The 72,089-nt window shown below is 36.7% G+C and overlaps 6 protein-coding genes across 6 annotated transcripts in view; 2 read left to right on the plus strand and 4 right to left on the minus strand.

The window, feature by feature from the left end:
- The window catches only part of LOC137834277 (uncharacterized), a 4,440-nt gene extending 1,834 nt beyond the window's left edge, over positions 1-2,606 (plus strand). The window contains exons 2-4 of the mRNA XM_068642339.1: positions 892-1,509; positions 1,735-1,926; positions 2,511-2,606. Of these exons, the coding sequence (XP_068498440.1) occupies positions 892-1,509; positions 1,735-1,926; positions 2,511-2,606 (906 nt within the window). The remainder of the gene's footprint in view (positions 1-891; positions 1,510-1,734; positions 1,927-2,510) is intronic.
- Positions 2,607-17,916: 15,310 nt separating this feature from the next.
- Positions 17,917-18,375, minus strand: LOC137834278 (filament-like plant protein 1). Its single transcript, XM_068642341.1, has one exon. The coding sequence runs from the start codon at positions 18,373-18,375 to the stop codon at positions 17,917-17,919; it is 459 nt and encodes a 152-aa protein (XP_068498442.1).
- Positions 18,376-23,255: 4,880 nt separating this feature from the next.
- Positions 23,256-23,666, plus strand: LOC137834279 (uncharacterized). Its single transcript, XM_068642342.1, has one exon. The coding sequence runs from the start codon at positions 23,256-23,258 to the stop codon at positions 23,664-23,666; it is 411 nt and encodes a 136-aa protein (XP_068498443.1).
- An 18,298-nt stretch (positions 23,667-41,964) lies between these two features.
- On the minus strand, positions 41,965-45,413 carry LOC137835399 (inactive TPR repeat-containing thioredoxin TTL3-like). The gene is made up of 7 exons (XM_068643883.1): positions 44,456-45,413; positions 44,168-44,363; positions 43,575-43,759; positions 43,161-43,494; positions 42,851-43,052; positions 42,666-42,772; positions 41,965-42,586 (listed from the first exon to the last, which is right to left on the minus strand). Exons 1-7 carry the CDS (start codon positions 45,052-45,054, stop codon positions 42,431-42,433), a joined length of 1,779 nt encoding a protein of 592 aa, XP_068499984.1. The 5' UTR covers positions 45,055-45,413; the 3' UTR covers positions 41,965-42,430.
- A 20,217-nt stretch (positions 45,414-65,630) lies between these two features.
- Positions 65,631-65,990, minus strand: LOC137834280 (uncharacterized mitochondrial protein AtMg00810-like). Its single transcript, XM_068642343.1, has one exon. The coding sequence runs from the start codon at positions 65,988-65,990 to the stop codon at positions 65,631-65,633; it is 360 nt and encodes a 119-aa protein (XP_068498444.1).
- A 5,073-nt stretch (positions 65,991-71,063) lies between these two features.
- LOC137835400 (ketol-acid reductoisomerase, chloroplastic) overlaps positions 71,064-72,089 on the minus strand; it is a 4,039-nt gene continuing 3,013 nt past the window's right edge. The window contains exons 8-10 of the mRNA XM_068643884.1: positions 72,070-72,089; positions 71,837-71,992; positions 71,064-71,643 (exon numbers count right to left, since the gene is read on the minus strand). The exon at positions 72,070-72,089 is cut by the window's right edge and continues 148 nt beyond it. Coding sequence (XP_068499985.1) covers positions 71,275-71,643; positions 71,837-71,992; positions 72,070-72,089 — 545 coding nt within the window. The 3' untranslated portion in view covers positions 71,064-71,274. The remainder of the gene's footprint in view (positions 71,644-71,836; positions 71,993-72,069) is intronic.

A 72,089-nucleotide genomic window follows, 5' to 3' on the forward strand; every position in this document is an offset into this window, starting at 1 on the left:
ACTCTCTTTAAACCATTCACCCCCCCTCTAGTAATATGTATGTCCATTGGTCTAGGTTTAAAGAAGGGACGAATATTGTGCAAGATTTATTTTGGACACACCCTGAGTTAGTGAAGCTATTGAATGCCTTTAACATTGTATTGATGATGGATAGTATGTAAAAAACTAATAGGTATAGGATGCCCTTGTTTGAAGTTGTTGGTGTTACCTCAATGTGATTGATCTTCAGTGTTGCATTTAAGTTTCTCGCATCAGAACGTCATCATAACTTTGTATGGGCTCTTGAGAAGCTGAAAGGATTGTTTTTTAGAGTTGATTCATACCCAAAGGTTGTGGTTAGTGGATAGAGATATTGCTCTAATGAATGCAATAAATGTTGTGTTTCCCGAAGCTGCTAATTTGTTATGTCGTTTTCACATTGATAAAAATGTTAAAGCAAAATGTAAAATGATTGTTCATCCAAAAGAGGCACGGGATCAAGTGAAGGAGTCTTGGGGAGCTATTGTTGATTGTGAAAATGTAGAGTCTTGTGAACATTGTGTAGAGGCATTTAATGTTGTTTGTTCACCATGGCCTATATTTACTGAATATGTGATTAGTACTTAGTTAACACATAAAGAAAAGTTTGTTAAGGCTTGGACGGATAAGGTCATGCACATAGGCAACACGACAAGTAACAGGGTTGAGACTGTACATTGGAGTTTAAAGAGGATCCTTGAGACATCTATGGGGGACTTATGCTTTTGTTGGAATTCCATGAATAAGATGATCATCTTGCAACATAATGCAATTAAATCTTCATTTGAAAAGAGTTTGCATGTGGTGAGTCATGTCTTTAATGTAACAAGATATAAGAAATTGGTTGGCTTTGTATCGAAATATATCTTGCAGTATATTGCAGAAGAGAGTGATCGAGTTGAATATGTTGGTTTAGATAAATCTCGTTGTTGGTGCACCATTAGATCTACTCATGGCCTTCCTTGTGCTTATGAATTGGCTTCCTTTGGTGTGGGTAGCATACCATTACAGTCAATGCATTTCATTTGGACACGATTAAGCTTTTTAGATATTTCAAGTGGTGATACTTCAGTAGAGTTGTCCATCAAACAAGAGTGGGTTGTCATCATGAATCGGTTCAATGAGGTTGACATGGCTGGTAAGATTAATATCAAAGCCAAACTGTGTGAGATTGCCTATCCAGATAAGACATATTTGTGTCCACCAAGGGAGAAAGTCAAAACAAAAGGTGCACAAAAAGGGTGTCAGAGTAAATTTGGTAGATCAACGAAGCGAACTCCTTCTTACTTTGAACATGTTGATGCCATTCTTTCACAACATGATAATTCATCTACTTTGAAATGTAGCAAGGGATTTATTTCGAAGACTCCTTTGACCAAATCAATACCAATGCTAGAACAATTTCCGGTGGGAATTCATCCTTACATTGTTGATATTGTTGATGTTAAGGCTGACAGTCATTGTGGCTATCGTGCGGTGGTGCATTATTGGGTATGGGAGAGGAGTCTTGGGCTATTGTACACATGAACTTGCATAAAGAACTTTGTCAATGGCGTCAAGAATATATTGATTTGTTTGGCAGGGATGAACAATATAAATATTTGAAAAATTCACTTCTAGTTGACCACATGGTAATTCTATTCATTCTTAATGATGTTACTAATTGTAAACTGGTGTATGAGTTGGATTAACTTGTTACATTTCTTCTATTTGAAGATAAGTACAGATAAGTGGATGACAATTCCAGATATGGGATACGTTATTGCGAATCGATATAATGTGATTGTTGTGTGTTTATCTCTTAAACAATCATTGACTATTTTCCCATTAAGATCTCAACCTCCAACAGATTTTAATCATCACCGCATCATCTGCATTGAACATGTTCATGGAAATCATTTTGTTCAGGTTTGTTGAACTTCATTCTTAATGAATTTTAGGAATCATTGAAAAACATAATTAATGACATTGCTTACAATTTTAAACAGGTTCAGTTGCAAGAAGGTTGTTTGATTCCACCAACAAATATTTTATGGTCTACTGATTGTTATCCAATTGCCAAAACTTGGTGTTCATATTATACTAGTCGAATGCAAATTTGTACACAAATTATGTCCATTATGTGACATTTATAGTTGTAATTTCATTCATAAATGAATATGTTAACATTATGACTATTATAAATGCGGAAGAAGAATTCTCTAATTTCATAACCAAAGTGTTCCTTCATCAAATTCAAAAAGTAATTGTAAACTAAGTGTTTCTTCATCAAATTCAAAAATAATTGTAAACTAAGTGTTTCTTCACAAAATCACAAAACATAGAAACAACTAAAATCATCATCATCATCGTCCGTATCATCGCCTGTGGACACACACAGACATGTCCTCGGTGGCTGATTGGGCTAGCATCAAGGTTGTTTATGTCCCTTCCCATGCAGGTGAATCCTCTATTAGATGACCATCATCTATAACCTTCACCTTCTACTTCAGGTTCGTCTTCATCCTCCACCTCCATTTGGGGTTCAGCTTCTTCAGGTTCAACATGTTCTGCATCTTCATGTTCAACATGTTCTTCATCTTCATTAACATGTCTTCTTCTTCTTCTAACAGAGGAAGTGGGACGTAGACAATCACCTTGTGAACCTCTTCCCCTAGTCTTCACCATTTTTGTTCAATTACACCATTCAAGTTAAACCAAATTACAAACTAATGAATGAGTGCATACTAACCTAACCCCACAACTCCTCTAATTTGACCCAATACAATTCTTGTTTAGTAATTTGAGCCAAAACAAACACGAAACAATAAATTATTGTTTCGTAACCACAAATCCATAACATTCTCGGAACCACAAATCCGGAACATTCCAGAAACCATAAATTCGGGATTTTTATGGAAACATAAATCTGGGATTTTTACGGATTTCATAAGCCAAAAATTATCTGTATTCTATAATTCGAAATTCTACCGAATTATACAATTTGGAATGTGAAAAACCATTTACGGAAACAAAAATCCATAGAAAAAAGGATGTACGGATTCAGAAAAAAAAATTACTTACCTTTGCCAAGAGCACTCTAAATCACAAGAGATGTGTGAGATTGAATTGAGAATGGACTTCTGCAGTTTGGAGATGTAACTGCTGCAAAACGAAGAAGATGAAGACCGGTTGTGCAAGAAGAACAACGTTGTCTAGGGTTTTATTAGGTTAGGGGTATTTTGGGAATTTTAAAAACTAATAAAGGTGATTTAATCTTTGCATAAGAGTGTGGGGGTTGCAGGAAGAAAAATGTGGAGGTGTAGGAAGAAACTGCCATTATATGAATATTAATTAAAACAATGGATTTATTTATTATTATAGTCCAATAATTTATGATTAAAGCTATTGTGAATAAATATATGCTCATCACACCCAACTAGATGCAACAAATAAGCGCAAGCTGCGAAATTACATTTGTTGTATACAATGCACTCTTCATACACCTTGCACAACCAACTTAGTCTGACTTGACTGCGTTAACTATATCGCCATGTCACCAAAATCCACCAAGGAGTTCAACCAACAATAATGATGATGATATTAAATCCAATATCACATACGAACAAAACTATCCCACAATGGGGAGATACAACAATGTGAACACATCATCGAGAGTGATGGTCATCTCACCCACAAGGAGGTGAAAATTGTAGGTGTCGCAGTGCCACCTCTCAACAAAAGCTAATAAAAGACCTTTATCAGCAATCTCATAACTAATATTGCATATGGCAACAATCCGATGTTAAGCATGGTGACCTCAATTTGGGGATGAGAAATCCCAAACTTACTTACTAGCATCCGTGGGAGATCAATTTCAGTTCCCCTCTATCCTCACCCTCCCACAATCTACAAGTCATGTGGCTATGGTAACTCTACAACAACAACAATGCATCAGTAGGTCTTCCATGAAATCCTACTCCAACTTCCTCATGCTTTCTTGTAGCAACTAGTAGCAACACATCACCATCAATGACAACAACTTGTTTCCTATCCCTTTTAAAGATTAATTTCATTGGTCTCTGTTTAGCATGTGCTTGCTTAATGATCCACATCTAGTACTGACCATATCTCTAGTAATAAAAATAACAAATAATCAATATTTTCTTAAACTAATATATACATTTTGGATTATGCAATTCATAATATTTTTTTGGATCCGAAAACCAAACTAAGCATAGAACCAACAAAAAGAAAACATCATAAATATTTACCTCTTTAACAGTGATGCAACAATATCGTGACCAATGTAGTTCCAACAATTTTTCCATTCATGAACGCATAAAGAAAAATTGAATGGAGTGTAGAGAGAAGAAATCAGAGAGTAGGCTAAATCTAAATATAAGAAATAAAAATTTGGTCTTTTCACAGACACTATTGGGATGCAATTGAAATTTATAGGCTCCAGAATAAACATGTTTTGCGTTGTCCCGAAAGGCCAAAAGTTGGTTTTGATATCAATGCAAATCAATTTAAGAAAATTTTTTCTTACACCATATCAAGTTGAACCTGCACCCAACAAATAAATTGATTTTACCAATTTTTTCTTAATGAAATTCAATTTAAAGTTTGCAGCTTTGACAACTTCTTTGGCAGTTTATGTGGCAGTTTAAGTGCGACGACAACAATAATGTGCAACGACAAGTTTAGACAATGACCAACGTTGGGTGAGTCTCGATGAATCATTTGACGTTTTGAGTGGTTGGTAGCATTTGTGTATGCTTCTAGAGTGTGGTATGGTGGTTTTGCGACAATTTAGAGTGCTTTTAAGTGGTGGTTCTTTGGAGACACACTCTTTGGAAGAGAAATGTGAGTTTGATGTTCCTTTGGTTAAAGATTTCTTATGGCGAAATAAGTACGAATATTCACTCATTCTAGATATTCATATCTGAAATAGTATATTAAAGGATACGGATACCAGAGTTATAGAAGGATCCTAATATTAATTGGGTGTCTTTTCTAATTATCAGTTGTTTCTCTTTATAGAGGAGAATAATTTGGTGTATTTTCTAATTATCAGTTGTTTTTCTTTATAGAGGTGAATAACCTTTATTTTGTCTTGTGTGTTATGATTCTAGTATTTAATTATTGATTATTTTCCTCTTTAGTTAAACCTAGAATGAGTGTACTACTTGTATATATTCAGACCATTTGTTTTGATTTGAATAACAAGAAAGAAGAGATATTCATTCTCATATCCTTTGTCTTCAGTTTACTCTTTTGTTCATCTCTGTTCTCTTTTGTTCATCTCTATTCTATTTTGTAATATGGTATCAGAGCCATTTCGAGTCTATCCTAACAAGTGTTTGTGTTGGGCCTATCGTGCCACCCGCTATCGGGCCGCTATCGGACCACCCATAATATATAGTCCCACGCACGAGTTGGTAGTCTCGACGTGAGGGGGGTGTGTTGGAGATCCCACATCGACTAGAGATTAGAGCCTTTCATTGTATATAAGTGGGTGCAAACCTCAACCTCATGAGCCGGTTTTATGAGTTTGAGTTAGGCTTAAAGTCCACTTCGTAACATGGTATCAGAGCTCTGATTAGAGCTCTGGTTGCTACATTTATCTATGGGTGAAATTGTTGATCCCTCACAAGATCTTTGTTCACCTTACCATGTTAGTTTATCAGATAATTCATCCTTGAATAGAGTTTACTCTCTCATTACACAACAAGAGAGGCAAGTTTTTGGTGATCAATCTAAGGCAATGATTGCTACTAGCAAAGGAGGTTATAATAACAATGCTATGATCTATGGCATGGGTGGTGGATATGGAAGAGGAAGTTATGGAAGAGGATATACTTCCAAAATTTGCAGTTATTGTGGAAAGACAGGGCATACCATTGATACATGCTATAAAAAGCGTGGTTTTCCACCTTATTTCAAATTTAAAAATCAGAACCATCATCAAAGTCATGCAGCCTTTCACAATACAAATTTTAACAATAATAAGCAGAATCATGAAGGTTCAAAGTCAGAAGTGGAGTCTCAACAAATTGGTTTTACTCCTGAGCAGTATCAAACATTGTTAGCTCTTTTACAACAGGTCAAATCCAGTGACAATGTTTCTAGTCAAGTCTTTGTTATTCCTTCCAACATGACAACACAAACTGGTAATAATTCTATTTCTTCTTCTAGTTCTTGGATTATTGATAGTGGTGCTACTGATCACATTTGTTCATCCTTAACTTACTTCACTTCGTATCATCAAATTGATCCTATTTATGTCAAATTACCAAATGGAAATCAAGTCATTGCCAATTATTCTGGAAGTGTTTTTCTCAATCAAAATCATGTCATAGACAATGTTTTGTATATTCCTTGCTTCACTTTTAATCTTCTTTTAGTAACAAAATTGGTTGATAGACTATCTTGTGTTCTTACATTTGATTCTAATGGTTGTCACATTCAAGACAAAAACTCCTTGAAAATAATTGGTTCTACTAAAATGCAAGATAGACTTTATATACTCAGGATCCCATATTACAAGAAATTTCAAATTAAACCCCTTGAATCTACACACATCATCAATACTGTTAATGTCAGTGCTAGTGATCTAGAAACCCTTTGGCATTTTCATTTAGGTCATATTTCAAATAAATGTATTGATGTTATCAAGAATAAATTTCCTTTTGTTAAATATGACAAATATTTTGTTTGTGATGTTTGTCATTTTGCAAAGCAAAGAAGACTTTCTTTTCTATTAGTACATCTAAATCGGAAAAATGTTTTGATTTGATTCATGTAGATATTTGGGGACCATACTCAATACCATCAATTCATGGTCATAAATATTTCTTGACCATAGTTGATGACTATTCGAGGTACACATGGATTTTTCTTTTGAAACAAAAATCTGAAGTTGTTAAGGTTTTGGAACATTTTGTTATTTTTGTTCAAACACAGTTTGAGACAACAATAAAAATAATAAGAAGTGATAATGGAACTGAGTTTGTCATGACTAATTTTTTTGTCAGTAAAGGAATAATACATCAAACATCATGTGTCAATACTCCACAACAAAATAGTATAGTTGAAAGGAAACATGGTCATTTATTAGATGTAGCAAGAGCTCTTATGATACAATCTCATTTACCCAAAATTTATTTGTCATATTCTGTGATACATGTTGCGCGTATTATAAACATGCTTCCCACACCTGTTTTAAACTATTCTTCCCCTCAATTAAATGCTTTTCAAAACTGATGCAGATTTTAATGGATTAAAGGTGTTTGGTTCTTTATGTTATGCTAGCACTTTGTCAACAAATAGAAGAAAATTTGATCCAAGAGCATCAAAATGTGTTTTTATTGGTTGTTCAAGGTAGACAAAAGGATATATTTTGTTGAATATTCAATCAAGAGAAATTTTTGTGTCTAGGGATGTTGTCTTTTATGAACATGTTTTTCCATACCAAAGGGTTCAAGATACTAGTAATGAAACTAACAGTCCTGATATTGATGATCAAATTTTGTTTGTTGAAGATCAATCTGTCTTAAGTCAGCCATCACAAGTCATTCTTGCACCTTGTGAAAATACACCTTGTGATAATGTTGAAAATTGCAGTGATAATAATTGTGAGCCACAAATTGAGGTTTCAGACGTAAATTGTTCCCATATAGACCAAAAACTCAATGAAAATCATGATATAGAACAAAGTTCTGAATCAGATCCATCTGTCCGAATGAGCACAAGAATAAAAAGATCACCCGAGTATTTAAAGGATTATCATTGTAATCTTAACGTTTCCAGTACATCTTCAAGAGTTAAATATCCTTTGAATTCGGTTTTGTCTTATAGCAATTTATCACCTTCTTACAAATCTTTTGTTATGTCTCTTTCTTCACATGTTGAGCCAAACACTTATTCTAAAGCTGTGAAACATGACTGTTGGAGAAAAGCTATACAATGTGAGATATTTGCTTTAGAGTCAAATCAAACTTGGGAGACTACTCTTCTGCCTAAGAACAAAGCTGCCATAGGTTGCAAATGGGTATTCAAAATAAAATATAAGGCTGATGGGACAATTGAAAGGTATAAAGCAAGGTTAGTGGCAAAGGGATATACACAAACAGAAGGCATTGACTACCTTGATACTTTCTCTCCAATAGCAAAGATGACCACCATAAGGTTGCTTCTTTCTTTAGCTTCTATTTATAATTGGGAATTGAAACAATTAGACATAAACAATGCCTTTTTACATGGAGATTTGAAAGAAGATGTATACATGGTTGTTCCTCCTGGATTGACTTCTATTCCACCAGGAAAAGTTTGTAAACTAAAAAAGGCTTTATATGGTCTTAAGCAAGCTAGCAGAGAATGGTTTGCCAAACTATCATCATTTTTGCTTTCTATGGGATATACTCAATCTATGAATGATCATTCCTTGTTCATTAATTCTTCTGAAGGATCTTTTACAACATTATTGGTATATGTGGATGATATAATATTGACAGGAAATGATAAAGAAGAGATTGCTCGAATCAAACAAGCCTTGAATCAGACATTCAAGATTAAAGATGTTGGGAATTTAAGATATTTTCTTGGTCTAGAAGTAGCAAGAAGTAAGACAGGAATAATGGTAAATCAAAGGAAATATGCATTGGAATTATTAACAGATGCAGGTCTTTAGGCCTGCAAACCTGCACTCACTCCTATTAATAATCATGAGAAATTCTCTTCTATTGGAAGTGTTCCTTTCACAGACATTCAAGCCTACAGAAGATTGATTGGAAGACTTATGTATCTCACTAATACCCGACCTGACATAACATTTTCTGTGCAACAACTTTCTCAATTTCTTGCTAAGCCTACAATTTCTCACAATAATGCAGCGATTAGAATTCTCAATTTCTCTTCCACTACCTCTGTTCTTCTGAAAGCCTTTTGTGATAGTGATTGGGGCACATGTAGTGATTCAAGACAATCAGTGACTAGTTTTAGTGTGTATCTTGGAAATCAAAGAAGCAAAAAGTTCTTGTGAAGCTTAATACAGGGCAATGGCCACTGTTACATGTGAAATTCAATGGCTAACTTATCTTCTTCAAGATTTCAAAGTTCCTTTTGAGCAACCGTCTCTTTTATACTGTGACAATGACTCAGCAAGATACATTGCAGCAAATCCAGTGTTTCACGAGCGTACAAAACATATAGAAATAGATTGTCACGTGGTCCGGGAAAAATTAAAGAAGGGTCTCATCCATTTGCTTCCCATTTCCACCACAGAGCAACTGGTTGATATTTATACCAAAGCTTTAAGTCCTCAATCTTTTAAGAATATTTGTTCCAAGCTGGGTCTCATCAATATTTGCTCCCCAGCTTGTGGCGGGTATTAAAGGATACGGATCCTAATATTAATTGGGTGTCTTTTATAATTATCAGTTGTTTCTCTTTATAGAGGAGAATAATTTGGTGTATTTTCTAATTATCAGTTGTTTTTCTTTATAGAGGTGAATAACCTTTATTTTGTCTTGTGTGTTATGATTCTAGTATTTAATTATTGATTCTTTTCCTCTTTAGTTAAACCTAGAATGAGTGTTGTACCGCCCTGGTAGTCGGAAGTGATGACGTGGCAGCAAGCTATTATGTAGGCGTGTTGAGCAGGGCCCATGGCTGGCAGAAGGGAAGGAAGTCGGGGGGCTCGTGTGGTCGCCAGTTATTAAGTTGGCGTGCTCTGATCTCTAGCATACCTAAATCGGCGGTCACCGGGTTTGAGATGAAGTCGCCGGATGCGAACCCAGACGACCTAGTGGTTAGAGATCGCCGAAACAAGGACATCGCCGAAGATGAAGTCGTCAGATAGTCATTTCCTAGCTAGCCAGAGGTTGAGGTTGGGAAACAGCTTACCTGAACATACACGGTGAAGCAAGTGAAGTAGATCATGAAGGCGGCCGGCGAGACCACAGGGAAGGTGTGTACGAAGGCACCCGAACTCGCCACGCAGAAGAGATCACGCTCCAAGGCAGCTAGGCGCTGAGTTGTTTCACGCGTAAGTAACTTAGCCAAAAGCCTGAAGAATAAGAAGTGGCGCCCAAGTAAAGGATGCTCCAGATGGTGACACGTATACAGCTGGATGCGAGCCACGTATCCAGATGTGTAATTGTCAGGAGAGAGAAAGTGCACAGGTATATAAGAGGTTCTAACGAACTTCTGAGGTACGCATGTTTAGATTACTTCTTTACGCTTGCGAGAACTTGAGTACGCTGAGAGAGAATTTTGGACGGTTCCTTAGAGTTCTTGAGTTTCTCTTAGTATTTGGTGGTTCAGTCGCTGACTTGGGCATCAGAGCGTGATCGGCCGCAGCAGCGCCGTTCTGTCTTTTGCAGGTTCTTGAGGTGAATCAAAGCGAAGGACCGAAGCTAACACGGTGCAGAAGTCGATCCAGATTTGACGAGGCAATGCTCCAGCGTCTTGGTCAACAGGCAGGATCATCAGGCGCCCACCGTGGGGCCGTGTAAAACTTGTTCCCATCCACAGCGTGAGTTCTTGGAAGTTTCTGCAGTTTCTGTGTGGTTGTGTGCTGGTGCAACCATTTTTTGCCGCTCATTCAAGCTTTGTTCGGTAGATTCGTGTTTTCCACCGTTCGTTTGAGTTCTTGTTCGGTGAGGTGAGGTTTTCCGCTGTTTATGCAAGTTTCAATCGGTGAAATCGAAGCTTCGACGTTCGTTCGGACTTTTCGACCGTTGAATCAGAGGTTTTGGTGGAAAAACTGAAGGTCTGTGGTGAAGTTGCGAGTTTCTGTGAAGGTTTGTTGTTGGGGTTGTGTTCTTGGAGTTCTTTGGAGTTTGCGAAGTTCTGACCGATTGATTGCTGGATCGATCGTTGCTGAAGGAGGTGTTGTTCGTCGCTCATTGTGATCTGTTAAGTTTTCATGAGAAGCAACCGTTCAAGTCCAGTTGCGCCCGTTGCTGCTGAAGGCGCCATGACTATGGCTCAGATGGTGGAGATTATGCGTGCGCTGCAGGCGAATGTGGAAGCCTCGCGCATAGAGCAGGCAGGATGCATGAGGACCTGGTCGCCGCTCAGGCCAGGAATGAAGAGCTCAGCAAAGTGACTGAGGAATTGCACCATGCTCTTCAGGAGCAGAGAGGGCGCCCAGTCGTTGAAGAGGTCGCGCCGTCGTCGCCACCTCGCGTTTTCCCCATGCCTTTTGCTCAGGCGATCACAGACACGCCTATCCCTGCGAGTGTGGTACCCGTGAAGGCTGTTTTCACCGGCGTGGAGGATCCTGAGGCACATCTCACCACGTTCCACACGCAGATGATGTTGTCAGGAGGCTCGGATGCTGTGTATTGCAAGATGTTTGTGAGCACGCTCCAGGGAACAGTGTTGGAATGGTTTGTGAGCCTGCCTACTGGCCACATAACCAATTTCCAGCAGTTTTCGAAGCTTTTCGTCGAGCAGTACATAGTGAACAAGGCGCCGCCTCGGGTGTCTTATGACCTGTTCGACATAAGGCAGTATCAGGGAGAGTCCCTCAGGGACTACTTGAATCGTTTTGGGGCGCAGATGGTCCGCTCGCCAGCCAAGGACGAAGAGATGTTGGTCTACGCCTTCAAAAAGGGCGTGCTGCCGGGACATTTCTGCGAAGCGCTAATCAGGGCTCACCCCGCCACATTTGTTGAGGTTAGGCGACTTGCGGTGGCCCACATCGCCGATGAGAGCGAGGTCGCCGAGAAGAGAGGGAGCGTGGCCCCCGCCAGGCCACGTGCCCAGACCAGGATCCAGCCACAGAGGGTGCTGGAGGCAGCAGCGGCCAAGAGGGATCAAAGGACCCGCCATCCTTACGATCCAAGAAAAAACAAAGGCAGGGGCCCAGGGCGCCCCAGGGAGTACAATCGCCCGCCAAAGCATAAGTTTGTCATGGGGCTGGCGGACCTGATCGCCATCCCCAACATAGCAGTCAGGCTAAAGGCGCCCGAGAAGGTGGGCGACAAGGTGTTGGGACCAAAGCCAGACGCCTGGTGCGAATTCCACCAGGGTTTTGGCCACACCGTGGACTCGTGTTTGGCGTTAGGATACCAGCTCGACGACCTGGTCAAGAGCGGGTTCCTCAACGATTATCTGCTGGATAGAAGGACGGGGGGCGCGTCGAGCTCCCATCCGGCGGGTGGTGAGGCTCAGCAGCACGAAATGCCCACTCACGGGGAAATCCACACCATCGCGGGAGGTTTCTCGGGTGGTGGATGCACCGCGTCGCAGAGGAAGAAGTATGCGAGGTCGGTGATGTCAGTGGACATGTTCGAGGACCACTCGCCAGATATGGACATCACGTTCACAAGGGAAGATCTCAGGGACGTTGTGCCTCATGACAACGATCCAATTGTCATCTCGCTTGTTACGGCGGGAAGGAAGGTCCACAGGGTTCTGGTGGACCAAGGAAGCTCGGCAGATGTGATGTTCTGACCGACTTTCACACAGTTGCAGTTGCCCCTTGACCAACTGAGGCCCTATGGAGGGTGCTTGTATGGCTTCACTGGCGATCAGGTGGAGGTCAGGGGGTATATAGAGTTAAGAACTATATTCATGGATGAGGCGGGCTCGAGAACGAAGAAAATCAAGTACCTCGTCGTGAATGCTCCCTCAGCATATAACATTCTGTTGGGCAGACCAACGCTCAACAGAATAGGAGTTGTGCCTTCAACCAGGCACATGAAGGTGAAGTTGCCATCGATGGAAGGGGTGGTGATCACCATCAAATATGACCAGAAGGAAGCGAAGAAGTGCTATGAGAATAGCCTGAAAAACAAGAGGTCAGTGAGTTACATCACAACGACGCCGCCTCCCGGTGTGAAGCCCAAGCCAGTAGAGTGGCGAGTTGTTGGTGCGGTGATGGAGGTGGCCGCCGGGGGCGACGTCGCAATGATGGATGTTGAGGCTGAGGGAGAGAACGCCGAGCGGGAAGAAGAGGCGAGGAACCGCCCAGAGGAAGCGAGGGAGCTGGGAATCGCCAAGGCGGTGATCGCCAGGGAAGCTAGACCCAAACCCGTCGAGGAATGGCTCGAAAGGGAGATCGGGGGGATGGTCTTCAAGTTGGGAAGATCCTTGGAGGCTGAGCTCCAAGACCAGATTGCCAAGGTGATAGAGCGGCATCTGGATGCTTTCGCATGGTCTGCTTCAGACATGCCAGGAATTGACCCCGACTTCTTATGCCACCATCTAGCAATGGACAATCAGGTCAGACCAGTGCGACAGAGAAGAAGGAAGTTCAACGAGGAGAGAAGGCAGGCGATCAGGGATGAAACCCAGAAGCTCCTCGCTGCAGGCCATATCAGGGAAGTCCAGTACCCTGAGTGGCTGGCCAATGTCGTGCTGGTGAAGAAAAGCAATGGGAAGTGGCGCATGTGCGTCGATTTCACTGACCTGAACAAGGCTTGCCCAAAGGATTCGTATCCTCTGCCAAGCATAGACGCCCTGGTGGACAGTGCTGCAGGGTGTAAGTTGCTGAGTTTCCTGGACGCCTTCTCGGGGTACAACCAGATAAAGATGCATCCCATGGATGAAGAGAAGACCGCCTTCATGACCGAGAGATCGTGCTACTGCTACAAGGTGATGCCCTTTGGGCTGAAGAACGCGGGGGCCACGTACCAGAGGTTGATGGATCGGGTACTTGCACCGATGCTGGGGAGGAATGTGCAAGCGTACGTAGATGACATGGTCGTGACCTCACTGGAGAAGAGCAAGCACATCGCGGACTTGGAGGAGTTGTTCACCACAATCGCCAAGTTCAGATTAAAGCTGAACCCTGAGAAGTGCATTTTTGGCGTAGAGGCAGGGAAGTTCCTGGGATTTCTCTTAACTGAAAGAGGAATAGAAGCCAATCCTGATAAGTGTGCTGCCATCTTGGCGATGAGGAGCCCGACTACCGTGAAGGAAGTGCAGCAACTTACAGGTCGGATGGCCGCCCTGTCTCGTTTCGTATCAGCTAGCGGGGAGAAGGGTCATCCGTACTTTCAGTGTTTAAGGCGAAACAACAAGTTTGCCTAGACGAAGGAGTGTGAAAAGGCCTTCGTCAAGCTCAAAGAGTACCTGGCGAGCCCGCCGGTTTTGTGCAAACCGCTGGTGGGAACCCCTCTCAGGTTGTATTTTGCAGTGACTGAGAGGGCGGTAAGTGCGGTGCTCGCCCAAGACCAGGACCAGGCTCAAAAGCCTATTTATTTCGTCAGCAAAGTGCTGTAGGGCCCGGAGGTGAGGTATCAGGCCTTGGAGAAAGCCGCGCTAGCTGTGGTATTTTCGGCGAGGAGGTTGCGCCACTATTTTCACAGTTTTACAATACTGGTGATGACCGACTTGCCCATCCAGAAGGTTCTGAAGAAGCCCGATGTAGCTGGGAGGATGGTGAAGTGGGCGGTGGAGCTGTCGGAGTTCGATATCAAGTATGAGCCCCGAGGTCCGATCAAGGGGCAGATTTTCGCTGATTTCGTGGTCGAACTCTCTTCAGAAGCAGCACGAGTTGAGGGGGATGATTTCCGTTAGGTGCTCTCGGTGGACGGATCATCAAACCAGCAGGGTAGCGGTGCTGGAGTCATCTTGGAAGGGCCCAACGGTGTGCTGATTGAGCAATCCCTGAGGTTTGCCTTCAAAGCGAGCAACAATCAAGCAGAGTATGAGGCGCTGATCGCCAGAATCTTGCTGGCCAAGGAGATGGGAGCTAGGGTGCTGATGGCTAAGAGTGACTCACTGCTGGTCACGGGACAAGTAACAGGCGAGTTCCAGGCCAAGGATCCATAAATAGCGGCTTACCTGGAGTATGTGCAGGAGTTGAAGAGTTCCTTTGTCTCCTTTGAAGTGGTGCATGTGCCCAGAGAGCAGAATGCCCGAGCTGACTTACTAGCTAAGCTCGCCAGTTCGGGCAAGGGGGGTAGGCAGAGGACGATGATCCAAGAAACTCTAAAGACGCCTAGAGCATTTGTGGCAAATCACCTGGTTCTTCAAATAAGCAAGTCGACGGAGAAAACGGCGAGGAGTCACAGGTCTCTGACTCAGGAGACCTTGAGATCGCCGAGAATAAGAGCATGTCAGGGAGAGAGGGTGAACATGACGCAGGTATGCGCTACACATGAGCCAGACACGTGGATAACGCAGTACCAGCGATGCCAGGCATATGGCCTTCTCCCGCTAGATCCGACGGAGGCTAGGAAGATAAAGAAGAATTCTAGCAAGTTCACAATGATTGATGGCGAGTTGTATAGGTTTGGGTTCACACACCCACTCCTGGAATGTGTGCACGGAGAGAAATGTACAAGAATCATGGCCGAGCTCCATGAAGGGATATGTGGAAGCCATGTCGGGGGTCGAGCTCTGGCCGCAAGAACCCTCCGTGCAGGTTACTATTGGCCTACAATGAGAGAGGACTGCAAGAAGTACGCACAGTGTTGCAAGCAATGTCAGCAGCATGCCGATTGGCACAAGGCGCCTCCCGAGGAGTTGAAGTCGATTTACAGCCCTTGGCCGTTTCATACATGGGGGATCGACATTCTGGGACCTTTTCCATTGGCAATCAGGCAGATGAAGTACTTGGTGGTGGCAATTGAATATTTCACCAAGTGGATCGAAGCAGAACCAGTGGCCCAGATCACCGCGCACAAGATCGAGAGCTTCGTGTGGAAGAACATCGTGTGCCGATTTGGTGTGCCTAAGCGCCTGGGGTCAGACAGCGGGACTCAGTTTGCAAGTCACCTGTTGAAAAAGCTGTGCGAAGGGGTGAGAATTCAACAAGTATTTGCATCCGTCGAGCACCCTCAGACAAATGGCCAAGTAGAGTCCGCCAATCGGGTGTTGCTAAGAGGCTTGAAGAGAAGGCTAGAGAAAGCCAAGGGATCGTGGGCTGAGGAAGTACCCCGTATAGTTTGGGCGTACCACACCACCGAGCAGTCAGGAACCCATGAGACCCCATTTAGCTTGGTCTATGGATGCGACGCAATGATTCCAGTAGAAATCCAGGAGAGCTCGCCGAGATTCCAGAACTTTGTAGCAGAAGACTCGAATGAGGAAAGAAGGCTGAATCTGGATTTGCTGGATGAGGTCAGGGAGGAGGCGAGAGTAAAAGCCGAGGCAGTGAAAAGAAGGATTGAACGAAGGTATAACTCGAAGGTGATGCCAAGGCAGTTTAAAGAAGGCGACCTGGTGATGAGGAAGGCCCACCAGTACGAGATGGAGAACAAGTTGTCGCCTAAGTGGACGGGACCGTTCAGGATAACCAAGGCGCTCGGGAACGGCGCCTACCGCTTAGAAACGTTGGAAGGAGAGGCGATTCCTCGCACTTGGAACGCCACGCACCTCAAGTTATATTACAGTTAAAAGCTTTGTAAGTAAAAACAAACACGAAGAGTTGGCAAGCTTTCTGTTGAAACAGTTTGAAGGGGGCACTCTTTTTTCCCTAAGGAGGGTTTTTAATGAGGCCACCCAATAAAGAAGAGTTTTTCAAAGTTTAAAGTGTTTTAGATTGCATGCTTATCGTTAGTGCGAAAGTTTTGAAAAAAGACCTTGTCACTCGTATGTGATTTAAGGCAAGTTGAAGTTATGTTGCATGTTTTCTAAAAGTTAAAAGTCCCCATCGCTTTTCGGTGATTGGTGGCATCAGTTAAAGTTAAAAGTCCTCATCGTCTTTCGGCGATCAAAGGCACCAGCAACGTTTTAAAGACCTCAACGCCCTCGCGCGTCCTGAGGCGAGAAAGAGATAAAGACCTCCTCGTCATCGAGCGAGTGCAGGCGAGAAAGAGAAAAAGTCCTCAGTGCCTCCCAGGGAGAGAAGATGTAGCCCCTGGGGCAATGTAGAGGCACCAGTGAAAATTCCTCAGTGCCTCCAGGGGAGAGAAGATGTAGCCCTTGGGGCAATGTAGAGGCACCAATAAAAAGTCCTCAGTGCCTCCTGGGGAGAGAAGATGTAGTCCCTGGGGCAATGTAGAGGCACGAGATAAAAGACCTTCTCGCCGTCGAGCGAGTTCAGGCAAGATAAAATCCTTCTCGTCTCGAACGAGTTCAGGTACAGTGTGAAGGGTGGAAGAAGTTTAAAGGATAGCTAAGGTAGGTTCGAAGAGAACGCCTAGCTATCCGGCTTACTGTTCTGAAACTCAGGGAAGGTAGAGAAGGGTCCGAAAGGCGCCTCTACCGTCAGATGAGGGAACAATGGCCAAGTTATGAAAGCAAGAGGAAGCCGGTATCGCCAAGACTCTTTGGCGATCAGAAGAAATTCAAGCGATGGCAAGAGTAAAAGGCCCGTGTTGATGGAGCAGATCAGGTGAACTATGTCTTAAACTATCAGTTGGATTGAAGCTTGCTGTTTAGTAAGTAGTTTCACGCTGAAGTTCATTGCCTTAAGTTCACAAGTTATTAGAATGCTATCGTTCGAAAGTTGATAGTTTAAAGTAGTAAGTGAACAGTTGCGCTCGCAGAATTGCTAAGTCAATTTCGTTTAAGCGATTTTTTACAAGGAAAAGCAGGGCAAACAAGAGAAATCGTATGAAGAAGCATGAAAATCTATGATAAAAGTGGCATCAGTTCAAATACAAAGAAAGAGAGTTATTACAAAGTTTGTACAAAGCAAATAGGCAGATAAGTGATGGAGGGAAGCAGCTAATCTTCAGAAGGAACGATCTTCCCATCCACCACTTCGTTGCATATTGACACCATGGAGAGGTCCAGATCGGGATACTGGCAGGCAAATTGCTCCAGGGCGGCGTCAAACCCAGCGGCGAGGACTTGGGCGGAGCTCAGCTCAAGATCTTCATTTTGTTGCTTGAGCCCCTCGGTTTGCTGCTTCAACTCGTCAGCTCGCTTCTTCAGTTCCTCAGTTTCCCTGCGAGTCTGAGCGAGGTCTTCAGCAACCTTCTTGTTTTCCTCCCGCGCCTGGGCCAGCTATGCAGCGATCTTTGCATTCTCCTCCCTGGCTTCGGCGAGCTCAGCCACGACGTCATCCCTCTCCTTCTCAACTTTTCCCAAGAGAACCTCCCGATCGACCGACCTCTTCTCAAGGTTCTCTACCTTGGCTGCATCCGCTTTGATTGATGCCTCCAGGTCAGCCACCTTGAGACGGTAGGGAACCAGCTTGCTCTCCAGCTCGATCTTCTCTTGAGCTAGGAGGTGTAACTTCTGCCACAGATCGGTGGCCTCCTTACGCGCCACCCTCAGCTCGGTGCTCATGGCGTCCTCCACCCTTGAGTGTTCGATTTCCGCCATCATAAGGTTGCAAGATAACTTCTCCGCCTCGATTCTTATCAGGCGATTCTCCTCTTCGAGTGTGGAGATATCGTCCTGAAGTTTCTTGTTGGAGCTCTCCACAGCCTTTGATATGATAGAGGGGAGGTCCTCTGCCATCATTTTAAGCCTAGCTGTGAAGGGCCCCCAGATTCCTTTGACCGCAAGGGGAAGGTTTGCAACCGCTGTTGGTGGAGGCGCTGAAGGAGCCTGGTGCTGGCTCTCACCACCGCCCTCTTGGATTGGTTGTTGAGTTTGGGCTTCTTGGCGTGGTGGTGACGTGGGGGACTCGGTGACGATTATTGGCGAGTTATGAGCGCCTTCATCCCCACCTGGCGCAGCTTCGGCGATTGAGGCAGTTGAAGGAGGACCCTCTCCAGCGGATACGAAAGGCGTGGAGGCACTCGGAGGGTTCTCCATGAAGTTGGGCTCGTTAGCCTCAACCGCAAGAAGTGCAGCCGCCAAAGGTACTGCTTGGACTGGCGGTGTTGGAGCTGGGGGAGAAGGCGGTGTTGGTGTTGGAAGGGAAGGTGGAGCAGGTGGTGAAGAAGGTGTCACCCTTCTCCTTTTGGTGATGAGGCCATCCTCAGTTGCCTCATCGTCCTCTTCTTCATCTTCTTGGACCACTTGAGGAGTTTTCCTCTTTGGTTTCCTCAAGATGAGTTTCTTTCGTTGAGGAGCGGGCAGTGCCTCTGGAGGAGTTGGGCCTTGAGGGGGCGACTTGCCCTGAGCAGCGGCGATCTCCACCACCGAGTTTGGCACGGTTTGAGAACCCGATGCCAATTTATGGGTTCGGGCGAGCGCCCTCAATTCAGCTAGCTTGCCTTTGCCCAGCATGAGATCTACACAGTGCAAAAGTATACAAGTAAGCTCAAAGACAAAGGTAAAGTATATAAGTACATGTGCAAACGAGACAAGTAAATGGTACAGGAAATAAAAACCAGGTCTAGTGTGCAACCAGCAGGACGCCCAATAACAGGTAACAGAGATGCAGCACAAAATAAAACCTAAAGGTCGAAGTAAGTGCTAACCTATGTGAGCTTCGAGTTGGCTCTCGAGGAACTTGAAGGTGATTATTGCAGAGGTGGGAAAGGTAATATTAGCGGCTGCTACGCTCTTCCAGAAGAGGCATAGATCCTTGTCCAGCTCGCCCATGTTGTCAGGACTTCTAGGCCTTCTGAAGCTTCCCTTGGAGTCCTTATTTCCCTTGTTTACCCAGTACAAGGGAAAACCGTCGAGCAGCGAAGGGTCTTGGTCATTCTGGCGCACTTGGACGAATTTTCCCTTCCAATCTTTGTAAGATTGCTGGAAGATCGAAAGGATCGACCTCCTAGCAATTTCGTTCAGGCTCACCCAAAGGCGATCTCCAGGATTTTTGGCCTCGAACAGGAAAAGAAATACATCTACCGAGGCCGGTAGTCCCAAGTGCGCGCACATAATTTGAAACGCCCGCACGAAGGCCCAGCTGTTGGGATGAAGCTGGGCGGCGGCGATGTCGAGCTCGGTTAGGAGTTCCCGTTCAAAACAGGTGAGGGGAAACCTGAGTTTCACCTTCTTGAAGAGGGTAGTATACACGAAGCAGAACAGGTCGCCGTCGTTCCCCTTGTCATCCGCGTAGATCGGCACGTCAGGAGGGCAAGACAGCACCATCAGTTTATCATCATGTTCCTTGTGGAACGAGAGGTTGGGCTCGTCCCCTTTCTTCAGCCGTAGCACCGCCAGTGCAGAGTTCACTGAAGAAGTCTCCTTCAGCAGAGTTGAGGTGGCCCATGGGTATAGTTTCTTGTAGTTTGGAGAGGGGATGGAGGCTCCTCCGGCGACTGGTGGAGTTGCCTGAGCAAGGTTGGGGCGAGAGGTTGCAGGCCTCTCAGCCTGGGAAGAGGGAGCACCAGGTGCTCGCGGTGGGTTATGCGCTTGGGATGGAGGGTTTCGCGACGAAGGAGGAGGATTCGCGGTGGTCTTTGTACGAGCCATCGCGGGAACTGCAAAGGAAAAAGGAAAAGAAAGATGAGCGAAGGTCGTAGAGGTTGACTTGATTGTGAACGAAGGATGAAAAACGAATGAACGAAAGTTCGTTGTGATGAAAGAAATGGAAGACGAAGCCCTAAGTTACGAAAAGGGAGAAGAAGAAGAAACAACCCACAGCGTATGCACCAGACAGTTAATGGATGATGCGAATCGGTTAAAATGCAGCAAATATCAACAGAAGAAGTAAAAGAGGTACCTTTCGATGATCAGATAAACGTTGAAGGGGGTTGGGGATTGAGAGAGTCGAAGAGCGTCGTGGGTTTGCAGAAGAAAACTCAGAGCGTTTCGAAGGCAGGAAGATGATGAAACAGTAAAATGAAATGGGTTTAAGGGTTTTTCAAACGATTTTTGGAAGCGTAAACGACAGCTAAAGATGACCGTTGATGAAGCCACGTGTCGAGCGATTGGAAAGGTGTTTGGTGGAGCGTCAGGAAAGCAGAAAGTACGAACGTTTGGAATTCTGCACCAGCGCCACGTAGATCGGTAGTGACGTGACTTCTCTAGTCTTTTCGCTGGACAAGTCTTCGCTTAAGACTGGGGGGCTTGTGTACTGCCCTGGTAGTCGGAAGTGATGACGTGGCAGCAAGCTATTATGTAGGCGTGTTGAGCAGGGCCCATGGCTGGCAGAAGGGAAGGAAGTCGGGGGGCTCGTGTGGTCGCCAGTCATTAAGTTGGCGTGCTCCGATCTCTAGCATACCTAAACCGGCGGTCACCGGGTTAAAGATGAAGTCGCCGGATGCGAACCCAGACGACCTAGTGGTTAGAGATCGCCGAAACAAGGACATCGCCGAAGATGAAGTCGTCAGATAGTCATTTCCTAGCTAGCCAGAGGTTGAGGTTGGGAAACAGCTTACCTGAACATACACGGTGAAGCAAGTGAAGTAGATCATGAAGGCGGCCGGCGAGACCACAGGGAAGGTGTGTACGAAGGCACCCGAACTCGCCACGCAGAAGAGATCACGCTCCAAGGCAGCTATGCGCTGAGTTGTTTCACGCGTAAGTAACTTAGCCAAAAGCCTGAAGAATAAGAAGTGGCGCCCAAGTAAAGGATGCTCCAGATGGTGACACGTGTACAGCTGGATGCGAGCCACGTGTCCAGATGTGTAACTGTCAGGAGAGAGAAAGTGCACAGGTATATAAGAGGTTCTAACGAACTTCTGAGGTACGCACGTTTAGATTACTTCTTTACGCTTGCGAGAACTTGAGTACGCTGAGAGAGAATTTTGCATGGTTCCTTAGAGTTCTTGAGTTTCTCTTAGTATTTGGTGGTTCAGTCGCTGACTTGGGCGTCGGAGCGTGATCGGCCACAGCGGCGCCGTTCTGTCTTTTGCAGGTTCTTGAGGTGAATCAAAGCGAAGGACCGAAGCTAACACGGCGCAGAAGTCGATCCAGATTTGACGAGGCAATGCTCCAACGTCTTGGTCAACAGGCAGGATCAAGTGTACTACTTGTATATATTCAGACCATTTGTTTTGATTTGAATAACAAGAAAGAAGAGATATTCATTCTCATATCCTTTATTTTCAATTTATTCTTTTGTTCATCTCTGTTCTTGTTTGTTCATCTCTATTCTATTTTGTAATACTGTATAATATTTTCTAGATAACCTCATCCGGATTATAACATTTATGTTATCAATTTCAAATATCTACATTTGTAATATCTATCTGGACCATAATATCCAAAAAAAAAGTATTCTTTTACTATTTCCTTCCCACACTCTATTTAAGCACACCTACTTACCTCAAACATCATATCCAAGCTTCTACACACTCACACGACCTCCACCACACCTAACTGCACCGGAATGTCACCTCCACCACTGCAAACCACCAACACATACACTGTTGGAGCTTCCTAATGTCAAATAAAACGATGTAAGGCAATTATGACATTTTAAAATTTTGTAATGTGCATTCTCATAAAATGATGTAGGAAGAATTGCCTCAATTTAAATTTTTATTTAAAGTAAGTCCATTCTCTTAAAGTACCCAAATAAAAATTATCATTTTTAATTTTGTTAATTTATAATTGTCAATCCTAATCTTAGTGCAGAAAATGATACTGTAAAAAAAAACAGACATAAGAAAAATAAATATTTTAACATTCTCTTTAAAAAAAACAATTATTTTTATCAACATAATAATAATAATTTTATAATTATTATTATATTAATAAAGAGAGTTGATATTTTAAAATGTATTAAATTAATGATATTTATCAACTTTATAAACTAAATAATAGTTAAAATCTTGATAGTTAATTAAATATCAATTTAAAAATTATTATTAATAATAAAAATTAATTTAAATATTTATAATTTTTTAAGTTTATAAAATAATATATAATTTAATTAATATAATAACTAATTATTTTTATTTTTAAAATTTATTTTATTTTTAAAATTTATTTTATTTTTAAAATTTATTTTATTTTTAAAATTTATTTTATTTAATAATTTTTATATAAGATGAGTTCCTAAAATAAGATGGTTATCAACATATGATAACCCTAATCATGTTAATGCAAATATAATCTAACTACATAGTCTATAATCAATCATCCTATAACATATAATCAAATATCATTAATTTAATACATGTTCATGCAGATATTATCTAAACTAACTGGGACAAATTTCTTCCTAAATATCTGCCAAGCATTCCTTCGTCTGCATTGGTTGTTCAGACTGATTTCATGTCGTCTTGCAAATGCACTTGCCCGGGTCCCTATTTCTAGAAAACCACACCACACCCTATACTCCAACAGCACTCTACAAAACAAGTGCAAGAGACAAGAGAAAACATCATCGGACGGCAGATACAAAGAAATCCACTTCGATCTCCACAAAGCACAAACGTTGTCAGAATCTATATATACACACACAACTCAAAAGCCTCTCCAACCAAGCAACGAAAGCAATTTCTCTATCTCTCACAGTTCCAAACCAAAGCAAGAAAAAGGGTTTCAGAATGGCAGAAAAGGAAGGAGGGGTTGTAAAGAAGGGGCACGAGGAGGGTCTGAAACTTGCCCTTTCACTGCTGCAAGAGTTCGAGCTTCCAGAGGGGCTTCTCCCTCTGCAAGATGTGATCGAAGTAGGGCACGTGAAGGGGACGGGATACATGTGGATCGTGCAGAAGAAGAAGGTTGAGCACGAGTTCAAGAAGATAAAGAAGTTGGTGAGCTATGATAGTGAGATAACAGGGTACGTTTCAAAGAAGAAGATAAAGAAGCTGAAGGGTGTGAAGGCCAAAGAGCTTATGCTGTGGCCTCCTGTGAGTGAGATCTCATTGGATGATCCTCCAACCGGGAAGATCCAGTTCAAGAGTCTGGCTGGTATCACCAAGACTTTCCCTGTTGAAGCTTTCGCTGCTGGCCAGTGACATCCTTCCATCCATCTTGCTTTGCATCGGATCATTCAATAACAAATAATACTTTCCTTTCTCAATCTATACTATGTTTCATGTAATGGGATTTAGTTCACCTATGTGTCAAGCTCATCATCATATCTATAATGTTTTTCTTCATCAATATTTTCAAGCTTTTCATCATAAATAATTCATAGGAACTCATCAACTTTTTGAATATATACTTGTAATTTTTTCTTTTTAAATCACTTAAATGGTATTCTCTTATTTCTACTTTTTTTTCATTGCATCATTTATCACATTTACCATTCTCTTTCTTTTGGCTCTTTCATTATTTTCACATTTTCTTTTGTGTCTTTTACTTTTATCTATTATTTTCTTTCTTAGTTTATGTTTCTTCTCTATCTCATGTAGAGTTCATCTTTTTCTTAAACTTTTAAGGATTAACTAGGTTTTATAAGTCAAGCTTTTTTGTGTGAATTGTTTTTAACTTTTAAGAACTCTTTCTAAAAACACTTTTTTTTTATTAGCAAGACCTAAAAATATACTATTAGGAAGTTCGGAATCACTAATTATTAATGTTTCTACGATTTTTTTAAAATATATAATTTTATTTTAGTTTACCAAAATACTAGGTCATATAGAGGAAATGTGTTATAAGATTAAGATCATCTAATAATTTGTTCTCTCTTTAAAAACGTACACAAAAAGTCAATTTAGATTTGGTACCGCATCGCTCAAAATACTTTTAAAGTTGCATCGAATTTTTCTATTCTTCGTCTTAAATTCAAACCGAAACCAATGTTATTAATATAGTGTATTTATACGATATATTTGTATTGTATTGAACCTTTAAAAAATCATAATACATACCTTGTATTTTAATTTTAGAAAAACCTTTATAAAAATAAAGAAAATAAGAATAGAAAAAATATTAAAGAATTACATCAAATTGGATTTATTAAATTTGAGAATATAGACAATATTCAACTTTATAAGATCAATATAATTTTTTTCCCAGCTGATTTAATCGCGATTACTTGAAACTATGGATTTTCCCTTTTATGATATTGATCAAACACATATAAACAGAACAATTAGACTGCATATATACACTTTGTGGATCCCAAATGAGACTTTAAATATTAACAGTTTAGTTGTCCAATTAATTGCATATTTTTTATTTTATATGAGTATTTATTTTAGGATTTAAGGTTTAGGAGTTTGAAGCATTGAGCTACATTAAAGTATGTTTCATTTTAAATTTATTACCTATACATATGTTTTAATGAGAAGTGAATTTGTTGGATTAAAGGATTCTTAATCAGTATTAGTTAGTTAATGAAAGTCCAAAAACAGAGTTTAGACCAATTAAGGGTTTAAGATAAGGGGACTCATTGAATCCTTTCTAATTTTTTTATAGTAGCATAGGGGATGGCGGGGATTAGTGAGACAAAATGAGTGAAAATTAAAACTTGAGGTTGAAGCCACCTTACTTCAATTTGTCGATGATACTCTTTTCATGTGTGAAGTCAACCATCAAAGTGTATTCACCATTAAATTCGTTTTTACGCGTTTTGAGCTAGCATCTAGTCTAAGGGTTAACTTTCATAAGTCAATGATAGCAGTCACAAGAGTGGAAGAGAATGATGGATAGTTTTGTTAAAACTCTAAATTGTAGCCAAATGATCATACCATCCAAGTACCTAGGCTTGCAAGTTGGTGGGAACACAAGGAAGAACAATTATGGATACCTATTTTAGATAAAATTAGGAGTAACTTAATGCATGGAAGGGTATGTATCTAACTTTAGCAGATAAAATCTATCTTATAAAATCAATTTTTACTGGTATCTCACTACACTATTTTTTCTTCTTCACAGCTCTTAATTCCTTATGTAGGAGTGGGAGAAGGTCTATAGAACAATTTCTTGGATAGGCTGGGACAAATTATGTAAGTCAAAGGAGGAAGAAGGTCTGAGAATCGAAAATATAGGTAGTTTCAATAAGGCTCTTTTGACCAAGTGAAAGTGGTGTCTAAGGGCTGAAGTTAAAGGGAAGTGGAGAGAAATATTATTGTTTAAATATGAGCCACAATCGGGACAACAAAATAATAAACAGGTCAAGTATCAGTCTTAGTGGTGGAAAGATTTAGGAAAAGTGTGTGGTATGGAAGGAAATGAAAGTTGGTTTAGCAGGAGCCAAAATCAGGTTTTTGAAGGATAAATGGTTAGGTGAAAACAACCTGAAATATACCTTTCGTAGGCTTTTCTCCATTTCAACAAATCAAGGGCGAATCTTAGGGGAAGTAAGAAGATGGACAAATATTGAATGACAGTGGAACCTACAATGGAGAAGGTATATGTTTGAATGGGAGAGTTTTTCAATAAGCATAATTCCTTAGTCAATTAAATAGCATATGTTTGAATAATGAAATACATGACACATGGAGAAGGGTAGTGGAGAGAATGGGGTATCCTTAGTCACGTCAGCCTATGGAATTCTTCACAGTAATATCTTGAATGAAAACAATATTTTACTGGACAAAGTGCCTATGAGAACAAACCTTGTCAGAAGAGACATCCTTTTAGATTCCATAATCTGTCCTCTTTGCCAACAATATGAAGCATTTTTCCAACATTTGTTTTTGTAGTGTAAGGTGGTGTCTTCTGTTTGGTACTCATGTTGCAGTTGGATGGGTATTCAGTATGTCCAACACGAGAACATCATGTGCCATTTTTACCAATTTCATCTTTTTCATGTCAGTAAAAAAAAAAACTTGGTTTGGAAAGGTGTGTGGATTGCAATGATTCGGAGTCTATGGGATCATAGGAATAAAGTTGTTTTTAAACAAGGGAAAGTTGATGTGGAATAACTTTCCATATAACTCAACTCAAGATTTGGATTTGGATGAAAAGCAAATTGTCACACATAAGTTTCTCTTCTTCTGAATGGATTTCAAACCCTTTACTTTGTATCAGAACAATTAGGTAGTTTAGCTATATGGATGTATTGCTCTATTTTCCTTTACATGTTCTATATCTAAGTACTATATATCTATATTGCATACATGCTTTTACTTTTTCATGTGTGTTTGGGAAAGGGTATTGCTTTGTAGTTCTACAGGTAAAAAGAAAAGTACTACAAGATCCTAGATGGGAAGCTTTGCATGTTTTGATCACCAGATTAAGTAGATATGCAAATGTGGCTGGTGGCATGGGAGCAAAAATAAGGAACGTAATATTATAGTGTGACTCAGTCTAGTGCACAAGTGCATAGAAGGTGTAGCAGGAAATCAAGTCCAAGTTGAAGGATATTTTTTTGGATTTTTGCACTATTGCAAAAAAGCACTTTAATGACGGTTAAAAATACCATATAAAGACTAAGAACCGTCGTTATTTCGAGTGTTATTAAAAATAAATTATTTATAACGACGGTTCCAAAACCATTGTTATAAAAGAATATTGACGACACGTGTAAAGAATTTCCATTATTTTAGCATATAAATAACGGAAAAAAGATGTTTTTAAATTATAAAGGTGTGTTTCTTTTTTTAAAAAAATAATATTTTTAAAGGCGGTTCACCCTAATCCTGTATAAAATATCGAATTTCCTGAAAATAAATCAAAACATATAATATCATAATTTAAATATGAAAAATACATACAATAAATTAAGTGCATGTAATATTATACAAAAAGTTCTACAAATGTATAAAAAAGTTTTATATCATTCTAATAATTTATCTATCCTAAGGTGTTATACATGGTTGCGAAATATTTTGACCATGTTGTTGTCATATACTCCAATGCTTCCGGAACTAGCGGTTGTGGGTCATTGAAAAATTGTGGCATTTGAATTTTTTTTTAATTAGTGCAAGAATAATAAACCTCAAATTTTAAAGTATTTTTGTACTGAGGTACAATAGTTAGAACACAATAATCGACATCCACTGTATAACATAATAACTGCACTCATAACTTCTAGATTGCCTATTGCACTGTAATTCAAAATAAATGTTATTATATGAATGAATGAGACACATTAAAGTGAGTGAACAAATATACTTTGAATACCTTAAGGTGCATCAAAGTGAGTTTTTTTGCATTTGCTCTTCCCATTCCAATCAACATGTTATATCCAAAATAAGCATTAAAATAATAAGATTTCATGTTATAACACATAACATTATATAATTTATAAGTAATAATAAATGTTAAATGAACTTGTCGTACTTATCTATAATGTGTTTAAAATAGTTAGGGGGTTTCTTATGCAAGGAGCAAAACCATGCAACGGTATGATCTTGAACATATATGCTCAATAGTTGGCAATGACGCCTATATAACAAATCAGTTAGTTTCTGTTATTTCAATAATTTAGTTTAACTTATTTAATAAATATGGACATACTCATGGATATACGAAGCAAAATAAATTTTTTTTCCTTCATTCTTTAAGGTAGTGGTGATGTATGTTTGTGTTCTGACTTCTTGTTTTCAGGTGATTGAATGAGTTGAGGGTCTAAAAACCCATATGTATCTTTTTTTCCCCTCATTGAAGCATACTCCACAAATATACCTAAATTTCAATAAGTTAGTACTAATATATATAATAAATCAAAAGTATAAAGATTTTAATAATTGAACTTACATGATCCATAATTGCATAACTATTATGTTAATCTCTTGATTTCTGGATGCAAGGTCCAACAAATCAGACATGTGAAAGTACAATGGTACATCACTATGTCTTCTAACAACATTGCATCCTATGGAACCTTTATGACGGTTGTATCTAAAGTTATACAACTTCCACCAATGCTACCACAGGATCATCAATGGAGAATTTTTTCTTCTTTTGCAAAGGCAGTTTTGTTTTAGGTTCGTGTTGTTCATCAACAAACAAACAAATAATTAAATTAGTTGGAATATAATATATTTGATATATAATCCTATTAGTGCAAAGATATATTGTAGAGTCTGATATAGGTCTGACGAGATGTCTAAGCCAAGCAATGAAAGTATGTAATGCCTCTACTACAATTGTCACCTCTGATGTCGGCACAAGAATTGCAACATCACCATAAAGAACCTTTTGCACTGTGACCTTTATCAAATTAGAAGGAAGAGACACATTGTGTAACATTGTGACCCCTTCATAACACTTACCTAGGGTAACGAATCAGGTGAAAGAATCATAATCAACATATAACTCGCATTGGCTAGTTGAGCCAAAGTCATCCCCCGATAGATCAACCGCCGAACAGCTCCCTTTAGTGTTGACTTTCTTAATAGGAGGCGAGTCATCTTGTACCATAGTAGGTGGTTGCTGCGAGATTCTTAAACCCTCCTACCGTTTTTCAAACTCCTTATCCATTTGCTTATTAAAATCCTCCATTAAGCTTTCTCTAATCTCTTGAGTTACCTCAGCCTTTATCTATTGTCGTAATTGAAGCAAATACTCCTGGCTAGGTTGATTGAACGAATGTTCCTTGTAATGTGATGAGGGTCCAAAGTATGACCGAATCTCAACCCCATATCTAGCAACATGAACACATCCAGGGTGCTCAGGTCGTCCAATAGCAACATTAAGAATATCCTCGCAATTGTATGGATTAAAAGTCCCCTGTGTTGTTTGCTCAATAAGAGAATCCTATAACAAATGAAAAGAAATTTTCAAACTTCAACACACATTGAATTTAAAATAACACATAGAGAACATATTTCTTACGATTCGTTCAGTTGTTCGTTGTGATTCCTCAGGATTTCATGTCCCTAATGGCTTTAGACAGACATTCTTCCATTTCTCACGTCAGGATTGTGGGGATGGAGGCTTCAAAGAATCTACACTATTTCCTTCCTCAATAGAAGAAAAATGTGACGTGACATGATCCCAAGAATCAGTTAAGATAGAGATCCTTTCATGAGCAACTACTCTGAGATAATTGTTAAAATTCTTTACATTTGGCCCATTGGCCACACCAGTGTTGACATCAATAGGCAATGATATTTTTTTACCTTTATTTATCTTCATACACATAATCTTTAATCTTGTAGATCTTCTACCAGTTCTTGAACGAGGAACTTCATACCAGTTCTTGAACGAGGAACTTCATTAGCTGCCATTTTCATGTTATCAAACAAATATGATAAGCATCAAGAATATGAAATATAATAAATATTATATATTGTAAAACTAAACCTGAAACGCATTCACATACAAGTATATATTCTTTCATCATGATCATTTCTAATTGCATGTACAACATCAACAACCTCCTTGTACTCTTTATTGATCTTCGTTCTTGTAAGTGATTCAATCTCACAAATGTCATTGTTTGGTTCTTCATCTTCTGGGTCATAATGTTGCTTTTTTCCATGTAGCACAACAAACCAGTGTTCAGACGTAGGATCTTGAATATAGAAAACTTGGGAAGCTTGATATGCCATTATGAATGGTTCGTCATGATAACCTATCTTTCGAAAGTCAACCAAAGTCATTCCTGGTTCATCAACTTTGACACCAGTCATATTTTTAACCCACTTGCATTTTGAAACAAGTATAGTAAACTTGGTATAATTAACTTCCTAAATCTTCTACTATGACACCATAATAAGGCATTGATCCCACCCACAACATGATTTTGATCTTTTGAAGTTGAAAACTACATGGAATCTGCCTCCAAAGTGACTCCACTTGCATTGTACTTCTATGATCTAGAGACTTTGTGTAAAACAAACAATCATTTACTTCATAGTCAGAACAACATAAAACATCAAACTTAAGACCATTTGCAAGCCATGTTAATGTTTCAGATGTTGATGGATCATTCTTGATTTGTTGCTTAAACCATGACATGAAAGTTTTGTTATGCTCAATTAACACCCATTTTTCTTATTTCCTTGGATTCTTATATTTGACAATGTCTTTGTGTGTATCTAAGTATGGTAACACCTCATCAATATTATTCAGGATATACAAATGTGTTTGTTGAACCTCTTCTCCAAATTTACTTATGACATGTACACTTTTTGAATATTTACTTATCAATCTACGAGAGTGTCAACATTTTTTAGGAACTCCTATAGATTTGGCTTTTGACAAGTACTCAGAACAAAACTCAATAGATTCTTTTTGAATGTATTTCAATAATGGAAGTTTCCTGACGACATTGATTCTTCACATATCCCTTCAAAACCTTCATGTATCGTTTAATTGGATACATCCATCGCATATAAACTGGCCCACATAATTTGATTTCTCTTACAAGATGAACAACCAAATGTACCATGATATAAAAAAAAAGATGGAGGAAAAAACATCTCGAGTTGACACAAGATAACAATAATTTCTTCTTCAAGTTCATCTAACTTCTAAGAGCTAATCTCTTTACTACATATCGAATTGAAAAATGAACATAGTCGAGTGATTGTATGCCTAATTTTTTTGGTAAGATTCCACTAATAGCCACCGGTAGTAATTGTTGCATTGGAACGTGATAATCATGAGACTTTAACCAATTAGTTTTAAATTATTCATAGATACAAGATTCTTAACATTTGAAAAGTAGACTTGTGGTACCTTAACACCTTTAAGACATTAACAAAAAATTGTTTTCTATTTCTTTGAAAAAGTGTAACACGCTGCAAGTAAGTATGTACATTTACCAACTTCTCGTGGTGTTAATTCCTCTCATATATTCATCTCAATCAAATCCAAACGTGCATTCACACCATCCTTTTTTTTCTTTAATGTTCAGAAGTGTTCTTATTAAATTGTCACACACATTCTTTCCTACGTGCATTACATATGTACATTGTCTGACATCTAACTTACACCAATATGGAAGATCAAAAAAGATTTATCTCTTCTTCCATATTTCAGTCACAGATTGCTTCTTCTTCATTTTTCCAAAATTCACATTAACACTTTTTATCTTTTCATAAATTTTAAGGCCAGTTAAGGGAGTAAGACAAAAGTCATGTTCTTGGTATCCGTTAAAAGCTTTTTTCAATCTATGATATGGATGGTATTTCGTTAGAAATCTACGATGCTCAAGATACACGGTCTTTCTTTCGTGTTTCAACTACTCACATGATGTCTTCTCTTCACATATTGGACATGTTTTATGACCTTTCACACTATAATCTGAAAAGTTTCCATATGCAGGGAAGTCATTGATAGTACAAAATAACATTGCATGCAATCAGAAAGATTCATTCTTAAACGCGTCAAACACATCAACCCCTTCATTCCCCAATAATTTCAAATCTTCAATCAATGGATTAAGATAAACATTTATGTCATTTCCAGGTTGTTTTGGACCAGAGATCATCATAGATAATATCATGTATTTGTGCTTCATACACAAAGCAGGAGGTAAGTTTTAAATCACTAACAAAACGGGCCATGAACTATGATTACTACTTAAATTTCCAAAAGGATTCATTCCATCAGTAGCCAATCCAAGTCTTAAGTTTCTTGATTCTTTTCCAAATTCAGGAAATTCTTTATCAATCTTCTTCCATTGCAAAGAATCAGTTGGATGACAAAGTAGTCCATCACATTTTCTATTATTTTCCTGTCACCTAAGGTTTTTAGCGTCATCTGCATTTGCAAACAAACGCTTAAGCCTTAGAATTATTGGAAGATACCAAACAACCTTAGCACGAGAACCTTCCTTTGTGACTTCATCATTATATTCTTTTTGACCAACTTTAACTTTATAACGTGACAAAGCACACCTGGGACATCTTCTTAAATTACCATACTCATTTGTGTACAAAATACAATCATTAGGACATGAATGTATTTTTTTATATTTCATTCCCATCGGACAAAGAATCTTTTTTGCCTCATAATTTCGATTGGTTAATGAATTTCCTTCTGGAAGCATGTTCTTCAACAGTTAAAGTAATTTTGTAAAGCTTTTGTCAGTCCATTCATTCGTTGCCTTCAAATTCATCAACCTTAACACTGTTGATAATTGTGTGAAGTTAGTTGAACCAGGATACAAAGGAGTCTCTGCATCATTAGACATATTTTTGAAACCCTCTTGACAAAAATATTTTGCTCTCACATCACGAATAATGTCCTCTAATCTATCGTTCATTGGGAAATTAACAAACTCTGAAGCTTGGCAAACACTTGGTAAGTGAAACAATTCACCATGTCACGTCCATATTGTATAATTTTCAAAACCCATCACATAAAAGATAATCTCTAATCTCATAAACATTCAATATTCTTCCATTCAAACAATTTACACAAGGACACCTCATTCTTACTCCGTTATGATTACTAACGGCATTATGTTGTGCAAACTGTATGAATTCTTCCACCCCTCTTTCATATGCATCAGTTATACATGGTGTATTAATTCAACTTCGATCCATAGAGTTAACCAACTAAGAAAACTATTTAATTCATTATAAACCTAAATTAAAATTACCGAAAGGTCAAACACCCCCAGACTCAGCATCAACCAAATATTATCTAATTCATTATTTAACTAAATCAAAATTGTCGAAGGTCGGACACCCTAATGTTGAATCAAGTGTGTTCAAGATTTGAAGAATCCAAATCCTTTGTGTTTGATTGAAGGTTGGATGTGCTTGTTGTTGCTGAGGTGCTTTAAAATAGGATCTGGGGTAGATTATATTTGTAATCCACTTTTTGTTTAATCTAAAGCTTAAGTGTTTTCAAATCTTTTAAAATTAAAGTGTTTTTCAAACTAAGTGAAAAACAACCTGTTGTTTTATCGAAACAACCGATTGTTTTATACTTAGGTGTTTTTGAAAAAGTTTGAAAACTGTTTTGGATGGTTGACTTGCTGTCAAACCTAAACAACCGATTGATTCGCTATTTCAACCGATTGTTTGTTTGGAATCCTAACAGAAAATAGTTTTGGTTGTTAAAAGAGCTTTAATTGATTTCATAACTGAATACGCTCCTGCTTTAAATGCTTTGATCAAGGTTTGAATACAATAAATAGTTTGTTAATGTTTTATAACAAACAACAAGACAGAAAAACATATTTGAGTTTTTCAAAGAGTTTTGAAGCATTTGAGTTTGAACTTGAGCTTTGGTTATTCAGGAGAGAAGGGGAATAGGATTACTCTATATTGATTTCAGTTGATTCTGTAACAGTGTAATTCGTTCTGTGATTTGTGTACATTCTGGTGTTGTAAAGTCAAGAAGGGTTGTGCTCTTGAGGTTGTCAAGATCAACATTCTTGGTGGTGTATGTGCTGAGCCAAAGGAAGTATGTGTCTTGAGGGAATCAAGGTCACTTCTTTGGTGGTGTGTGTATGTAATCTGGATTTGATTACCTAGTGGATTCCCCAGTGGGTTCTGGGAAACTGGATGTAGCTCTTGGGTTAAGAGTGAACCAGTATAAACTGTTTGTGTAATTCTCTCTTCCTTAAACTCTTTAATTTCAGTTGTTGTTATTTTACTGGTATAAACAACCGATTGTTTTTCTGCAAAACAACCGATTGTTTTTCTGTTGCTTTTTTGTTTTGAGCTTTGTTCTTGGCAAACTGAATTCCTAAATCTGGTTTCTTGCAAAGAATTTCATTCTATCCTAAAAAGTTTGCGAAACCCCCTTTAAACCATTCACCCCCCCCCCCCCTCTAGTTTAAAGCCATACATTCTAACAATTGGCATCAAGAGCTTGGTACTTGAAAAATACTCAAGTTTGATCCTAAAATCTTTTTTCAATGGCTGAAAAACTACCTTTTGGAGAGGGTGCATCAGTCAACAGACCACCTCCTTTCTGTGGTTTGAATTACCAATTCTGGAAAGTTAGGATGAAAATCTTTGTTGAATCTCTTAACAAGGGAATTTGGGATGCAATTGAAAATGGTCCTTTTATTCCAAAAAATTGAAAAAGATGGATCTTCCATTGAAAAACCTTGGTCTCAATGGATTGATTCTGAAAACAAGAAGGCCAAATTTGATTGTATCGCTAAGAACATCATAACATCTACCTTGAATTCGAATGAATTTTTCAGGATTTCTCAATGCTCTTCGGCCAAGGAGATGTGGGACACTTTGGAGGTGACTCATGAAGGAACCAATGATGTGAAAAGAGCTAGAAAGCATACTATAATTCAGGAATATGAAATTTTTAGAATGCTTAAAGGTGAGTCAATCGCTGAAGTACAAAAAAGGTTCACCCACATCATCAACCACCTTATGAGCCTTGGGAAAACCTTTGATAAAGAAGAGCTAAACATCAAGATCCTCAAGTATCTTGATAGATCATGGCAACCAAAGGTGACAACAATTTCTGAGTCAAAAGATTTGACATCCTTGACAACGGCTTCTTTATTTGGTAAGCTTAGAGAACATGAGTTAGAAATGAATAGACTCAATGTTCAAGAGAGTGAAGACAAGCATGTGAGAAGCATTGCCTTGAAAGCTGCCAAGCACAAAAGCAAGCAAGAATCAAGTGATGATAGTGAAGAAGAAAACTTTAGTTTGCTGTCCAAGAATTTTAGTAGATTTTTGAAGAGAAATCGCAACAAAGAAGTCAACAAAGAAAGGTATGACAACAAGAAAACTAGTGATTTCAAATTCTAACAACTATACTTGCTTTGGTTGTGGTGAACAACGGCACATTAAAGCAGATTGCCCAAACAAAGAAAGCAATGAAAAAAAATCAAGCCACAAGGAGAAAAAGGGAAAGTCAAGAAGAGCATACATAGCTTGGGATGAGAATGAAGTCTCCTCATCAAGCTCATCATCAAGTGAAGAAGAAAAGGCAAACATATGCTTGATTGCAGAAGGAGATGATGAGTCATGTAGCTCAAGTGATGTAAGTTCATGTGCTTCCCTAAATGTTGAAAATTATAGTAAATTGCTTGAAGCTTTTCAAGAAACACATGAAGAAGCTAACTGATTGGTTCTCTCAAACAATCGTTTGAAAGGGCTTAACAACTGGCTTGAAAAGAGAGTTAAGGCACTTGAAGAAGAGCTGGAAAAATCAAAAAGTGATTTTGAAAATTTGGAAAATCATTGCAAAAACTCTTCTTGCAAGTGTGACACTCTCATTTGTGAAAATCTTGAAAAGAAAGTACATTATCTTGTTAGTACTGTGGATAAGATTTCAAAAGGAAAATCTAACTTTGAGAATGTCTTGGCATCTCAAAATTGTGTTTTTGGAAGAGCTGGATTAGGTTTTAATCCATAGAACAAGCAAGATAATTTTTCAAAGAATTTTTCAAACCTGTCAGTAAAACAACCGATTGTTAAGTCGAAACAACCGGTTGTTACATACTTTTATTGCATGAAGAGAGGCCATTCTATCAGATTCTGCAAAATAAGGAAATATTTTGTTCCCAGAGGTTTTATGAAATGGATTCCCAAAGGTTGTGAGGTTTCAAATGATAAAAATAAATCAAATGGACCCACATTTGTAAGAGGACCAAACCTTGTTGCTTGAATTCATGTTTATGCAGGGAATCTAGAAGAAAATGAGGCTCTAAGTCATCTGATCAGGTTCTTGAAAGGAAGAGATTAACACTGGAACTGAATCAATGTTATGTACCAATCCAAGTCTTTTCAAAAGTCAAAAGAAGTTTCTTGATCACAAACAAATGACTCATAGAAGGGACCTCATAAAAAGATAAGACCTTCCTTAACTATGCCTTTGATTTGTTAATTACTATCTCATGCTTAAAAACTCTTTCTCTGAATAATTACATCTGTTTTTGAATCATTCTCAGTCAATACTTGAAAAACTCAATCTGTCTAAAAGCTGTAGAAAAACAACCGATTGTTTCCTCAAAACAATTGATTGTTTCCTCTCTAGCAGCATTGTGAAAGAATGGATTTAATTTCTTTTTGAATTTTTTTGGTTGCAAATCTCAATTATGAAAGGATCTTGAGTCAATAAAGCTGTGTTGAAAGCCTGGTCATGTTCTAGAGGAAGTTACAACATGTCATAAAGGAATATATTCCAAAATCTTGAAAATTCAAGAGACTTTATGACTAGTCAAAGATCACATGTGATGACTATGTGGTTTTCTACTTTTTATGACGTTTTCTGTGTAGTTCTTGGTCAAGTCTTTTCTCTTTGAAGACTGAAACTCACTCACATCATTTAATTGCAGTAAGGTTCAGTATCTCTTTAAATTCTGGTGTAGTTGTTCTCTCTCACAAGAACAATCAATTGAGTCATCTCTTGCAACATCTCTTGCTCTCTTTGTGTGAGACCCTTTGCCTCTTTTTCTGCTATCATGGAGTCCACTCTTCCTACATCAAAGAGGATCAAAACAAGAGTTGTGAGGTCTGGAGGGAGACTTGAGGGCTGGTTTTCAGGGGATAATGAGCTCATTGAGAGATATCATTTTGAAACAAGCACAAAGGTGATCAACAACCCCAAAGTTGTTTCCTTTGATTGGCTGAAAAGTCAAAAGCTTGACAATGTGAGAAAGCTTCTAAAAGATCAGTTCCTGAGAAGATTCTTGGAGATGAAGGGAAACATATACCTTGATTTAATTCGGGTATTCTACACCAACCTTAAGTTTGAAGGAAACAACCTTGTTTCTCATGTGAAAGGTGTAGACATGGAGATTACCCATGATGTGTGGGTTGCAGTAACGGGTTTAAAATATGTTGGTCTAAGGACCAACAAGGGAAATCTTGGAGTAGTGGAGGATTTCAACAAAGTCCAATACTACAAGAGTTGCTTGAAGAATTAACAAGCCCAAGTGAGAACTTGTTCTGTTGGAGGCTTGAAGTTGGATGAAAGGGTGCTTGCTCTTATTGTAACTTGGATTCTAACTCCAAGGGGGAGCAACCATTCTGTCTTAACAGAAGAAGACCTTGTATACATCTACTGCATCATGAAGAAGATCAAGATCAACTGGATTCATATCATCAAAGAACATATGCAAAAATCCATGAGGTTAAGTGACTACCACTATCCCTATGCTGTTTTAATCTCTAAATTATTGCTCTATTTTGAAGTGAATCTTGAAGATGAGACCTCTGAGTTGGTTAAATCAACACAAGAAATGAATAATGGCTCTCTAAGCAAGATGGGATTCACCAAAATAAATGGAAAATGGGTGAGCAAAGATGGTGATCATGGTGGTTCATCAAGTGTTGCAGCTGTTGATTGGATGAAGAAGATCAAGCTGCTGATATGGATATTCACAATTAAGATCATCCTGCAACTAACTTTGAAGCTGGAACAAGTGCAGGACATCAAGTTGATGAGATGCCTTCTATGTCTTCTTTTGAAAGATACATGGTGAATAGGCTTGATGGCTTTGCCGAAAATCAAAGAAATCTCCATGATCTTTGTGTGACCAATTTCCAGAGCATTGACAACAGATTCAATAGCATGGATACTCGGTTTATGACCCTGGATGAACAAATTGAAGTTGTTCAGAACCAGATCTTTGAACTTTAGTATGGCAAGGATGATTGAAGGAAAATATTGGTTGAATGCTCGAAACAACCGATTGTTTTTGCCCTGTATCAGTTTAAGTGCTTTTGCTTTTAAATTATGTATAATCTGAAACAATTGCCTCTTTACCTCTTCTTATTGTCTATTTCTGAAGACAAATAGGGGGAGATTTTATGTTGTGTTGTCTTTTATTTTCTGCAAACTCTATGTTTTGTTTAAGTGAACTTTAATTCTGCTGCTTTGTTGCTGATATGCTGGTATTTTAATTCTGCTGATATGTTGTTTTTGATTTACTACTCTAACCTTCTATTAGAGATATTGTGCTTTGCTTAAACTTTGTTTAGCAGGAACTGCTTCAGAGTCAAACAAGTCCAACACAAGCAACCAGAGATTTGTCTTTATCAAATAGGGGGAGATTGTTGAATCAAGTGTGTTCAAGCTTTGAAGAATCCAAATCCTTTGTGTTTGATGGAAGGTTGGATGTGCTTGTTGTTGTTGAGGTGCTTTAGAATAGGATCTGGGGTAGATTATATTTGTAATCCCCTCTTTGTTGAATCTAAAACTTAAGTGTTTTCAAATCTTTTAAAATTAAAGTGTTTTTCAAACTAAGTGAAAAACAACCTGTTGTTTTATCGAAACAACCGATTGTTTTATACTTAGGTGTTTTTGAAAAAGTTTGAAAACAGTTTTGGATGGTTGACTTGCTGTCAAACCCAAACAACCGATTGATTCGCTATTTCAACCGATTGTTTGTTTGGATTCCTAACAGAAAACAGTTTTGGTTGTTAAAAGAGCTTTAATTGATTTCATAACTGAATACGCTCCTACTTTAAATGCTTTGATCAAGGTTTGAATACAATAAATAGTTTGTTAATGTTTTATAACAAACAACAAGACAAAAAAACATATTTGAGTTTTTCAAAGAGTTTTGAAGCATTTGAGTTTGAACTTGAGCTTTGGTTATTCAAGAGAGAAGTGGAATAGGATTACTCTATATTGATTTCAGTTGATTCTGTAACAGTGTAATTCGTTCTGTGATTTGTGTACATTCTGGTGTTGTAAAGTCAAGAAGGGTTGTGCTCTTGAGGTTGTCAAGATCAACATTCTTGGTGGTGTATGTGCTGAGCCAAAGGAAGTGTGTGTCTTGAGGGGATCAAGGTCACTTCTTTGGTGGTGTATGTATGTAATCTGGATTTGATTACCTAGTGGATTCCCCAGTGGGTTCTGGGAAACTGGATGTAGCTCTTGGGTTAAGAGTGAACCAGTATAAACTGTTTGTGCAATTCTCTCTTCCTTAAACTCTTTAATTTCAGTTGTTGTTATTTTACTGGTATAAACAACCGATTGTTTTTCTGTTGCTGTTTTGTTTTGAGCTTTGTTCTTGGCAAACTGAATTTCTAAATCTGGTTTCTTGCAAAGAATTTCATTCTATCCTAAAAAGTTTGCGAAAACCCCCTTTAAACCATTCATCCTCCCTCTAGTTTAAAGGCATACATTCTAACACCTAAGTCTCAGCATCCATGCATTCAATGTATACAAATATTATCTAATTCATTATAAAAAAAATCCAAATTGTCGAAGATCGGACATCCTAGGACTCAAAATCAACATATTGCATTCACAAATTAATTAAAAAAATGTAAAGAGTATTAAACACTAATAAAAAAAAGTAAAGAATATTAAAATACTAAAAAAAACTAAAAAATATTAAAACACTAATTTAAAAAAGTAAAAACTATTTTAAAACAATAATAAAAAATAAAGAATATTAAAACACTAACCTAGCAGGAAAAACTAGCGCGGGTGAATGAAGGCACGAGGGCGGCAGTGTGGAGGACTAGCGACACAGACGTCCACCAACGCAGAGGAGCAGCGGTGCGGCGTTCTTCAGTGTTTTTCTCACGATTGTAGTGGAGGAGGGAGAGAGGGAGGTGACGCACCCTAACGGTTGGGGCGCAGTGCGCGATGCGTTGATGGAGAACGCACGACGGGAGGGAGTGGCAGGGTTGAGTGGCGTTGGGCAGTAGAGAAGAGTGCGCAAGGGAGGCCGAGTTGAGTGTGCGGGGGAGGTGGGATGGAGGTTGTAGGGGCGGCGCGAGGGAGAGTGATGAGGAAGAAGAAGAAGTGGAGTGAGGAAAAAGATGAAGTGAGTTGGAAAGTGAGAGTGTAAAGGGAGTCTCGCCCGAATAAATAGGTTTTGTGTCTGACATATAACGACGGTTTAGAAGAGAACCGTCACAGATCACACAGAAATGCATATATAACGATGGTTCAGACGGGAACCGTCGTTAAAAATGACAAAAATGAAAAAAATTACAAAAATATCACCACCTCTTTCATTACAATAGTTCTTTATGAACCATCTTTATACGGGTCGTAAATTTCGTCTTTTAAACTAGTGTTGCTAATGTGTGTGAGATTAATTTTTTAGGCTCTATACACTTTAATGCACAACACACTTGTTGTATTCTCTACCCATCCTTCTTCTTCACAAACATTTAAGACTATAAGCAAATCTTTATATTATTGTAGTTACTGCAACTTGAGAGTAATTTTGTTTCGATTATAACCTGCTCATTTGTGACCCTACAAGTCATCAAAAGGCATACGTCTAACCATATATGAAGGTATAGTGACATGTTATATACATATGCTTAGGAGGGGAGACTTGGTCTGAATTTTTTTTAGGGGTTGAAAGGCAAATTTTTAAGTGTCACGGAAATTGTTTATGACTTTTTTTTTTTTTACATATGAAAACATTTCTAAAATGCTCTCATTTATTTATTTATTTATTTTGAAAAAGAAATATATATATATATATATATATATATATATATATATATATATATATATATATATATATATATATATATATATATATATACACGCGCGTATATAATACGTGAATTAAAGAAGTAACAAAGAATAGTTTTACGTTAGTCATGGAATTAATGAAGTATATACGTTCGTTTATTTAATAGTTGACAAACTGAAAATGAAAAGTATTTGGAGAATATACGTACATTTTGTCCTCGTATAGACTCCACCAACTACCATTTAATGTGTAAGCGTCTTGCAGTGTTGGCCTGCTACTGAATTATAGCTATTGTGGCAGATAAGGGTGTTAAAAAGGTTACTTTTGTACAAATTTATTATTAAGGTGAAATTCAAAAGGATCAAATTTAATTGAGTTTTTTTCAAGTTGATCTATATAAAACCAATTTAATTAAGATTGAATTGATTAAGTTTAGGACATGTGTTAGGCAAACAATTTAATAACTTTTATTCACGCATATAAAACTTTTAAATTGAATTCTAACATTAATATTTTTATATTTTATTATCATACCACGGGTTTTTCCATGTTCACTGAAAGGAGGGGAAAAATATTTCTTTAGAATAATTATCAATCAACGTTTTACAATAATATTTCGACAGAGTAATTAACAAGGCTGAAAAAGTAGTTTATGTCATAACATGCAAAAGTTTTCTCAAGTTTTCACACGTGTTACCATCGAGTACCTTAATCACAATGATTAAGGAATCAATAATAGAACTTTTCTGTTGGAAATTATGTTAAAAAAATGCTAAAAATTACGGTATTATACCATTATAATTTCTAAAAATCAATATTTAAATCCCTAACTAATGGTTACCACTTACATAAACAGGCATTTTAAACAGGAGTAAATTATGACAACAATCCTTAAAGTTTCATCGAATTTCTAGTGATCTTTTTCCACTCCTACTCCGACACTTTGACTCCTAAGAATTGCATTGCACAGTCTTAAAAAGAAAAAAGGTTGTATAAACATTAAAAAACCAAAGATCAGGGTGCAGTATCAAAAAATTGCAAAATATGTTGGCGTAATAAAACATTGAAGAACTAAATAAGGCAACTAATGAGTTTAGGACTAAACCCATCTGTTTCATGTTTTGCAGACCAACTGTTTCTCACGTACAAGCATGATTTGGAAACAGCATCAAATTTGTCCTCGGGAAAATCGCCATTGTCGGTTTCTTTTCCCTGTTTGAGGTGATCTAAATCTAAAACAATAATATGTTTTGTGTGAGATTAGAACATTTCACTTAACCTGGTGCAATAAAAATGAAGGACATGGAGGGAAGAGGCACAGCACTTTCCGGGTAAAGATATACATATATGATTTCAAAATGCTATCTAAAATCTATCTGTGGTTTTCCTTCCTGAAAAATTGGTATCCATGTGGGTGTATATCACAGGGAAAGCTGGAATTCCTAATTTGAACTAAACAGGGCTTGGTGCATTCTTGGAGCACCTTCTTCAATATTGCTGTGGTTTTTGGTTGCAAATAATAAGTATGAATTCTTCTAAAATCTACAGACTTCTGCTTCTTCTTATCCAGTCCTCTAATAACTGATGTGTTGGCTGGATCATCTCCTTCACCTTTTCACCATTTTTATAAATTTTAAAAGTTGGAACACTTCTTATGATCTCACTTTTTGCTATTGCAATACACTCCTCAGCGTCCACCTTCAATTAAATTTGAAAGAAAATTAGACAAATATGGCAATTATTTTAGGAAGTACAAAGAAAACACTTACTTGTGTACCTTAATAAATTTAACAGATGGATATCTAACACACAAGGTGTTTATAAATGGAGATATTTCCTCACATAGTTCGTTTGATGCCTCTTTGAAATAAACTACCAAAACAGCTGAAAAAATTCAGATTTTTGTTAAAAAGTTACCAATGAAGCAAGAAAATTGCAGAGTCAAAATATTTGTATAGTTACCAGCAGAAGCAATTGCAGCTTTAAATTTGTCTAATGCTGAGATTTCTTCAACTTCAATTCCAAACTTGGTACCATATATCACTAGCCGAGATTTTTCTAATGCTAACTGAGCCCGACGAAGAGACTCAGCAACTTCTTTGTCATTAGGGAGCTCGCGGTTTAAGGCTTCATAATCTTTAATAACATCTGCCCATCTTTCAAGCTGCAACATGATCATGCATCTTTAAAAACGACAATGAATCAACTTCAGAGAACAAAACATCAATGAACACACACACACACCCAACATGCACAGTACTAGTGGATTCACCTTTGAATTTGATGCAGCCCTACGGAAAAGAGCCTTGGTGTAATTTGGTTGAATGTTAAGAGCTTGGTTGCAGTCTTGAACCGATTGTTCCCACAGTCCACGTTTAGACCAACAAATTGCCCTATTGCAATATAGAACATAGTTGGAGTTGTCATACTTGAGGCCCTCACCATAAGCAGAACAAGCTTCAGAAAACTTGCCAGAGCTGAAAAGATCATTGCCCCTTGAACGAGCTCTTGCCACCATTTTCACAACATTTACAATCCGACCAACTTCAACATTATTGTAATCCAACGTGCTAGCCTTTTCAGCTGCCACAACAGCATTCTCAAACCTGCAACAATCCATCATTCATTCCTCACTCAAAAGTTTTATTTAGCTTAGGATTTCAACTCTAAGGTGTTCAGTGTTTACCTCCCCAAGGCCATCTCAACCTGAGCAGACACAAAAGGAACATAGGCTTCACCAACCATACCAAAGAACTTGGTTTGAGAACATGCTGCAGGAAAGCCTTCAAACTTCGGAATGTTCAAGAGACTGGATTCAGCATCCTCAAGTTGATGCAGTTTTAAATAAGCTTCTGCCTTGCAAGCGAAAATCTGAAAGCAAAAGTCCAACAAGTTAGTCCAATCCAATACAAATTGTCATAAACCAACTATCCTAAGAGCTTAAAGCTATCAAGTAAAGACACAAGAATGATTTTATACTTGATCGTAGATACTCAAATACCATACCACAAACCAAGAGCCGGTTTGACTCTATACTCACTTTTCGATTTTGAAGACTGTCGTCTAGAATAACTTTACAGCTCTTGCTGATCAATCTCTCATCCAAAATCTAAAATAACTTCTAAACCTATTTTGAAAACTAGAAACAGTTTTTGAAATCAGAAACCAATCACAACTTCACTATTATAAAACTTTAAGCTATTAAGCGAAGACACGCCATTAATTTTATAAGACTTCTCCAACATAATAAACCATGGTAAAATAAAAACTTGAGGCTACCTGCGGGGAAAAATCTGCTCCAACGGCAATGGCAGCCTCTGATTCCCTAAGCACCCTCTTCCAATCACCAAATTTCCGGGAATCTGCGCATCGATTCACATGCTTCTCCAACAACAACAGCTTCTGCTCCTCGGACTGATCCTCTTGAATCCCTGCCAGACATAAATGGCGCCGCGAATTCTCAACCTGCCCAAACCTAAACCAATTCCAATTCCAATTCCAATCTCAACAAAACCAAACCCAAACACAAACTCAAATCCAAATCCAAAATTTCATTGCATTCATTACCTTACATAAAGAGAGGCAAGCCTCTTGTGAGCTCTAGCATAAGCAGGGTCCAATTTCACAGCCTCGTGGCACTCTCTGGCGGCCTCGCCAAGCCTCCCCAGCGCCGTGAGCGCCGCAGCGCGGTTGCTCCGGCACGCCGCGTTCCCAGGCGAGATGGCCACGGCGCGATCGTACAATGCCAAAGCCTCCGCAAAGTTCCCGCTTCTGTACAGCTCGTTCCCTACCCTCTTCACCTCCTCGGGATCGGACCCGCCGAGCGCCCGCTTCACTGTGAGCGGGGACGCGGCTGCGGGCACAGCCACGGGCACGGGATAGGTGCCGGAGCCACCACGCATTATGCTTCCACGACCATAGTTCACTGTGCCGGAGCCAAGCACGTCTGTCCGGTTGGGTCCCCGGGAGGGCAGAAGCGGTTTGAGGATCTTTCCTGAAGGACAAATGTTCCCGGTCGGAATCAGAGAGGAGCAGCCAGAGTAGATTAACGGAGCTCCGGCTGATACCGATCTCCGGTGGCCGGGACGGGAAACCTGAGAACCCGGATCAAGACGTTTTGATTCGAGAGTGGGATTTTGTTGGTGTTGGTGCAGAGTGTTGGACATTGTTGTTGTGCTTCTATGTTTGTGTGTTTTTCTTCTTTGTTTTTTAAGGTTGTTTTTTGTTATATATGAGATTGAAAAAAAAGCTTGAAGAGAATGGTTGTTGTTAGGTTACAGGAATGGGATGGAATATGTATTGTGTGTTTGCTTTGGTTTGGTTTGGAGTGGAGAGAAGAGTTTTTGAGAGGGATACTGTAAATGGTAAAGTGTAGGAGCTTCCAGTTTTTCTCCATTTAGAATCAACTTTCCTTCTTTGTCACTATTTAACTTTCTCTCTCTACTCTCTAGATTCTCTCACCCTTTTCCTTCAACATCATCATTTCATCCATGCAAAGTGCTCCTTTATTTACCCTGAAATATTTATTATTTTTATCATCACTTTATAACTTTATTCTTTTATAAATTACAGCAAAAGGTTAAGTCAAAGTATTACAATAAATATTGTTTATAATAGATTACACTAAACACTCTTAAAATCTCCTCAAATTACATTTTTTTACTATCAAAATTATTTTTTATTGAAAAGTATATTGTGATAATTTTCAAAACACATTAAAGAAAATTGTTGTAACATTTTCAAAATAAGTAAGAAAAACTAAAAGGAACATAAAAAAGAGAAACATAAAGTTTCAATTGAATTTTACTCCTAGAGTGTTTTTGTTGTATAGGAAAGTATTGATAAAGATAGTAATGGGATACTTTTTTTCCTTATATTTGGTTCTAATTTTACAAATTTAATTTCACCATTAAAAAGTTAACACTCAGATGCAGTTGTTTAATTTTGAAAAAAAAATATATAAATAATCATGTTAGTAACAATATTCATTTTTATAAAAAATATTAATTATTTAAAAAGAATATATAATTACTTAAAAATATAATATTTATAATAACTCAAAGTTTAATCGTACAAAAACTTAAAATTAGTTATGTCTATATATATATATATATATATTATCTTAGGAGACTTCACCTTTAAATTTAATGTCTTACGAATTTTTATTATACATAGATATATTTAAATGAATATTTTCATAAATCTCTATAGAAAAAAAAATTATCTTTTATAAATTAAAATTAATTTATGTACTAGTTAAAAAAATTTTAAAAAACATGTAAAAAGACTTTATTTTTTAAATTAGTTTGTATAACTTATATTATTCCTTTATTTATAAACTTGACTATAAGTCCCTGGAAACACATTTAAATTATTATTTCAACCATAAGTTTTGGTACATAACTTCAATTTATTATGTGAATGTTTCTTTGATTATATTCTCTTATATTTGTAATTAGAACATATAATTTGAAAAAGGAGACTCCCGTCTATTTATTTTCTAATTTTTTAAGTATTTTTTATTTTTTAACAAAGAAATTATTTTTAAAAACAATACTAAAACTTAAAATAAAATTATTTTTTTAAAAAAATTATAATAGAGGTCACTAAAATCATGACTTAGAAAAATCAAATTAAATGATTCTGTTTAATAATGTAACTTTAAGGAATAAAAAAGATTTAAAAAGTTACTAACGACTACAAAAGTTTTAAAAAAAAATAGTTTGAAATTCAACTTTGACAATAATTTGTTTAATTTAAATTATATATAAGAAAGGAAAACATTAAATTATATCCATATCTTCTACTAAATATAACATTATTTAATATCTTTTAATTAGTTTTTATTTCTTTTTCAAAATCATATATATAGTTTAATATTAATCTAAAAGTATTTAATACATTATTTATATAAATCAAAATCAAAGTAAAGTATATGATTTAAAATATAAATTATTTTCTTATTTTTATTAAATTTTAATAATAGTTTATATAAATAATCTTAATTATATAAATTATAATTTAAAAATGAAATCAATATATTTTATTTTTTTATATAAAATCATTAACAATTTAATATTTAATAAAAGTTATGCCTGTGCTGATTAATTTAATTTATGTATATGGTAAAATATAATTTTTTATACAAAATTTAGATTTAAAATACAACTATATTCATCCATTTTGTAAAATACATTTATTTGTATTTTTTAAAATTATCTCCAAATGAAAGAGAGACATTGAAATCATTAATGACTATGGATGAGATGATATGTATTAAGACCATATCTAAATAAGAGAAAAATAAATATGTTTTGAAAATGTCAATTTCTTTAAAAAAATTATTAAATGTTTTATGGAATGAAAAATTTATATGACTGCATATCTACACATAATAATGATCTAGTATACCATTAAGTGAATATATAACTGATGTGAAATTTTGAAGATATAATACAACAAAAAGATGATATCATATAGTTGTAATTTTATTGATACATTAAAACTATATTATAACATACAAAATATAAAAATATATATAATTGAAAATTTTATAATATAAAATAGTATCTTACAAATTTTAAAATATTAATACAATTATAACATGTAGAGAAAATTATAAACATACAACATTTATTTACAAATAAAAAACTATATTAATCATCTTTGTTTATGATATAGTAATTATTTTGATTAAAATATATGTATATGCATATACATATTATAATAACTATTTTAATTAATTTAGTTAAAAATGAATACTATTATAATCAGTTTAATTATTATCATTTAGTCTTTTATAAAACAGAAAGAAAATAAAATAATTTATCAGCATTTCAGAAAGTTAAATAAATGATTCAAGTGTTTTCATTATGATATTGATATCACTCTTCTCCACATAAATAAGGAATATCAACAGATAAATAAGGAATATCAAGTATATGTATAGAATGGTGGTTGAGCTTTGACCAATAATTTTATAAGTAAATAAAATAAAATTCATTTTTATTTATGTTTATGAAGAGATAAAAAAAACCCAAAAGACATAATTATTATAAAATAAAATATTAAAAATTTATAAAGTCATCCTTATTAAATTCATATTAAAATAGATAAAATAGTATGTTAAAGATGTACATAAATGTAAGAATTTCAGTGTTTATGAACTAAAAAGATTATATGTAACAAATCTAAATAAAAAAACTAAAGTAATTCACCTTTAGATATACTACTAATGGCAAAAACATTGTGGGAATTGAGTTTGATTAAGTATTAAGTTATAGTTACTTGTATGAAGAACCACCTAATATAACAGCTTAGTTAAAATTGGTGTGATTATAATTTAAAAAGATGATCTGAATTGGAGAAGGTAATAGTTGGTGATTAAGGTTGAAGAAGTGATTGTTGTGAATTAATGAGATTTGAGGAAAGAGTGGGTTTGGCATAGAGTGATATAAGTGTAAGTGAAGGGAGTAAAGTGAAAAGTGAAGAATAAAAAAAGAGAGAGGTGTGATGTGTGTGAAGAGGAGACAGTGTGGCAGATGGACATGTGCAGTGCCAGCTGGGCCCATCATATTCCCTCCAACAAAGCAGAGACTCTGTGGGGCCCATCCCTTTTTTTATCCACTTCCACCCTATTGCCAACCATCACATCTCCTTTTAATATATCATTGTAATAAAAAACCCAAACAGATCAAAATTAAGTTTTCTCAATCAAATTCATATTTAATCATATATTTTGAAAATTAATTTTACATACTAATTTATATTTCTTCAACTTTTATTTATTTCTATTTTTAAAATAATATTAATATTAACAAAGTAATAATGTAGTATTTAAATACGTGACAGGATATTAGAAGTGGTAGAGTAACCTTACTAGATGATGGGATGAAAGTGTTGAGACTTTGACCAGAAATATACTTGAAGGATCAATGACTCCATCACATTGTATCTTTATATTTACTGTCTTCTTGTCCCCATTCTAATTCTGACTTTTGCCACCTTTCTTTCCATGCTAAAAGAGAACTTAGCCCAAAATACTTAACTACTTTTTTTATCTACAAATTTTGGTTAAACCTTAACAAAACTATAAATGCCATTTCATTGTTCATTTTGTGTCAATGTGGTTATGGATTTGTTTTGTTATTTGTGTGTAGTTTTGTTCTTTTTACAAGTGGCCACCATTATCACACTTGCTATAACAATTGGATCACATTACCCTATGTCACCCTACGATATTTATCTGCCAGAAAAAGATTCCCCTATAAAAATTTAAACATTGGATCAAGACACAAAACAACATTCTCTTCACAAATTTTGTTTAGTGGACACTCTATCCAAAACTCACTTTATCAGACACTTTTGAACAAAGAAAAAAAATTCCAAAACATCCTACCTCGCTGAAAAAGTATCTCCCATAATTTCACTATCATGTTAACCTTTGTCACAACAAGTGTTCCTGCTAGGGAGATGGGACTTAGAGAACTATTGAAGTCTTCTTCTCTTTCCTTCGATCGGGCAGGTGACTGGGTGTTGAACTATGATTCTTCTCGTCCTTCTGCTTTCTGCTTGTCCTTCGGTATTCGGCACTCGATCGTCGGGCGAATCACCAGATGGTGGGGGTACCTGCGAAGGCACTCGGACGCTCAAGTCAGTAAAGCGGGTGGTTAGCTCTCAGGTAGGTGAACAGTAATAATGACATACCTTACTCCTTGAAATGCGTGCTATTTATATTATTCTAGTGGGCCTACCTTGTTGGGCCCGTTTATCGAGGTGGATACCGCGCTTAGGGTTGCATTACCTAATTCTTGATGATGGATTAGCTTCACTGATCTCGGTTTAAGCGTTAATTGTAATGGGGTTCGGCCATTGGCCAAATTCTCGTGATGAGGGCCAGCCATCGGCCAAATACCCGTCTCAGTTGAGTCTTCAACGGTCTCGGTCTCTCGGCCAAGTCTCCAAAAGGTCTCGGCCTCTCGGTCACTCGACCAAGTCTTCAAGGGGTCTCGGCCTTTCGGTCCCTCGGCCAGGTTGACTGGGCATCGAGCAGCCAGATGGGTGCCAGTCTCGCCCAGTACCGGTACACAGCAAGAATTGCAACACGACTTGAAAAAACTACATAAACTAGAACTATTAGGACTCCAAAATTCTGCCCCATTTAGATTATGTGTTCGTAAATTCAGTAATCACAGACTCTTTTTTTTTTTTTCAGACAAAAACACTATCTCTTCAACTCAATCAACTGCCACTTCAAAGAATTCTTCTTATAACACAATTAACAAACTTTGAGTGTTTTATTTTTTTAAAAATGCAAAAAAATTATTGGTTTTTTTTTGTTATTTTTGTTTACAAATCATTTTAAAATGAAATAATATAAATAGGTAAAATTGGATGACACCAAATAATGAACTAGTGGCATACAATTCTTATAAGAGAGTTTGTACTTAAGTTTTTCAATGATTGGCATATGGGGTCTCCACCTTTCCCATGTTAACCTTAATATGAAGACTCACATACTTCAACTTTAAAGGAACAAAGTAGATTAAAGAGTCATGGATATAGAAATATATCATGTTAGCAATTATTCTTAGCTAGTAGCAAGCATATGACAACAATATGTATCTCACCATATTCATACCATGTTAAGAAAAATATAAATAACAAAAATTAAAATTAACCAAAAAAATTAAAAATAAATAGAAATATAAATAAATAATTCCAGTAATTGAAAATATATTCTACTCAAATATCAATTAATCAAATTAATAATTTTGATGTTAAAAGTTATTTATTGATCAACATTAATTAAGGTTTTCTTGATCAACATTGAAAATATTATTTCAACTAAAACTAGTTAGGACATATCAATAAAATTATTTTTCAACTTATATAAGTTACATTTTTTTTATTTTTCAACTTAGATAAGTTAATTTTTTAGTCAACATGATAATAAATTATTTTCTAATTGACATCATTGAGATTACTTATTTAATAATGTAGGTTAAATGATAATGACAATAAGACTAATTTTTAAGTAGATGTCAACTAAATTTATTTAATAAGTTTGTACTGGTTATGTTTTATCAATCTCTATAATATTGAAATACTTATTTCTATGGGGAGGAGGCCTTGATTTGTACCAACACTAAAAAAATAAAATTTAATAATTTAAAATATCTTATTCAACAAATTTTTTGAATAAATTAATTAATTAATAAAAATTAAAACAATACAAATTTAATTTATTTAAATTTCTTAAAAATGATTAATTTTTTTTTGCCAAATATAAGGATAAGGATTAGTTAAATTAAGAGTTTACGAATTATTTATTTTATATATATACTAATCTTTTAAATAAGGTCTTTACTCGTAATTTCAACATGTCATTCACAATATCCAATAACCATTTTCTATATCATTAACAATAAACTAAGATATAAATGTAATTATTCATTAAAAAAATTAATATATTTTAGCTATGCATTTAGTGTACTGTGGCTGGTATTAACCATCTTGATAATATAATGGGTGTTGATAATATTAACCACACAGTATAAAACATTAACTCCACATCCCAATAAATTAGTATTTTAATTATATTTAATTTATTTTTAATTTAAAATATTATTATATTATTACAATGGTTTATGTGTTTTTTTTTTAAGAAATCTTTTCCTAATATAATAATTGTGAGATTATGAATCCTCTCAAGTTTCTTATAAACTAAATAAATATAAAAAAAAATTGTAAGAAATGGACTAGTGGCTAGGACAAATTAACCCCGGATTATTAAAAAAAAGGAGCCACCTAAATTACTTAAAGTAGAATAATCTAAATTTAGGTCTTAATTATTACTATATAATATATAGTAGTAAATCTAGGTTTGTGGCAGTGTGTTTGGTTAACCAAGGAAAAGTGAGCAGAAAGAGCCAGCTTTCATATTAATCATGGCAATTGCAGATTCAAACGTTGAAATTTAATATTTGACACAAAAGATAGTAACTAATATTCTTTATTATTTGTTGCTTCACCCTTCTCGAGCTTTTGAATTTTGGTTTGGGTCGTGCATGCATGTCCTTTTCATCTCCATTGTCGAATAAATAAAGCTTGCAAAGTAAAAATAAGTTATGCACAACTAATTATTAGCTGCTTCTGAAATTAAAGATAGTTTATTAACCTTTATATATGAGATTTATAGTTTTATGTTTGAGACTTTTTAACTAATATTCTCTTTTCTATCATAATTTGGTATATTTGTTTTATACTTTTCTTTAATATTTGAACTTTGATTATAATGTTCAAACATGTTCTTGGGTTTGATGACATGGATCCAAATATATATTGTTTTTCATTATACATTCTAGAATTACTTATAGTGGATAACAGTTATCAATTTAGAAATCTTTAGAATGATTCTTGGCTATGTCATTGCACAAAAAATAATAGATGTTATTCTAATTAAATAAACTATACTTAATATCACATTTTATTACAAATTTGGGATATATAAATCAATTATGTTAAAAATTTATAAATATTCTCTGAAACATCTGAAGCCATTTTTTTTTTAAATCTTGAAATAAATCCTGTTCAATATCTTAAAAAATTCTTTTCTATTCTTCTAATTAATATTTCAATATTTTATCAGAATAAATATTTTTATAAATTTTGAAATCTATATTTGTTTAATAAGTTGGCAGTGAAAATTTGTTGGTTAAGGGAGACAAAGGAGAATGAAAGTAATATATATATATATATATATATATATATATATATATATATATATATATAATGTATATTCATTTAAAATACTATAAAATATCAAAAAAAAGTAATTACTTTGTTATTATTGTTTAATATTTTGATAAAATTTATAATTATTTACTTTGTTATTATTGTTTAATATTTTGATAAAATTTATAATACAAATAATTATGATAATATTAAACTATAATTTAATACAAAATAGTTTTTGTAATTTTTATTTTTACAAATAATTGTATACTATGTTGTGTTTGTTTCCATGTATATATGGTTATAGACAGACATAAGGGAATGACACGTGTTTGTTTCTGAAAATTTAAAGGTATATATATATATATATATATATATATATATATATATATATATATATATATATATATAAACGTGCACTACAAAAAATATCATTAAATAATTTAGAGACAAAAAATAATTAGTTGGTATAATGATTGTTCCTGTCGGTTGACTCGAGGGCCTTCGTACGTCTCATGATACTCCCACGCCCGATTCTCTGTGCCTTCGTCCGTGCCTTTCTCTCGATCAAACACCTGAAATCACAAAGACAAAGGGCGCCTTATACGTCGTTTGCATCCGACGCTCAAGTCAATCTTAGGGCTAGGAAACACCAAAGTAAGCTGTAAAAAGCTCCTGTGTAAATTGTTTGTGTGAAGTGGCACAAAGGAATAGTGTACCTTACTAGCGTCACTATTACCCACTCTTAGGGCAACCTAGCGCGTAGGGCTCCCTAACTGGAGTGTGATCTCTGACGGGACGACCACCTGGATGTCAACTCATACACCTGATCTCTGAGATCGCCCCTCCTGGGAGCGCCCCAACCGTTCACGTGCCATGCATGCAACTCACCCATGGGACGTGACCCTCTCAAGTCGTATCTTTCCTAGTGGCTCTTTACTTGTGTTACGCCTGAACGTGTCATCCACACCACACGCATGGACTCTCGTGACCTAGGCCTCTCCCTAACTGATAACTGGTGTGTGGTATGGGATCCACCTCTCGCGGCCCAGCTCTATTGTTCGAGTCACCGATGTCCGACCTCTACAATGTCGAGGACACATCAACACATCCTGGATATCGATGTCTGACCACTCGCGGGACCCACCTTATGCGGGCCCACCATTACTAGCGGTCAAACTACGCCCGAGGACTGGTCGGTATAATGATTAAATTAGAAACCATTTTAGAGACTAAAAAAAATGGTTTCTAAATTAGTTTCTATTATTGTTACTGGGTTTGTTACTACCCTTTATATAGTCCAGGGTTTCCACTGTTTTCACTACCCAAAATAGGCTTTCTGAGGGTGGGCCCTAGCGCCGCTATTACCCACTCTTAGGGCAACCTAGCGCGTAGGGCTCCCTAACTGGAGTGTGATCTCTGACAGGACGACCACCTGGGTGTCAACTCATACACCTGATCTCTGGGATCGCCCGTCCTGGGAGCGTCGTAGCCGTTCACGTGCCATGCATGCAACTCACCCATGGGACGTGACCCTCTCAGGTCGTATCTTTCCCAATGGCTCTTTACTTGTGTTACGCCTGAACGTGTCATCCACACCACACGCATGGACTCTCGTGACCTAGGCCTCTCCCTAACTGATAACTGGTGTGTGGTATGGGATCCACCTCTCGCAGCCCAGCTCTATTGTTCGAGTCACCGATGTCCGACCTCTACAATGCCAAGGACACATCAGCACATCCTGGTGATCGGTGTCTGACCACTCGCGGGACCCACCTTATGCGGGCCCACCATTACTAGCGGTCAAACTACGCCCGAGAACTGGTCGGTATAATGATTAAATTAGAAACCATTTTAGAGACTAAAAAAAATGGTTTCTAAATTAGTTTCTATTATTGTTAAATGGTTTTACCAAAGTTTTTGCTACGAAATTTAGAATCTAGATAATTGGTAGTTAAAACTTTGGTAGCTAATTAGATACCAATTTAGAAACTATTTAACAATAATAGAAACTAATGTAGAAATCAAAAGTTTTTTTAGTATCTAAAATTGTCCCTAATTTAGTCACTATCGCAACTAATTATTTTTTTCTCTAAAATTAGTTTCTGTTTCATGGTTTTCTTGTAGTGGTGAAAATGTGTGAATAAAGACAAGACTTTCTTTTCTCATGAGCAAAAATTACAAATAATTACCACAAAAAGTCACATACACTATTATAATCTTACATTTTGTCCTCAATAAACTTCACTTTTTCAATAAAAATTGATATATGATATTTCATTAATAATTATATATAATAAAAAGTGATTAAAATTATTTGAATTTTTTTTCAAATCATATTTTCTAATTTTTTTCTCAAAATAAACTGTAGATACCCAAAAATATTTGATATATTTATAATAAAAATAAAAGTATTATATATATTTATAGTAAAATACAAAATATTATATATATTAATAAAAATAAAATAAAAATAAAATAAAAATAATTAATTATATTATAATATTTATAGCCTAAATTATAGAATTTATATATTTAATCTATTATATATATTATTCATAATCATTATATATATTTGATTATCCATTTATTGATTCTCTCTCGGATAACATGAAAGTCGATTTCAATGTGTTTGGTTCTCTCATAGAAGACTTGATTGTTGGCTTGAAGGTCTTGTAACATATATGTTACCCATTGAATTTCACAAGTTGTGCCAACCAAGGCACAATATTTGGTTTCAAATGAACTTTTTGATATAGTTTGTTGTTTCTTTGTCTTCCAAGATATAAGAGACTCAACCAAGCAGATAGAAAAACCAGTGTCATACACATGGGTAAATCAAATATTAAAGTTTAGAATTACAAGACCCAATCCTATTCCACACTTGAGATGATCCAAAAGCTCTTTGAGATCTTGAAAACCATTTATAGGAGCGTAAAACAACCTTTTTATACTCCAATCAAATGGTCAAAGCAGTTAAATCAAGAACCAAAAGTTGTTAGAATCATTTAAAACAGATTGGAACAACTTAACATAATTTTGTTATGGTTTTCAGAAAAAACAACCAGTTGAATTCTCGAAACAATCGATTGAATCTGTTTGACAGCAAAGTCAAAACAAGTCAAGCTTTTCAAACTCATTTTAAAAGCCACTAAGTGTCAAACAACCGGTTGAATCGACATTTCAACAGGTTGAATTTTCACACTCTTTAGAAAACTCATATTTTCAAAAAGATTAAGATTCAATTAACCTTGGATCATCTTAAAGAGTGGATTAACAATTCAAAGACTACTAGACACACACAGAAAATAGGCAGCAAAGTCTTCAAGAGTTCCTCTTGGATTTGGACACATCAAAACACCTTGTTCATCACTCGGTTCTAAAACCCTAACTGTATCAGAAGTGGGGGTGCACAACCCCTTCCTAGGTGAGGACCGATCATGATCTGAGGAATCCTCGAGAGGAGGCATATCTGCAAAATCATCCTCCCCTCCAGGAGATAATTGCAATGAACCCATCCCGAGAGCCCATCACATGTCTTTTAAAGAAGAGAACTCAAACTCATAGAAACCCTTACCAAGAGGGATTGTTTTCCACGGTCCAATAGCCTTCCACACAAGATGCAACTTTTTAGTTAAATTAAGGTGTGTGAGAGGTTTATCCCCCTTAGATAGAATAATCCGACCATGTAGATGGGTCTAGCAATCCTCAAGACCAACCAAGTAATCTTCCTCATCAACCCGGACAATAATCATGTCTCCCTTAATATAAGGAGTACTGGGACAAAGGAATGTCACATGTATTTCCCAAAGCCTGAGCAAATGATTTCCTTTGGCCTGGCATAGTAGAGGATTTCTTATTAGGAAACACTTCTCAATCCATCAAACAACCCCATGGGATAAGGAAACCCTTGGAGCCCTCCGCTATTCCCTACGAAGTTGCCGCCAAGAACCATGCATAGCCCCTCCCGCGCCCTCCAGCAAGAAGTACCTCCTAACTTGCACCGAGAGCACACGCCTCGCAGGCCACCATCGCACTGGCGCAAATTGCAAGCGTGCTCTCTCAAGCTGCACCCACCCACGTGACTACAAGCCCACCAAATTAACACGAGCAAGACACCCTCGACTGCACTTCTCGCCAGATCAAGGTTCCCTCCACGTTGTGCCCCTACGTAGAAACTTGTGCCCTCCACGTTAAGCTCGCAATGCTCCCACACACGCCAACAAGAGACCTCCAAGCAAGATCTCCATTTTCTCCCTCCACGTAACAAGAATAAAACAAGAAAGAACAATGTAACATAGCCCTGGACCAAAACAAATCTTGGAACAAGCACGCATCAACTAAGCACCAAGCGGTGCACCCCTAGACCTCCACACTACTCGTCCTCCACGTAAAACTGTCACAATTGCTCCCTCCACGTATCATCAACATAAAATCAAATTGGAAGCCTAACCTCCCAAAACCCTAGCAACAAAAGCATTAAAAATATTTAAATCTAAAAAATAAAGCAAATTTTTTTAAAATATTGACAATATTTAGCAAATTATACTTTCAAATTTTAAACAAAAATTTTACCCGACAACGACGTCAAAAACTTGATGACAATTTTACGGCAAGTGTATTGAGTCAGAAGTAATAATTTGTCCATAAGGACGAATATCGAACCACAAGGAATAGTTATTTAAAATCCTAGTAGTAGCATTCAATAAGTATAAGAATATGTACAATAGTTTGATTTCAAAGATATTGACATAAGTTTGCATGAAAGTTAAATGAAAACAAAATAAATGAGTAAAATATTTCAATTGACAAAATTGGGAATGAGGTTAATCCTTCTCACTCGTCTGTAGTTTTCAACATATAAAATTCCATCTTCATTGACATTGATGCACATATAAAAATCATTCATATTGATTCATTACATACAAAATTATTAAGAGAGTGAGGTGAGTTGATGAGAAACCCAAAGAAGATTCCCACTGGACACAAACTTAACCAAGTGGTTAAGTGTGAAAGTTCACTTCTAGAGGGCTAAGAGAACACACAATTATATTGTGATGAAGAAGATGATGTGCGAAAATAATGAACATATAAGATGAGAGGAAACAAGATAAAATTAGAATGGAAAAGAGAAACACAAGAACATAAGAGGAATGGAAGTGGTGCAAAGGAAGGAAAAGAAGAGTAGAGAAAGCTTATGGATGAAGATGGCGGTCACGCCACTTGGAGGATGGGATACTCCAAGATGAGTGGTGTAGAGCCGCCACTTAAAGTGTAAAACACTCAAGATAAGACCCAAGGATATAGAAGACTCAGCTCACTAAACATTCTGATAGAGTTTCTCACTAGTGCAAAAAGAAGAAAAGGATACGCTTTATTTAGTGCGGCTTTTGCGCTACCCGCTTTCGTAAAAAACGCGGTGGCATTTTTGAAATTATTTTGATTTACGAATGCGGTTATTTGAATAGCCGCATTCGTAAATCAAAGCACTTGATTTACGAATGCGGTTATTTGTATAACCGCATTCGTAAATCAAAATTCTTTGATTTACGAATGCGGTTTTACCTTTAACCGCATTCGTAAATCCTTTATTACCCTAAATTTTGAAGCGCACCACACACAATTTCAAACTTTATTTCTCATCTTTGCCTTCGTTTCGCGTTTGCACTCTGAGTTCATCTCCTTCTGCTGCATCTGCATTCCATTTGTGCAATGTAAGTTTCTTGAACTCTTTTTCTTCCTCTTCATCTTCACAAATATATGCATAAATGTTTTTCGTTTTTCTTATATATGTTTTTTTCCTTGCATTGGTGGTCTCGAAGCACCGTTTCGTTGGCTGACATTCGTTTTTCTTACATTGTTTGGTTTCTCGCATTGCTCAGTACTCTTTCATTGTCTTCGTGGTTTCTTGTGGATTTTTTGGTTTGCTCCGTTGCTGCTTCCCTGTCCGCCGTCACTTCTGCTGCCGCCACCATTGTTGGCGCTCCCGTGACTCTTCATCAACGTTGGCTTCACACAAGATTGACGATGTTTTAAAATTTTTAATTTTTTTTAATGATTTGGCATATACAAGTGCGGTTAAAGCAAATAACCGCACTTGTAAATGGTATTTATAAATGCGGCTATATAGCCGCATTTATATTTATTGATTTACAAGTGCGTGTTGATCAAATGCGGCTATAAAGCCGCATTTATAAATTCGAAATAACCGCATTTGTTTTATGTTTCTGCACTAGTGTCTTTTCTATTTAAAATTCAGTGTGTAAATTACATGAGGGCCCCCCCTTTAAGTAGGAGAGAGTGACTTGGGGTGCAAGAGTGAGAGGGGTAGAGGAGTCATTTGTGAGAAACCTTCTAAAAGGTAGGTCAAAAAAACCCTAAACCTAGGTGCACGTGTCATGAGAGGTGGGCTTGACACAAGCCCAAATTACTAAGCACACCCTACTCTATCTTATTCTTCTATTTTGACCCCCAAAGTGAGCCCAATTTATTTACATAAATTTATCTTTTAAAAAGAAAAGAACATCTGATGCTCTGGCCTATGTCTAGTTCTTCTTCTGCTGAGGTCCTTTTGAAGTTCGGTGGGAACTTGTTTTGGATGTTGAGATGACTGATTTAATTGTGAAGTGTTTATTGTGTCCCTAGTCATTTGTTTGTCGAGATAGTTTGTATTAAAGAGTCTCCTAAATATTGATCCCTCGCATATTTATGAAAACTCCTTATCATTATGAACATATGTTATAAAGCAATTATCATTTCAAATATATTCCTAGCATTCAAATATGCTAAGAATTATCATTTAGGTCAGATGCTTAGAAATACTTTCCAGTCAAATCTAAGGATCAAAATCATGAATAGTTTTAAGCTTTGAGAATAAAATGATAATACCAATCATCAATCAAGAACTGAATATTATAGATGAATAACACCTCATACATAATAATTTGAACAAATTTCTCTCAATCCCAAAGAAAATAATTAGCCATTCATGGTGGTTATTACAAGCATGGACAACAAGAAAAAAGATCTAGAGTGTTTCTCCTTAACAGTTTCCTATTTTAGGGTTTCCTTCCTTTAGTTCCTCCAAGTAATCCCAATGATTTCTAGGTTTATGCCTCCCACTTCTATTTAACCTAATTGGGCTTGAGCTAAGTGACATATTTATTCATAATATATCATTTTCTTCATCTCTCCTTAAATTCATTTGGTTCTTATTCTTCTCATAATCCAAAAATATGTAAAAAGGTTCAAATTCCTAAATTAAAGGTTGAATTATAACTATTTTATCAATTAAAGTCCATAAGTGTTTATCTTTTTGTATGAAATATTACTTAATTATGGAATTTATCAGCTGGGTCCCCAAATATCAATATGTAACAATTCAAAATTTTAAATAGTGTGAGTATCACTAAGAAAAAAAGGATGTCTTTTCTGTTTAGCTTGACGACAAGTATCACAGACATAAGATTTTTCAATACAGATGTTAGGAGAATAAGATTTTAAAACCTTTAATCTCTCATCTGAAGGATGTCCCATTATATAGTGCCAAAGATTAACATTTTTAACAATACAGTTCAAGGTAGGAGAAAAAGATTGATCAGCATGATCAACAATATTGTAAAAACCATACAAACCCACCACTAGATCAATTGAACCAATCTTGTCTTTGATTTTAAAGTCATGTATCACACACTCAATAGAAGAAAAGATTAGTTCACACGTAAGAGAAGCAATAATTTTAGATTTATAGATAAGATTAGAGGAGAAATATGAAACATGTAATACATTTTTTAAAAATTGTTTTTGACTAAAATGCACAGTTTTAGAATAATAAGTAGAGAAAAAATGACCATTAGGTAATTTTATAATAGTGGGTTTGATCCAAAGATAAGAACTAAAGTTAGATAAAGAGAAGAAAACATGATTTGTTGTCCCAAAATTTAATATTCAAGATTATTTATTTAGAATGGATTTGTTTGAAGTATGGATATTACCTATAGGTGAAAGATTCTGACTTTGATGACCCATATCAATAGGAATAAAACCAACTTGATTCATTTGAGCTTGGCCAATTGAGTTGCTAGCATTTTTAAAATGGTCTAAAAGAATTTGATATTGTTGTTGTGTGATACGAACATCCCCATTATCCCATTTGGTTTGATCTTTGACAAAAGAATTCTCTTCTAGAATAACCACATTATTAACTTGAAAAATACTTATCATTTTGCAATCTATAACCTAGGAGATAACCATGCTTTTTATAAAAGGTTTATATAGTATGACTAGTTTTCCCACAATGTGTACAAATATTTTAATTATTATTAGCAAACCTAAAAAAAATCCATCTTGATTGGGAAACCTATGTTTCTTATAACAATAGACTCAATATCACCATTTTTCCACCAAAGGAACAAGTAATTGAGGATTGCATAACAGTTTTGCTAATTATAGGATTTATGTTTTTGATATTGGTAACTAAAACATTATTGATTAACTGGCATTCTTGTTGAACAGCAAAGAAAAAAAAATTGGTTATGGGTGGAATAAGTTCCATAAGAAGTACATAAGTCTTAACATTGTTATAATGATCATTTAGGCTATGGAGTAATTGCATGTCTTGGTCCTCCTTTTTTCTTTGACAGATGACTGAAGAAACATTACAAGAACATTTATTATGGCATCTGCAAACAGGATGAGGACTAAACTTTTCTTGCTCATCCAAAAATATTCTCAGTTTGGTGAAATATTTGGTAATACAAAGATCACCTTGGCTTAGGGAAGACACTTCCTTTTAAAGGTCAGAGATGCGTCAAAGGTCCCCCTTGCGAGAATCTAGCTTTAAGACCATTCCAGATATCTAGAGTTTTATCTATCCATATGATAGTTTGACGGATATGAATAGAAAAAAAATGAACAAGCCAAGATACTACCATATTATTGCAGCGATTCCAAGACGAGAAAAAGGGACAGTACCATGGATGAACTTAACTTTTTTCTTTGCACTTAGAGTCGTGACCATGAACCTGCTCTAAGAGTGATAGTTGGTGGAACCAAGAATTGGAAAAACAAGGAATGTAGTCGGGTTTTCATTAGGGTGGAGATACAAGAAATTTTGAACATGTTCTCAAGCCGTATTAGACAATATACCATCTAATGCAAGTTTCTATCGACATCGTCTACACCACCTAGTGTTGCAAGAACAAAAGAAAAAAAAAGAATAATAAGATATGAAAAGAAAAAACAAGAAACAAAATAAATAAAAGGGGAGAAATAGAAGACACAATAGAGTTTTGATACCATAATAGAGTTAAGGGTAAGATCTTATCATGAACCTATGGAAGAATCCTGAAATCAAAACAACATATCAAAAGTAATTTATAAGGATAAATCAAAACCCTAGATGAAAAGAAGAAAATTGAAATGGTGAGAAGCATCGAGAAGTAAATGAGTAAAAGAGAAAAGATTAAAAAAAATCGTTCAATAATGCAAAGTTACAGTGACTCATCACTGATACAACAAAATAGAAAAGTGAACAAGGACAAACAAGTGGGAGAAAAAACTAAGGTCCAAAAGAAAAATAAAACTACAAATGAGTAAGGTCCAAAAGTCCAAAAACATAGTTTATCAACAAACAAAAATCACTAACTTATATGATTTTTAACCCCATATATAAAAAAGAGAAAAAAAATGAAACAAAAATATTTTTGGAAAAGAAAATCTCATGGTAAATAATATTTTTAAAACTTTAACTTTTCATTATATTGCTCATATAACTAGGGATGACAATGTGGGGCGGGCTATGCGAGTCGACCTGCAGCTCGCTACCAAAAAGTGCGGAATGGACTCACTAATCTAGTCTGTTGACCATTTAGGCCAGCCTCGCATAACTCGCAGCTCATGTAGGTCAATAGTGGGACAGGACGAGTTGGCCCACTAGCCGCATAAATAAAAAATATTTTTTTAAAAAAAAAAAAGAATGATACCCAATTGCCAAGCCAGTGCCACCCGTACATATAGATTCATTTAGCGAGATAACACTTTGTTGTTATTATTTATTGCAAATGCAGCACGATAAATTTATATTGACTAACATGTGTTCATAAATTCTAGAGAGAAAAAAAACTGTAAAGATTGAAAGCTAAAAATTTAGATAGAATATCATGTTGGGTTCAATAATGTCAAAGTTCAAGAGGGGGTGAATTGAGCTTTTAAAACTTTCGCACAGATTTGGATTTATCACAGGTTAGAGAAGAATAAATCGATTTATTTGACAATGAACAGATTTATTTTTATACTGCTTATGTAGTAAGACAGTTATATCAATTAAGTGATTTTTTATTTTAAGCAGATTGAGTGATAAGCTACAATCACATTAATTTTTCAGAGAAAATAGTGAAAACTAAATCTATAAACCTCAACTTTTAAAGTAAGTGATGAATGTTCAATTTAAGACTTGACAATTAATTGTGTAAGACTTCCACAAATCAGTGAGTTCCAATTATGTTCAACAGTTCATACACTTTTAAAGAGATCAAACAGATTTTTCTAGAAATCAAGAACAGAATGAACAAGCCCATAAAGAACATGTTTATTTTTAATTGAACATATTCTATTTCTGACAGTTTAACAGATAAACCAGTAAATGAGATCAGAGATTAAGAGAGATTTGAACACAACGAGATTATACTGGTTCACTCAACTAAGCTACATCTAGTCTCACCTAATCCAAGGTGAAATCCACTAAAACACTATTCACAACACTTACACAACCACTGTTCTTGAACCCTACAAGAACTTGGCACACCTTGCTGAAAAACACTATTCCAGCACACACAACTCTTCAAGAAACCCTATCAAGAAGAGTCTTACAATCACACTTTACAAGGAATTGAAAGATGAAACGAATACACCTGGTATGAGAATGCAGAAATCTGACTTAAACCAGTAGAACAAATTGCACACAATGTGATAGCACCTCCAACCAAGCCTTAGAACAAAGCAAGAACAAGCACAGTTTCTGGTTTTGAAAATCCTTCAAGAACACGTACTTATTCAATGCAAAACACTCAATCTCTGTTTTAAAACTTGTTTTCTCAACATTCATTTCAAGTCTGAAACAACTCTTCTTTTATAAGAAACATTTTATAACAGACTTTCAAAAAACAGTTAAAGTAGTTATAAAATGAACATATTGAAAATAAAATGAATAGGTTTGTTTTTTTATAGCAGTGAAAGATTTTGTTAGATGTAGGAGACTTAGTCAAACTCTCTGGTGCAAAGATAAGTTGTTTGAAAAACCTTTTAAGAAAACATGGCACCAGACTAAAAAGAATCTATTCATTTACAGAAGAACAGATTCATTTCAAAACGATAACAAGAACTTTTTAACAAGTGAAACACAATCGTTTTAATGGAATGAAGACTTAGTCAAGATACTTGATGCATAAAACATGATTTTCAAAAAACACTTAATCAATACATCAGTTTAAGAAAATAATCTATTCATTTATAGAAGAACATATTCATTTTCTATGCAGTAAAGGATATCTTTACAAAACATGTGAAAAACATTTTCATAAGACTTGTGCTTGCACTTATCACATGGTCAGGGGTTAAGAGGTTACCCAGCAAAAAGCCTACTTTAAATAACCTCTAATCTATACCTAAGACATCCTTAAAGCAAATACAAAGACTAAGAAAAAAATACACATTTGGCTTCATCAAACACTTTGTCTTGAAGGGGCAGCATCCATCTTCAACCTATCATACAAGTTAAATACATTTTTAAAGTGTATTCGTATTTTATTTTCTTCATACGCATGCAAACGCCGGACTCAGTGGGAAATGTGTGCGAATGAACAGAAATTTGCTAGGGAGAGGAATTGTTACAAAATTTGCTATTTCAGCCAAAAAGGTAAAAATACAGAAATTTGCAATTTCAACTTAACACAAAATTCAATATATTTTATCTTTATTTATTGTGTATTATTTAATAGATTGAGTAAATTATCGTTATGCAAATCTATACTAAAAAATTTAATATATGATTGCAGGTGTGAGTTGACCTCTCTAATTCCCAGATTTAATTAGACAAATACAATTTATAAAAAGCTTAAAGTTTATTTAAGAAGTGAGTTATACGGATAGACCTAGTCACCTCTACGAGTAAAATTATTTTTACAAATAGTCACAAGCACTTTCTTTCTAATTATCTCGCATTACCACAAAATTTTAATTCTTCTTATATTTTACATTATTTATATGTAAAGTTAATTACCTTCAAAGTATATCAATTAAAAACAATACTGATTTCATTTCTCGGTGTTATAATTTCCAGAAAATATTTTTCGGAAGATTTTCAAAATAAACTTTTTGGAATATATATAATATGTGTTATGATTAGCACGTGGCCATTATAGAAAGCAGAATAAGTATTATTTATGAATATCGAACTGTTGTATATTTACAGAAGGGCAAAGGATACATATATATATATATATATATATATCCATGAGAAACAGAATACGTAAAGCAGTTACATAACTCTTGGCCTAACACCCTCCCTTAAACTCATGGTTGGATTGGGAACAACTTTGAGTTTATGACGTACATGAAGAAAAGTAGAACCAGAGACGGGCTTGGTGAGAGGATCAGCCACTTGAAAACATCCAGGAATATGAACCACACGTTTTTGTACATTGTCTTTAACAAAGTGGAGATCAAGCTCAAAATGCTAGGACTTGGAGTGCATGACTAGGTTTGCACTTAAAAGGACAGCTCCAAGATTGTTAGAATAAATCTGAGGAGGTGGTGTTTGTATGTGAAGTTCGTGAAGAAGAGATTTAAGCCATAGAATCTCAGTCATGACAGCTACAATTACTCTATATTCAGCCTCTGTACTACTTCGAGAAGCAGTTTTCTGTTTGTGTGTTGACCAGGAGATGAGATTTGAACCCAAATAGACGCAAAAACCAGAGGTGGACTTTCGATCATCAGGATCTGCACCCTAATCAGCATCAGAGAAGGCTTTGATGAAGGAAGAGGATTGTTGATGTAAAAGAAGACCATGATCAATTGTTCCAGCTAAATACCGAAGGATACGCTTTACAGATTGCCAATGATGAAGTTGAGAAGAATGCATAAACTGAGCAACCTTATTGACGAAGTATGAAAGTTCAGGACGTGTGACAAGTAGATACTGAAGAGTACCCACGACGGAGCGATAAAGAGTTGGATCACTGAATATTTCTGAGGAATTCTGTTGGAGGCGAGTGTTGGAAACCATAGGAGTGGGATAAGGTTTAGAAGCCAACATGTTTGTATGTTGTAGAAGCTCACGTATGTATTGAGATTGGGACAAATGCATGTTCCCACTTGTTGTGTGTGTAATTTGGATGCCTAAAAAATGATGTAGGGGACCCAAATCCTTCAAAGGAAAAAAGGAATGAAGGTTAGAAATAAGAGAGGAAATTTCAGTGTTAAAAGATCTAGTGATTAGAATGTCATCAACATAAACTAATACAAAAAGAGATGAGGTAGAAGTATATTTAACAAAAAGAGATGTATCACTCTTAGTGGGATTAAAACCAAGATGAAAAAGAGTGGTACTTAACTTAAGGAACCAGGATCGAGGCGCCTGTTTCAAACCATAGATGGCTTTGTTAAGTTGACAGACAAGGTGCGGTGTAGTGGTGTTAAAACCTGGTGATTGTTGCATGAAGACACATTCTTGTAGGTCGCCGTTTAGGAAGGTATTATTGATGTCAATTTGTCGTATAGACCAACGAGAGGACACAGCATGTGCCAAAACAAGCCGAATGGTGGAATAACGGACAACTGGGCTAAAGGTTTCTGCATAATCTATACCAGCTGTTTGATGGAATCCTTTGGAAACAAGACGAGCTTTGCACCATTAAAGAGAGTTATCTGCATTAAGCTTTCTTTTGTAAATCCATTTACAGCCCACAAGAGGAGCTCCAGGTGGTAGAGGAGTTAACGTCCATGTCTTGTTTGAAAGAAGAGCATCGTATTCTTCATGCATGGCTTGGAGCCAGACAGGAGAAGCAATAGCTTCTTTGAGAGAGGTGGGAATAAGGGGAAGAGAGGTGACTGCAACATGGTACATCTTTGGTTTGTGAACACCTACCTTTGCACGGGTGACCATAGGGTGTGTATTGGTTGGATTGGCAACAACAGGAATAGAAGGAGGTTCAGAGTGTGTAGTGTGAGAAGAGAGTCCAGAGAGCCTAAGAGGAAGGTTAGTGGAGGGTGCAGAAGACAAAGTAGAAGGAGTAATAGAAGAGTCATGAGTGACAAAATGAGTATCATTATCATATAAACTATTATCAATATGGGGAGAATGAATAACAGAAAGAGTTGGAGCAATAGGGGTGGGTACCTGAGCGTTACCTGAGGAAATCACAGATTTACCAGCATGATCTTTGTATGGAAAAGTCTTTTCATCGAACACAACATGACGTGAGACAATAGTCTTTCCATCTTGAGTAAGACAAATGTAACCTACATGACGTATACTATATCCAAGAAACAAGCAACAAGTAGAACGAAAAGCAAATTTATATTGATTGTAAGGACACAAGTTAGGATAACATGCACACCCAAACACCTTGAATTTCTTGTAATTTGGTTGACGTTTAAACAACATATTATAAGGATTATCACCTTTAAGAACATTTGTAGGGAGGACATTGATGGTATGAACCGTAGCAACAAAAGCCTCAACCCAAAACTTAAATGGAAGAGAGGTAGTGCTAAGCAAAGTGAGCCCCATATAAAAGATATGTCGATGTTTCCTTTCAACGGATCTGTTTTGCTCATGAGTGTAAGGACATGAAAGACGGTGATTAATTCCACATTCTTGAAGATATGAGGTTAAAGAGAGATATTCTTTTGCATTTTCATATTGTAAAACATGAATCTTATATCCAGTTTGATTTTCAACAAGGTTTTTAAAAATTTTAATCACATTTTTAACCTGAGACTTATGATGAATAAGATATAGCCAAGTAAACTTTGAATACGCATCAACAAACGAGACATAATATCTAGCTCCATTGGAAACCAATACAGAAGCAGAACCCCACACATCAGTGTAAATTAATTGTAAGGGTTGAGAATAGGTATAAGCAGAACTAGAAAAAGGAAGTTGGTGGCACTTACCACGCACACAGGAAGAACAAAACACAATATTATTGGAAACAGATATATCACAAGATGCCAAAATCTTTTTGAGAACGTTAAAACTACAATGTCCAAAACGTTCATGCCATTGATTTACAGAGATAGGCTCAGCAATAAAAGACATTGAATGAACAGAACAGGAGGACAAAGAATGAAGATCAGGGAAAATGTACAAGTCGTCTTTAAGATAACCTTGTAGAAGAATACGCTTGGTTTCTTGATCAAGAACATAACAACTGTTAGAATGAAACTCAAAAATAACATTATTATCACGGCAAAACTTTAAAACACTAAGGAGATTCTTCGTAATTGCTGGAACATGGAGAAAATCAGTTAAAAACAGAGGTTTATTTGAAGTAGAGGAACGAAAATTCACAGAACCTATGTGAGATATTAACAAACCTTTTCCATTACCCATTTTGACAAGATCAGTTCCATCATAGGGTTGCTTGTCAGAGTAAACTGAAGAATTATTTGTTATGTGATGCGTAGCACCGTTGTCCGGGTACCAGAGAGGGTCATCAACAGAAGAAGGAGCACCCAAAAGAGAGGCAGTGCTTGACGCATTTTCAGAGATGGATAGTTGAGAGAAGTTGGCACTAGGAGATTTAGAAGCGGATTGATCATACCTATGCCAGCAATGTTTGGCAGAGTGACCAGTCTTTTTGCAGATTTGGCAAGTAATAAGAGTCGTGGACCAAGAATTCGAGGATTGGGTTTGAGTGAAAGGGGCTCGAAACGAAGAACGCGAACCTGTGGAGTAAGAGGGACGGGAATGACTGCGACCACCACGAGAGGAAGAAAATCAGGGATTCTGTTTTTCGTTTCTGGCATGTGACGGACGCCAAGTAGCAATAGCGGCAACAGGAGAATAGGAAAGCGGATCCACAGAGCGAGGTTTGGCCAGTCTTTCTTCTTGAGCTAGCAGTAAAGCCTTTATTTCATTGATGGTGTAGGGTTCGGACCGTGACATAATAGAAGCCACAAAAGGATCATAATCCTCCAAAAGTCCGTGACACAATCTGGTCTTCAATGGACACAGAGGAACCAATGGCGGCAAGAGAATCAACGGTGGTCTTTATCTCCAAAAGATATGCACTGACGGAGCGATCTTGTTTGGGGGTCTTAAGTCGCAAACTAAATTTTTTGATCTGAGCACGCGTGTTAGAAGTGAAATGCGTTTGAAGGGTTTGCCAGATCTCAGACGCAGATTGGAGGTCAACCATCTTGGTTAAGAAAGGATGTGACATGGATGCCAACATCCAGGCAACTATCAAATTATCTTGTTGTCCATAGAAAAGAAAATCTGGGTTGATTTTGGAAGATTTACCTTCCGTGAGTGAGAGAAAACGAGGAGGTACTTGAGAACCTCCAAATATTTTGATAGCAGAAGACCATCAAGCGTGGCAAGGACCTGCTGTTTCCATAGCAAAAAATTGTCCTCCGCGAGCTTTAAGAAGATGGAAGTGGAGAACTGATGCACAGAAGCGGAAGCGGTGGTTGCTACCATGGTGACCGAAGAGGCATGCGTAGGAAAGGAAGAATGAGTGGGGGACGTGGCAGAAAACATGAGTGACAACAAAAAAGAAAGCTTGCTCTTGATACCATGTTATGATGAGCACGTGGCCATTATAGAAAACAGAGTAAGTATTATTTATGAATATCGAACTGTTATTTATATATTTACAGAAGGGCAAAAGATATATATATATATATATAAAAAAGCAGTTACATAACTGTTGACCTAACAATATGTTATAAAATGTGTTTTTAGAATATGTTATGGAAAGAGATTTTCAAAATAAAAGCAACTTAGATTAAATATTTCGTCGTTTCATCTAATTGATGAGTGCATAAAGAAATTTGAAGGGGTGCAGGAAGGAATACCCCACTAACTTTCAACGTTTTGAGAAAAAACAAATGGTGAGCCCATTATGAAAATCCCATAATAGTGAGACAACTAGGGGTGGCAAACTGGGGCGAGCCGTGCGGGCCGGTCCACTGGCCGCTGAAAGAAAACGTGGGGCGGGTTGCTTATTTCAACCCGCTAGCCTGGTTATGCCCGCCCGCATAACCCGCAGTCCGCGCGGGCTAAGTGTAGGGCGGATTGGCCCGCATAATGCGCATAACTTTAAAATGTATAATTTTTTTTTCTACACCCCCATATTTTCTTCATGTAACCTTATATTTTACATTCCGAAATTTTTAATAACATCTTATTACGCATATTTCATAAAAATAATATTATGAGACCATTTACTTAATACATCTAAATAAAAAAAAAATCAAAATTTATATTTAAAATTTTATTTTTTTAATAAATATGTCTTATTCATGTTGACCCGCAAACTTGTGGACCAACCCTTATGCGGGACGGGCCTATGCGGGGCGGGTCAGCCCGCATTGCTACCCTAGAGACAACTATACTCCAGTTAACAAATTTCCTACATGTGTTCAGACACACTAATTTGTTAGCCCTCGTTTTCTTTTTTTTTATTTATAAAAAACTTCGAATTGTTGGTTTTAAATTACTTTTTAACTGAATTTTATAAAAAAAATTGTTAATTTGCTTATGAAGTTTAAAATTGTTACGTAAAAAATAGTGTATGGTTAATTTACTTGTCTTTAAGGATAAAAATCCAATCAAGCTAAATCTCACTCTTGCAAAACGTCCTTTTCATGTATAAGAGAAGTTTAAATAGTTTTCATTTTTTTTTATAATTTCTAATCAAGCTTAATCCCAACACCCATATCTGTTCAAGCTTTAATCCCAACACCCATTTCTATTCAAGCTTATTCCCAACACCCAACGCTTAATTTCATTTTTAGTTTTCCATCATTTTAATGAGCAACACGATTTTTAAATTTTTGAATTTTTTATCTAGTAAGCTATGTGCATAACAAAAACAGCATATTATATTCACAATATGAGCTTTTCTAAAAGAGAAAAATAAGATTAATTCTCCACATTAAAAGTTTACAAATTAACTTCCGTAAGCTAATTTTTATTAAAGCTTTGGAAGAAAAAAATCCCACCTTCCTTACAGTTGGATTTAACTTGTCTAAAACGAACAAAAATCTTGCTTGGCATTATCGTTTTAGGAAAATCAAAACCAGATGGTAGGTTACTCTTTTGTTGCGCTAAACCATATTCGATTGTCCAGGAGAACTAAAATGGTTGGAGTTGCTATGAAGAAATTGCTGGTGCTGAAATTATTGAAAGGTTATAGAGAGGAACTGCATGAAAAATGACATGGCTCGCATTTGTAGACGTAGATTACTTATGTTAAACGTTCCTCGGTTGCAGAAACACAGGAGGTACAGACTACAAAATGATAAACTTACATACTAGCATTCACTCATAAAAATAAAACTAGAAACCCTTCTAACAAGAAACTGCAGTTCTGAGTAAATCGGAAAATGATTCAAGGTGAAAGCCATAATTTGGTCTAATTGCTGGCGTGGCGCAACTCTGGACGAACGAAGTCTGCATCTGCTGGCACAGAAATGTCTACTGTGGGTCTCAGTTTGGCGCAAACTTCAATGGCTCTATGCACTGGGTCTGAAAGGAAGTTGCCAAGTAAGTCCTGGTTAACAGGTGTTCCATTGTCCACCGCCACCAAGGCCTGCTGGGTAAGAATGTAGTCAAATCGTGGAGCCCATTTCCTCGAACCCAATCTAGCCGTGGTTGAGCAGTTATCAACCATGAAAGAAACACCACGAGCATGCATGAAAGGATTCAAAGAATCAACAGCCTCGATAACACTCTCATTAATGATTTCGGAGTAGGAATGCCCTTTCTTCCTCAGGATCTCAATCTAGAAATTCAGTAATCACAGATTAGATACAAAGTTCATTTTTGCTCTACACATCTCAAAAACATTTCCCTTTGTCACTGATAGTTAACTTAATCAGTCAGTCCAATTTGAAAGCAAAGGGAGACAAATATATAGGCAGGAAACTATGTAAATCCATTCCCAAAATAATAGCAAGAAAAAAATCCAACAGTACCTGGGCCATCATCAATGCCACAAAGACACCAGCAGTAAAAGGATATAATGGGCCTTGATCACCTGCTGGTCTTGTAGAACGGACACGCTCGCCAACCTTCCACATGCGGGTTTGATCAATGTTACCCATGGGGAAAGCAGCCAGACCCTCTTTCTCCTGTAAAACATATGTATTGTTTAAAGTCGGCGGTGCAAAGGCTTACTACTTTAAAGGGAAAATGAATATTCCCTTACATAAAAGCGACGTCCAGCCA

The sequence above is a fragment of the Phaseolus vulgaris genome, chromosome 5 (assembly GCF_000499845.2).
Source record: "Phaseolus vulgaris cultivar G19833 chromosome 5, P. vulgaris v2.0, whole genome shotgun sequence".
NCBI lineage: Eukaryota > Viridiplantae > Streptophyta > Magnoliopsida > Fabales > Fabaceae > Phaseolus > Phaseolus vulgaris.

Excerpts from the sequence above, each read along its gene's own strand:
- LOC137835399 (XM_068643883.1), bottom strand. The coding sequence starts at position 45,054 with ATGTCCAACACTCTGCACCAACACCAACAAAATCCCACTCTCGAATCA. Across the intron at positions 43,760-44,167 it reads GAGCAGATTTTTCCCCGCAG|ATTTTCGCTTGCAAGGCAGA; the intron begins GTAGCCTCAAGT and ends TTTTGCTTTCAG. Across the intron at positions 43,053-43,160 it reads GGGCTGCATCAAATTCAAAG|CTTGAAAGATGGGCAGATGT; the intron begins GTGAATCCACTA and ends ATCATGTTGCAG.
- LOC137834278 (XM_068642341.1), bottom strand. The coding sequence starts at position 18,375 with ATGGCAGAGGACCTCCCCTCTATCATATCAAAGGCTGTGGAGAGCTCC.
- LOC137834280 (XM_068642343.1), bottom strand. The coding sequence starts at position 65,990 with ATGCATTTGTCCCAATCTCAATACATACGTGAGCTTCTACAACATACA.
- LOC137834279 (XM_068642342.1), top strand. The coding sequence starts at position 23,256 with ATGGCAGAAAAGGAAGGAGGGGTTGTAAAGAAGGGGCACGAGGAGGGT.